The sequence below is a fragment of the Miniopterus schreibersii genome, assembly GCF_964146895.1.
Source record: "Miniopterus schreibersii genome assembly, chromosome: 10".
NCBI lineage: Eukaryota > Metazoa > Chordata > Mammalia > Chiroptera > Miniopteridae > Miniopterus > Miniopterus schreibersii.
In genome coordinates, this window is record NC_138110.1 from 61940433 (window position 1) to 62007051 (window position 66619).

At 45.4% G+C, this 66619-nt stretch overlaps 1 protein-coding gene across 6 annotated transcripts; it reads left to right on the forward strand.

Moving 5' to 3' along the window:
- Positions 1-9684: 9684 nt before the first annotated feature.
- Positions 9685-54688, forward strand: BCL2L1 (BCL2 like 1). Of its 6 annotated transcripts, none has more exons than XM_081149921.1 (3): positions 9685-9946; positions 11326-12019; positions 53020-54688. In XM_081149921.1, exons 2-3 carry the CDS (start codon positions 11456-11458, stop codon positions 53155-53157), a joined length of 702 nt encoding a protein of 233 aa, XP_081006047.1. In that variant the 5' UTR covers positions 9685-9946; positions 11326-11455; the 3' UTR covers positions 53158-54688. The 6 variants fall into 6 exon arrangements, with proteins under 6 accessions (XP_081006047.1, XP_081006044.1, XP_081006046.1 ...); XM_081149918.1 differs by having other exon boundaries at positions 9723-9946; positions 11344-12019; XM_081149920.1 differs by having other exon boundaries at positions 9726-9831; positions 11344-12019.
- The last annotated feature ends 11931 nt before the right edge of the window (positions 54689-66619 follow it).

A 66619-nucleotide genomic window follows, 5' to 3' on the forward strand; every position in this document is an offset into this window, starting at 1 on the left:
GATGAAATGACTCTTAAATATGCTTCAAAGTAATTGGGAGTGTGTAGGGGAGGAAAGTAGGTGAAACAAGTTGAAACAAGATCAGCCACACATTGATAATTGTTGAAGCTGAGTGATAGGTTCATGACACATATATGCATACACATACTCATATACAGATATGTTTGAAATTTTCCACAAAAGCTTTTGTAACAGTAGGGTATTGCCGTGGAAATTTTTTTTAAAAATCAAGAGAAGAGCTTGAGTCCAGAAACAAACCTTATGTGTATCAGAATTTAGTAAATGCTGAGTAAAATTTCAAATCAGACGGAGACAAACAAATAATGGAGTTGGGACATTTGCTTTTCATTTGGGGAAAATATATTAAATTTTTATCCCATACCAGTTATAACAACAAATTTTTTTTTTTTTTACATATCTTTATTGATTTCAGAGAGAGGAAAGGAGGGGGAGAGAGAGAGTGAGAGAAACATCAGTGATGAGAGAATCACTGATCAGCTGCAGCCTGCAACCTGGGCATGTGCCCTGACTGAGAATCGAACCCCGATCTCCTGGATCCTAGGTCGATGCTCAACCGCTGAGCCACGCCCGGCCGGGCTATAACAACAAATTTCAAATGAATTAGAACCCTAAGGATATTTAAAAATTAAAAACTTTAGCGCTGGCCGGTGTTCTCAGTGGTTAGAGCGTCAGCCTCAGCACCGAAGGGTTTCAGGTTCAATCCCTGGCCTTGGTTTAGGAGGCAACCGATTGATGTGTGTCCCTCACATCGATGTTTCTTTCTCTCGCTCTCCCTCTCCCTCCCTCCCCTCTACTCTCTCTAAAATTCAATGGAAAAAATCCTTGGGTAAGGATTAACAACAAAAAATGTAAAGTTTAAAAGAATATGTTGATGATGTTGGGGTAGGACATTTTTAAATAAGACACAGGAAAAAAAAACTGAGACAAAAGAAAAGGCCAACCAAACAAAAATTTTAAAATTCTGTTTGACAAAAGAAATACAAACAAGACTGAGGGGTGAAATATTTCCAATACATATAACAAAGGATTAAAACCGAGAATGTGAACAAACTAAACATCTCCTATGAATCTCCTGAGGGGGGAAAAAGTCAATAGAAAAAAAAGTGGGGAAAATAGCCAATTCTTAGGAGAAGAAACAAAACTGGCCATTAAAGACGTGACAGGGTGCTTGGCCTCTGTCCTCACTCGTAGTATGGGAAATTTAAACAAAGAGATACCATTTTTCATCCATCAGATTGATCAACATTAAAAGTTGGAAAGCATCGAGGATTTGCAAGGTAACTCAACAGGTGGGAGAATGGATGGGTTCCCCTGCTTTAGAGGGCAACGTGGCAACATTTCTTAAAATGACAAACATGTATGCCCTGCAACCTAGCATTCCTGTTTCTAGGTTTAATTCCAAGAGACACACTCATCCACTTTCACGCAGAGGCACAGCCACTGCCACGGTTAGTGAGGGCCTCCTCTGTGTCAGTCACTGTGCGCAGTGTGGAGACGCAGCAGTGAAAAGACAGAAAAACCTCTGTCCTGAGGGAGCTGACATTCTAGTGACAAAGACAGACACTAAATAAGGTAAATAAATAAATAAATAAATAAATAAATAAATGATGTGGTGTCTTAGAAGGTGATAAATACGAAGTCATTTGCTCCCAGGACCCAAAGGATGGATGACGATAAGAGAAGGGAGGGACTGGATAGAGACGAAGGGAGGGTAAGGTCTGTCTGGGCTGTGACTGCCCACTTTCAGCAGACACATCAATAGAGCTCCAGGTACTTGCAGGACCACAGAGAAGCCAGGCCTGGGATGAGGGTGGAGGTAGAGACAGCTTGCTTTGTATTAGGAGTTAGAGGGCATCAGACCTGTATTGTGTCCAGAGCCCACTAGGCAGAAGGTGCTCAGTGAGTCAGTGAGTGAGGGACTGAGGCAATGCCAGGAGGCCAGGATATGGGCAAGAACTTCCCAAGTCCTTCCAAATTAACAAGAGGTAAGCCTGGGCCAAGGGATTCCTCTCTTGTCATTCCTTCTGCATCGATAACATTCTAGTCTGTCTCAAGTTCCCATTCTTCACGAATGGGAGACTTCGAGGTCTGAAATCACCAAAGCTGACTTTTAGAGTTGGAAGGAAGCACAGACACATCTGACCCATCCAGTTTTAGCCATCACAGTTTGGGCCTTATTTCTGTAAAAGAGTTTTGCAATTTTCACAGGGCAGGGCAGGACATCCGGGCAAAGGGCTGAAGAAGGTGAAGGGGTGAGTCATGCAGATAGCTGAAGAAAGAGCGTTCCAGGCACAGGGAACAGCAAGTGCAAAGGCAGAGCCTAGCAGGCGTGGTTTAGAAATAGCTAGGAAGTCAGGGTGGCTGGGTCACACGGTCAAGGAGGAGACTGCAGGAGATGCGGCCAGAGATATTCTGGAGCATGATGTAGACCAGGACTCTGATTTTTACTCTGAATGAGGTGGGAGTCCTGGGAGGGTTTTGAGCATTGATTTACTCTCTGCTTTTAATGAAATAACTCTGGCTGCTGTACTGAAAACAGAAGAAAGGGGAACAAGAGTGGAAATAGGGAAATCAATTAGTAGACTGTTGCACTGTAGTTGTGAGAAACTGGGAACCTCCTAAATGTCCATATATAGGGGTTTGTTTCAATAACTTATCTACAGAATGAAGTACTAAGCTAAGCATCTGTTCAAAAAGAGTTCCATACATCTGGACTAATAGGAAAGTATCTTTGAGACACATTTTTGAGTTAAAAAACAAATTGCTGATTGATATAAATCAGAAATTTTCAACCTTTCCCATCCCATGGTACACATAAACTAATTATTAAAACTCTGCAGCACACCAAAAAATATATATATTTTTGGCCAATCTGACAAAAAAATAGGTATAATTTTTACTCATTCACACAGACAACTATTGTTGTATTGGCTATTGTCATTTTTTTTATTTGACAGTCTAAGGGGAAAGAAGTCAGTGCCCCTGACTAAATAATCAGGTATTGCATGTTTTAAAAATTCTTGCGGCACTTGTCATACGTCAGGCACTGTTTGAAGCACTTTACATATTAATTCATTTTATCTTCACAATAACCCTATGAAGTAGGTAGTGTTATCATTCCCATTTTATAGATTGAGGAAATTGAGGCCCAGAGAGATTAGATAACGTCTCCACAGTCACACAATTTGTATGTGACACAGCCAAGATTTGAACCCAAGAAAGCCAGTTCTAGAGACCAAACCCCTAACTATTTTTCTCTACTGCCTCTCCTAACATGAATGTATATAGAGAGAGAAAGTTATGGAAGAATGCACAGCAAACTGACAAGTGTGGGAACTTCAGAGGGCAGAACTAAACTGGACTGGTGGACAAAAGAAGATAGATAATTTGAGCTTTATCTTTTAACTTTTTTAAAAAAGGAATGTAGCCCTGTGTTATTTGTGTAATTTGAATTTATTGTTTTTTTATAATGGAAATCTGGTAGGGGAGAGAAGTCAGCAAAGGAGAGAGGAGGAGCCAGTGGATAGAAAGTTATTTGGGTTCTTCAGGCTCTATTTTTAAACAGTGAGAGAGAAAGAACTTCTGCTCCTGCCTTTTTCAAATCTGTTCCTTCGCTCTGTGTCTGTCACTCCCTCTACCATCTGACCAGGCCAGAAATCTGGATCTGCCTTCTAGCTCTGGGGAGGCCTCCTACCCCATGGAGAACAGCCCCAGCCGGTAATTGGCTCGGGCAGCGATGTAACTGTCAGACACCTCCAAGCAAGGTCGCTGTGATCACCCAAGGACACTCCTTGGAGAAGGTTGCTGGTGTGAGCCTTTGGTGACAGCCATCAAAAAGATCCCTTGTGCCCAGCCAGGCGTGGCTCAGTGGTTGAGCATGAACCTAGGATCCAGGAGATCGCTGTTGGATTCCTGGTCAGGGCGCATGCCCAGGTTGTGGGCTCGATCCCCAGTCGGGGGCGTGCAGGAGGCAGCCCATCAATACTCTCTCTCATTATTGATGTTTCTATCTCTCTCCCTCTCCCTTCCTCTCTCTGAAATCAATAAAGACTTTTTTTTAATTGTCTATATGTACACAGAATTTATACCTCATTATTCTTTAAACCTTTCATACATTTTACATATATGTGTGTGTGTATATATGCTACTCAATATCTAATAAAATCAATTTTTAAAAGATAGGAAGGAAATATATTAAAATGTTAATAGTGGAAATGTTGCCTCTAAAGTCTAGGTTATAGTTATTTTTTTCTTTCTTCTTTATTATTTCCAATATTTTCCAAATATCACAAATCAAAAGGCATTACTTTTAAAATGAGAAATATAAAAATGTATAAACAAACACACATATATAATTTTCCACATACGCATGTATCTCTGTAGTAGTTATCTATTGCTGCAGAATAGATTATCCCCAAATTTAGCAGCTTAAAAATTACAAACATTTACTCTCATACAGTTGCTGAGGGTCAGGAATCCAGCTTACTAGACTGGTTCTGAGTCTCAAATAAAGTTGTAGTCAAGCTGCCAGCTGTTGTCATCTGAGGGCTTGATCGGGGCAGGAGGATCCTCACACAACTGCTGCTAGGAAGCTTTGTAACCTCAGCACACATGGGCCTGCCCCTAGGGCTGCTCATCCACAGGGAGTGATGGGGGGGTGACCTAGCCTTGAAAGTGACATACTGTGCTATCATCTCTGCCATTTGCTATCAGTCACACAGAACAACTTTGGTACAATGTGTGAGGAAACCACAGAAGGGTGTGAATATCGGAGGCAGGGATCTTTGAGGCCGCAAACCCTCAGCAGGACTTTGATTAGTTTTACCTGTTTTCAAACGATATATAAGTGAAATTATATTGCATTATTTCTTGCAGTGTTTTCAAGCAATGTGTTTCAGAGATCTTGTCATGCTCTGTGCAGCTAAATTCACTTAGTTTCTCACTGTATCATATTACTGTGTAAAAATATACCACGATTTGTTTAACCACTTTGCTATAATGGAAACTTGGGTAGTTTCCCAATTTTTGTTATTACAAGTCGTGAGGCTATAAACATTCTCATACCTGTGTCTTGCATAGGCGCAAGAGTTATTTTAGGACATATATCAAAGAATAGAATTGCTGGGTCATTGGTCATGGGCATCTTCAACTCTAACTAGTTAACAATAAAAATTTTTTCCAAAGTTATTCCACATTCTTGAACCACACTTGGTTTGATCAGATTTTCTCATTTTTGCCAATCCAGTGGGTGTGAAATGGTATCTCACTGAGGTTCCAGTTTGCATTTTCCTTGATAACTAGCAAGGTAGAGCATCTTTTCAGGTTTATTGACCACTCTGGTTCTCTCCCTCTTTAGCATCTGCGCAAGGGGTTTCTCTGTTTTTCTTTTGTCTTTATCATATTGATTTCCCAGCTTTTTCCTATGCATGGCATTATTTAGAGTTGAGGTCATATTACATATCTAATTTTCTATACTTTTATTTTCACTTAACATTACCATAAGCATTTTCTCATGATCTAAATTTCAGTGAACAAGCTTTTTAAATAGTGTTTTCCAATTCAAAAAATACAGTCATGTTTAGATAATACAGAAAAGTATTAAAAAAATCAGCCATGCCCTGGCCCACCTGGCTCAGTGGTTACAGCGTTGGCCTGCGCAGCAAATGGTCGCAGGTTCGATTCCTGATCAAGGGCACGTACCTGAGTTGCCCGTTCGCTCCCCACCCAGAGTCGGGGTGCGTGCAGGAGGCAACCAGTTGATATGTCTCTCTCACATCGGTGTTTCTCTCTCTCTCTACCCCCTTCCGCTCTCTCTGAAAAAGCAATGGAAAAAATATCCTCAGGTGAGGATTAACAACAACAAAGAAATCATCCATAATTTTATTACCCGACAATAACCACCTTTTTGCATTCTGGTATAATTCCTTCTATATTTTGCATGTAATGTACATTTTTTTATAAATTAGAATAATTCTCAGTGTAGTTTCATAATCTTTTTTTTTTTTACAAAGTGTTATGTTTTGAGCATTTTCCCACACCATTAAATATTCCTCAATTACAATTTTAATGTGTGAACTTAACCCATTTAAACCATCATCCTGTTTAATGAAGTTCTCAGTTTTTTTGTTTGTTTGTTTTAAATTTATCTTTATTGATTTCAGAGAGAGAAAGGGAGAGGAAGAGAGAGAGAGACAGAAACATCAATGATGAGTCATTGATGGGCTGCCTCCTGCAGGCCCCCAACTGGAGCCCGAAACCCAGGCATGGGCCCTGACCAGGAATTGAACCATAATCTCCTGGATCTTAGGTTGATGCTCAACTGCTGGAACTGCACCCGGCTGGGCAGAAGTTCTCAGTTTTAATTTCTTTCCGGTGTTTTAAATAACCTTGCATAAACATAAATCTTTGTCTGCGTTCACTTATTAGATTCTAATCACTTTCACTGTCATGCCTGATGCATAGAAGACCCTCAATAAATATTTATTTGGTTAAAAATAGTAAAATAAAATAAATTCAATTCCAATCAAAGATCATTTCTTAATGACCTTTCAAGAGTTTTGTGCAAGGCTCTTGATAAGTATTGCAAAGTTCCTTTCTCAAAAGACCGTAGCATTCTTTCTAAAATATAAATCTCTCCATGTCCTTTCTGATTAAAAAGCTGGGCTGATTGCTCTGGTGCCTATTTAGTATCCTGCACACTTGGGTACACATTTCCATTTAGTCTCCTCTACCACTCTGCCCCTCTTAGCCATCCCAACTTATTTCTAGAACACACCATGGGCTCCTACATTAGACCTCTTTCTCTCTCTCTCCCTCGCTCCCCTTTTCCTCCCCTCTTTCCCTCCCTCCCTTCCACTCTCTCTCTCAAAAAAAAAAAAAAAAAAAAAAGCAGATCATGTCCTACCCCGGTTTAAAACACTTCCATGGAACATAATGGGAAGTTCAGAAATTGACCCAAATAAACTTGGGAATGCAGGTTATGATAATGGAGACATTTCAAATGAGTTGGGAAAAGATGGTAATATTAGGATAACAGGGTAGTTATTTGAAAAAAAAATTTGGATGCCTGACTCACACTGTACACCAAAGTGAATTTATGGTAGAACAAGCATTTAAACATAAAATATGAAACCATATAAAAACTAGAACAGAGAATTATTTTTATAATATTGAACTAGAAAAAGTCTTTCTAAGAATGACACAGAACCTGGAAGCCACAAAGGAAAAGACCGATAAATTGAAATAAAAATTTCTCCATGGTAATAAATAATTAACTGGAAAAATATTTACAACTTATATGTAGAAAGGATAACAATTCCTATAAATCAATGAGGAAAAAAAGTTCAACAGAAAGACCAACTGAAAAAAGGGCAAATGGAATCAACCAAGAATTCACCAGAACAAGGCTCTCCTAAAAAAAAAAAAAAAAAAAAAAAGATTCATAAATACGAAAAATTGCTCAACTTCACCCTTACTAAAAAAATAACTAAATAAAAGTGCCTCTGGGTTTTCATCTATCTGATTGGCATGGATAAAAAGGTTTGATAACACATTGTGTAGCTCAGGATGTGAGGAGATAGGCACACTCATTGAGTGGGCAAACTGGTCCCACTGCTTTGGAGAGCACCTTCCCCAAATCCATTAAAACAAAACAAAAACAATCCATGTACTCATTTACTGATAATCCCATTTCCAGGAATTTACCTAACAGATAAACTCCCACATACGCAAAATAACAAATGGACAAGTTATGGCATTATTTGTGATAGAAGAAGATTGGAAACTACCTAAGTGTTCCAAAATAGGGGATCGGGCAAGTAAATTATGGCATGTCTTTATAAAGTTGTTGTTGACTTAAAAAATGGAGGCGGATCCAAAATGTAGAGCTCAGCGAAAAAAGCAAGACGCGGAAGCATCTGTGTAAAACATTTATACGTATGAACTTGCTTGTGAAGACAGTGACCTTCTTTGAAAGCCTGTAGAAGAGAGGTGATAAGAGTGAGGCCCTCTACGAGGGGAACCGGGGATTGGAAAGCAGGGTGAGAAGAAGACTTACTTCTTAACTCGATGCTTTTTCTTGTATTTTTAACATTCCGTTGTCCTGTATACCTAATTTTTAATCAGTTAAATTAACACAGAATAAACCACCCTTCAATGCTTAGAATCAAGCCTGACCGACTTCCACGGTCACCTTTCCAACCTCCTCTCACACCGCATTTGCCTTTGCTCACTACCTTCCAGTGCCATTGCTTCTCCTTCAGCTTCTGGAACATGCCAAAACCTTCCTGCCCCAGGACATTTCTTTTCTTTTTTAATTTATCTTTATTGATTTCAGAGAGAGGAAGGGAGAGGGAAACAGAGAGAGAAACATCAATGATGAGTGGATGGGCTGCCTCCTGCACGCCCCCTGCTGGGGGTCGAGCCCACAGCCGGGGCCTGTGCCCTGACTGGAATCGAACTGCGATCTCCTGGATCCTGGGTCGCTGCTCCAGGGGGAGCCACGCCCGGCTGGGCTGCCCCCAGGGCATTTTGCCCAAGCTGCTCCCTTTGCCTAGATTAATATCCTCTAGGCTCTTCCTACGGGTTGGCATTTTCTCATAGTTCAAGTCTTGGGTTCTATGTCATCTCTTCAAAGAGGCCATCCCTAGCCGCCCTACATGCACAATCGTTGAATAAATGCCTCTTCCCCCCAGGGCAGGGCTTCCATTCCTGACCACGGGGTGTAAAGTAGCACCTCTCTCTTCACCCTCTTTATTACAATATTCTGATTTACTAGTCACTATTTGAAATTACCTTGTTTGTATATTTTCTTAGTTGTTTACTGTCTCTCTTTATCTAAAGGGTTTAAAAAGGCCCCATGAAAGTAGGGACCCTGTCTTTTCTTGTTCCCAATTCTACCTTCAGCAACCTAAACAATAAGCATTTGACGAATGAATTAATGCAGCATATACTATGGGTCATACACTGTTCTACGGGCTCTACAAATAACTTTAAAAAAAAAATTTCGCTCGGCCAGGCGTGGCTCAGGGGTTGAGCATGGACCTAGGATCCAGGAGATCACCGTTCGATTCCCAGTCAGGGCACATACCCCGGTTGCGGGCTAGGCAGCCGATCAATGCCTCTCTCATCATTGATGTTTCTATCTCTCTCTCTCCCCCTCCTTTCCTCTCTCTGAAATCAATAAAAATATGTTTTAAAATAATAATAATAAATAAATAAAAATTTAAGAGAGAGAGACACTGACTTGTTGTTCCACTCACGCATTCCCTGGTTGAGCCTTGAGTGTGCCTGACTGGGGATCCCATCCCTAACCTTGGGGCATTAGGACGATGATTCAACCAACTGACCTACCAGGGGCCAGGGCAGATATCAACTCTTTTAATCCTCACAGTATCTCAGTGATGGAGCTTGATTTTTACCCATTCTGCAGTTAAGAAAATTGAGGCACAGGGCTCTTGTGTAACTTGACTAAATGGAGTTGGAATCCTAAACACAATGTTCTTAGCCACAACGAAATGCTTTTCCGAGATATAAGCTGATGACGGACTAAGTGAATGAACGAATGGAAATGTGAACATAAACGTTGATTTTTAAAATTTTTTTTGCGTCTCCGGGTTCCCTAGATATTCCGCAAGAGGGCGCTTTCTCCCAGGTCTTGACGCCAGTCCTCGAGGCGCGCTCTATCTTTCCGTCTCGGGCTCGCGCGCGCTGCGCGGCACCGGAAGTGACTGGGCTTGCAAGTTCCCCCGGTCTCTTCAGGGGAAACTGAGGCCGGCTCGTTCGGAAGAGACAGAGAGAGCCGTCAGCCAGGTAGGCCGGCCCGAGTCAGCGGCGCCGAACTCGGCAGCGAAGAGCCCTAGAATCTGGAAACGACCTGACGAGGAAGGGGGGGGATGTGGCCCCCCACGGCTCGCGGGGCTCGCAGGTAGGAGCACCGCCTCCCCTATGCGTGGCAGGCGCTACGCCCAATGGGAGCCCTCGCCGTCCCGCTTCCGTGCCGACTGGGCTCTCTGATTGGTTACGCCGGGGCGGGCCGCCGGGGGCGAGACCCCTCCTCCCAGAAAGGTCTAGGGGGCGCCCCTGAGGGAGAGCGGTTGCCTAGCAACGGGGCGGTGGCCAGGCGGGTACCCGGCCCTGGGCGCGGGAGAAGCCGCGAGGCCGCAGCCCACCCACGCCGGGCTCCGGAGAGGTGCAGCCCCCCCCCAGCCCCCAAGCCCTCCCGGGGGCGCTAGGAAGCCGCCCGGGGCCTGGCTCCAGGAAAACGTGGTCTCGGCTGGGAGGGTCCTCGAGCAGGTCTCGACCCTTCTCCCTGACCGAAGGAGAGGCCAGGAGCCTCACCCTCACCCCGTCTTTGTGCAGGGCGCCGGCGGCCATTGTGTCCGTGCGGGAAATGGAGGACCCGGCAATCCCCTACCGCCATCGCCGCGTCCAGGGCCTTTGGGGAATTCAGAGAACACCAGCGACGTTTCTGGGGGGTCCCCGGCCTTCAGCCTTCCGGAAAGGCCCGGGAATGGCCTTTCCGAAGTCAGACCTCAGATCCGAGGCAGTTTCCCCTTCCCTCTGTCCCTCATCGAAACCTTGAGCCCCATTGAGAAATCCTTTCAGGGTTTCGGAAGCCTCACCCTGGGCCGGTACTTAAATAGAAAAAAACGACCGAAAAACCCCCCAAAACCCCCTAAAGCCCACACCAGCCACCTCTGGGAGAATTCTCCTGGCTCCCAGTAGGAGGCGGAGGGAGAGCCAAGGAGCTTGCAAGAGCGTAGGGGCTGGGCTCCCGGGTGGCAGGAGGCCGCCCTCATTCTGGGCGATGGAGGAGGAAGCAAGCGAGGTGGCCGGTTCCTGAGCGTCGTAATTCCTGTGTCGCCCTCTGGGCTCCCAGCCGGCTGGGTCGCATGATCCCTCCAGCCGGAGCTGGTTTTTTTGCTAGCCGCCAAGAGGCCGGTGGAGTTACCGGCATCCCGGCTGCCACCTCCTCTCCCGACCTATGGTACAAAAGATCTTCCGGGGGCTGCACCTGCCTGCCTTTGCCTGAGACGGATTTGAATGTAGGTGGAGCGGGGGTGGGGATGGAGGGCAGACAGGTTCGGAGAAAAGGGGGTGGCTGGGGGAAAGAAAAAAAGAAAAAAAAAGGCCGGTGTGATGGTTCAGAGCCCACTGGTGCTTTCAATTTGACTTCATTGAAGTCCCTGGGAAGCTAGACCCAGACCTTCATAAGAGCCACAAAGAAAACAGTTCTGGTATCTGGAGGCGGAATGTGATGTTATAGGTTAAATGGCTTGCATATTAATTTCTTTTTTCCTGAAGCTCTTTCTCTCCCTTCAGAACCTTATCTTGGCTTTGGATCTCAGAAGACAGCCACTAAGGAGAGACCAGACTCAGTGAGTGATCAGGTGTTTTGGACAATGGACTGGTGGAGCCCATCCCTGTTATAAAAATGTCTCAGAGCAACCGGGAGCTGGTGGTTGACTTTCTCTCCTACAAGCTTTCCCAGAAAGGATACAGCTGGAGTCAGTTTAGTGATGTGGAAGAGAACAGAACTGAGGTCCCAGAAGGGACTGAATCGGAGATGGAGACCCCCAGTGCCGTCAATGGCAACCCGTCCTGGCACCTGGTGGACAGCCCCGCTGTGAATGGAGCCACTGGCCACAGCAGTAGCTTGGATGCCCGGGAGGTGATCCCCATGGCAGCGGTGAAGCAAGCTCTGAGGGAGGCGGGCGATGAGTTTGAACTGAGGTATCGGCGGGCATTCAGTGACCTGACGTCTCAGCTCCACATCACCCCAGGGACAGCATATCAGAGCTTTGAGCAAGTAGTCAATGAACTCTTCCGGGATGGGGTGAACTGGGGTCGCATTGTGGCCTTTTTCTCCTTCGGCGGGGCACTATGCGTGGAAAGCGTAGACAAGGAGATGCAGGTATTGGTGAGTCGGATCGCAACTTGGATGGCCACTTACCTGAATGACCACCTAGAGCCTTGGATCCAGGAGAACGGCGGCTGGGTAAGGACCATGCCCCTTGTGTGTCCCTTTTCCTTGGCCTCTGGTCAGAGAGGTTCTCAACAGCCTTTTCCCATACCTCTTTCTGTTCTGCTGGATGGTTACTGGACATGTTCTTTAAGGAGACATGACTGGGCCTCTGCACCGCAAAAAGTTAACTTCTAAAGTACAGATGACCTAGTTCTTGAAATACCAGGCATCTTTCATTCTGGTCACCCTTATGACCCCACTCTTTCAAACTTGTGTTCCAGTTTCTCAGTGGAGGAAAACATAGCCTGTGTGTTCATTTGAGAGTGGGAAGTTAGTCCAGTGTTTCCCTCACCCTGACATAATGGCTCACCACGCAAAGCAGTGATGAATATAATGCCCGGAGAAGATAGTGAGTATCAGTGACCCCTAAGCCCCTCCATTCTTACTTCCCCAGGGATATCTGTCCTGGGCTTCTCTCCCCCACGTCAAATTCTCTTTATTTCAGAGTTTGCATACCTGATATTCTCCTCTCAGAAAAGGGCACAGCCAGGCAGGAGTTCCCACTGGCTTGATGGCTAAGGATTGTCTGACTTTAGGGCAGTGGCCAGTTGTGTTTGTGCTGCACCCATATGTTCATTTGCTCTGAAGTGTGCAACTTTCTGCATGGTTGGCCTGTTTGCTGAGCTCTTGCTGTGTCACACATTAAGCCTGGACTTTGTACCTCACTGCCTAGGGTCGGTTGGGGAGCTCCAGCTGTTCTGCCTGTTGCTTTCCGGCCAGGGCCCTGGGGCCTCTTCACTGAGCACTGTTTGCTTGCAAAGCAAGAACCAAATCTGTGGGGCTCTATGGGACATTGAGATTCAGTGACTGACTTCAGAATCAAACTGACATGGGTGTGAATCCCAGCACTGTCATTTAACTAGCTGTGTGACCTTGGACAGACCAGTTTACCTCGAGCCTCAGTTTCTTCCACTAAAAAAATGTGGCAAGCCCTCCTTGCCTTGCAGGATATTGTAAATCTTGGAGCTAATGTGAGCCCAGTGACTGACACCAACAAGTTTGCTGTAATAGTTGTTCTTGGTCCCAGATACACTTTCTGGGCCCAGGAGTCATGCCTCATTGCTTTCCCAGGGAGAGAGAATTCTTTTGCCTGTCACCAAGTCAGGATGAGATAGTGGTAAGAGATTCTGTACCCATGGTCATTGTAGGCAGTTTTTGCTGTTCTACAGTGACCTCAGTTATATTTCCTTGCTGTCTCCCTGCCTAGGGGAGGTGAGGGCTTATGAGAGGTATTCTGTCCCCTCAGAATACCCCTAAAACTGAGCAGGCTGTGGAAAATAAATCATCTATTGAAGGAACTGAGGTGGAAGGGGCCATGCATGCACCGTGGACTCAGGAATGTCAAGAATGCAATTATCCATAGGCTGGGCCTAGGGCGTGGCAGGCACTTCAGTTTACCACTGAGCACAGGCCTCTGATTTGCCCTGGAACCCCACCCCCTGTCCTATTTCCCATTTCTTTGCAACTTCATCAACTCTTTCCCCAGCCAGCTCTTGTATGAGGCAAAGGGATCAAGTCAGTAGAGGTCAGATGACTGCGGTGGGGTTGGGGGAGGTAAAGGTAGAGGGCTCTCTTGAGCTAAGGCTAACCAGACTTGAAAGCCTTTCTGTAAATGAACTCCCTGGGGAGATAAATGATTAAATAGTTCCTGTTGGTTTGTTCAATGACCTCTCATTCCCTCCTGCTTTGATTCTCTTTGGGGGCAAATATTTGTTCAGCTGATTACAGGAGGGACAGGATTCCAGTGCTTCAGACACACCCTCTGAGGCATCTCCTGGTTGAGATTTGGACCATTTACCTACTTTGCATGACTTTTGTCTTTGGCCAGTGGTCCTAATAACTGGTGAGTTGTTGCCAGCTATTAACAAAAGGCAATCTAGGAGAGTTGCCTGGTCTGCCAGCTAGCCTCTGCAGAGGGCTACCTGGGCCAGAGAATTGCCAGTCACCCAGTGTTGCACGTGAAAAGAGGTTTTAGACACAGCAGCACTAGGCAAGTTCATTAGACAGCCACTGGATTGAAATTCCATTTTATCTCTTTGCTCAAGAATTATCAGAGCCCGTTGAACAACATACCATATACTTCTTCCTCTTGGTGAACAGAGGGGATGTATGCAGATGAACCAGTTATATCAGAACTGTTTCTGGGCATGCATTTTCCCTGAGGCCAGAAGGTATTGACTCAGGATCCTTTGGGTAGAAGGTATCTGCCTACTTCCCTCTCAGTTACCATTTGGTTTGAGCTGCATAGACTGGCTACTGCAGTGGCATCTCATAACCTTCCTGGAGGATGTGGCTGGGGGATCCATGACTGTAGGAGTTATGGGTCATTCCATCCTTGGGTATTCTCTAAATTTAACATCCCTACAGGAAAAGTAAAGGAAATGTGCCTTTATGGAGTACATCTTATATTCATGGCATTGTCTTAGGTCTTTTACTTATGCAACTAAAATTTATTGAGTATCTACTCTGAAGCATGCACTTTTAGGTGCTGGCCATAAGGCAGACATGGTACCTTTCCTCATGGAAATGACATGCTATTTTCTATATTCCACACAATACCCTTCCAATGTAGGTAGGTTTATTCCCAGTTTACCTGTGAAGCTAAGTGACTGGCCCCAGGTTTCCTACAGCCAGTTAAGTGACTGAATGAGAAATTACATGTAGGTTGGCCTGATTACAAAGTCTAAACTCTTTCCATCCATATCGGGTTCTCCAAGGAGTAATAAAGTGACCCCAGCATACTAGCACAGAAATCCAGAGATGCTGTTGGGCCAAGTAAAACATGCCTGTGGAGGTGCTCATTCTGGTCTGTGATCCTGGCATTGTTTAGATAGCTGCAGGAAGAACAGTACCTGTATCTTTATTGGCAGTAGCAGGTTCCCAAAGATGTGTATGTAGCCTCAGATTCTGGCACTGGTAAAACTCAAATGGGTATCAGGGGTTTGCCCAGTCAGAGTGGGTTTCTTGTTAATTTTTTCATTGTTAAGGTCCTCTCAGGCCTTACCAGTAGATAAGAATCATGCACGTGGGGAGAAGGTGGCCTGCTCCAGGTATGTCTACTTAATTGCAGGGGATACTCCAAGGACTGGAATTCCAGACTCAGAGCCACACCACCGCTTGCCTGGGGTCACCTGGCAAGATGCTGAACCTGTTTGTCTCTTGTTCATCCATCTCTCCCACCTGTAAAATGGAATAATGATAGCCACCTGCCATAGCTTGACTCTAGTAAAGAATAGAACAAAGGCCCTTCCTGGGCCTTAGTTGTAGGGTGGAAGCATCCCTTTTAATGAATAGACTACCTGCCTCAGAAGACTGAACTTTGCCCTCAGAATTTCTAAAGAAACAAAGTCAGCCTCTGAGATTCACCCAGAATGGTATATGATGTGATCTTCCTTGGAGGGACAGAGTGTTTCTGGGGCTTTCCAGTGGGAATGTGGACAGTTGTGGGGCGAGGACCCCTGGTAGGCCAGGACATTTTGGGATTGCTATCCTTGCAAAACCCCATAGCTAGATGGAAGCACCATTGTTGAGAGCAGTGAACAGCGTGTGGGGGAGAAAACATAATTTGGCCTTTTCCAGTCTGCATGGCTCTGTGGTCTTCTACTTTCTGTACATTTCTTCTTGCCTGGTCTGGCTTCTTCGGCATATATAGCGCAAATACCTCAGCGACCTTTGCAGATCTCAGCAGCTGTTGGCAGCTCTGTGGTTTTTTTGGGGAAACCCCATTAGAAACCCCAAACGTGGAAATTTTTAGTAATTTCATTCAGGTTCCAAAGTGAGATAGAAGTGTTTCAGGGCTCCCCCTCAAAGCACTCAGTTCTTCTAGATGTACATTTGAGGTTGCTATTAAAACCCTGTCACATCATAGGATTTTCCAGACTTCCTAGGACAAATTTCCCCGGTAGCCCTATGGAGCCCTTCAGCTTCTGGTAGAAAATTACCAGGTATTTTTTCAGGGAGCCCCAACGGAACCCAGAGGGTTTTCTTGACTTTTGTGTGGGCAGTCACCAGATTTGCTTGGGCTGCAGGAAGCAGCAATTGTTAGCTCTCTCTTCCCAAACAGGTACTGTCTTGAGGCCGGTGGGCTTGAGTGTCCTCTTCTATGCCCTGCCTCCCTGTTTTTTTCCAGACGCCCCCAGCCTTTCATCATGGGCTTTCTTTCAGCAACTGTTTTTTTTCTGGGTTTAGCCTTGATAGGTTTAGGGGTAATTCCCAGTGAGCTGCTCTTCTACCGCAACATAATCTCCTTCTGCGTTAATTAGCAGTGTCTTGTCCCCATCCCCAACCTCCAACCTCATTCCATGGAGTCCTCCCTAAGGACTCCCTCTTTTTTCTTTGAAGGTGTCACTCTGCTCCTGGTTCTGCTTCTCTCCTGTTCCTCCAGCTGACAGCCTATCCTCCCCATTCCCAGTTGGCAGACCCGAGTCACACAATCCCCCTGGGTCTTTTTGTTTAGCCTGGGGAAGGGAAGACCCAGGAGAATATGATCACTGGTTTCAAGTTTCTGAAGGAAGAGGGGCTGAGCCTTTTGTATCAGTACAGTACAGTGGTAGAGTTTAAGTTAGTGTAAATAAGGCATTTCTAAAACTACCATGTCTCTGTCAGGTTTAGAAGCTTCCTGAGTGTCCAGGTAAACACTTGTTTGTCCATACTTATTTTCTCAGCACTGAACAGAGGTCTTAGGCATAACAGGTACCTAGTAAAAGAGATGCCCATTAAATTTCCAAAGAAACAGACATATTAAACCAGAATAATAGTAATGGGAATTGCCCTTTACCTAATAATTTATTCATTGATTCAAACAGAATTTAGCGAGCTCCTGCTGTATGCCAGGCTGTCCTAGCTACCAGAGGTACAGCATTAAATAAAACAAATTTTCTGTCCTTGTGGAGCTCACATTCTAGTTGGGAGAGACAGACAATAAACATGTAATTACATGCACACACAGTTTTTATATATATGTATGTGTGTATATGTGTGTGTGTATACATATAACTTATATTAGGTGTTAGTGATTGCTATGAAGAAAATAAAGCCGGTTGAGGCATAGGGCATGCCTAGCAAGGGAGGTAGGGATGCAATTTTAAGAGCGGTCAAGGCAGGCATCACCAAAAGTTAGTATTTGAGCCAAGACCTGAAGAAGATGAGGTAGTGGATGATGTAGGTACCTACATGAAGTGTTATAAGCAGAGGAAATGGACTCAGGAGTGAGTATGCTTGGCATGTTCAAGGATAAGCAAGAAGGCCAATGTAGCTAGAGAAGAAACGGAGGGTGGTAGGAGGTGAAAGTGGAGAGTGGTTGAGATTGAGTGGTGAGAGGTAGTCAGGGGTCAGATCACATGGGGTATTATAGGCCTTGATGAGGGCTTAGCTTTGGTTAAATGAGAGAGGCCAGGAGATTTCGAGCAGGGGTGAAATGGTCTGAATTCTGCAAGGGTGGTTGCTGGGAGCCCAGTGAAGAGGCTGGTGCAACTGTCAGGTGAGAAAAATAGTGACTTGAATCAGGAGGTAGAGGTAGAAGTGGTGAAAAGGGACTGAAAAATAAGACCAGGCTTACCCATAGCATATTGATGGGTCCAGCCACCTTGGAAGCCGCATTTTTCAACCAGTTTGAGATCACAGAATGAGGACTGAGTGAGCTAGATGTTCTTCAGGGATCGCTCTCTCCAAATGTGGTCTCCTGAATGGCCCTCCTCCACTCTAGCAATATTTCTGTCTGAATAACTATCACATGTCTGGATGCAGATCCCAGCTCACCCCCACCCAGCTGTGTGACCTTGGGCAAGCTCCTTGAATTTTCTGAGCCTTGGGACGAATAATTCCTGCCTCAAAAGGTCATGACCTGAGATGCATAGATCCTGGCACATGTTGGTATTGTAGTTATCTTCACCATAGAACTCATGTCCAAGACCCATTCGCAGAATCTGCAGTATCCAGTCTCCTTCTTTTGGATGTGTTAGTGACCCTCCAGCACATCCGCAGGGCAGACTGGCCCACCAGCATTCCTGTCAGAGCAGGAGCTCCATAGTGTTCCTGTGCCATGTTGGTATAAACCCTGGTCTTAGAGTCAGGATCCCAGTTGTACTCTGAATCTGCTCTCACTCACTGTCTTACCTCGGCTAAGTCGCTTCAGCCCCAGGCTCCAGTTTCCCCATCTGTAAGATGGAGGGTTGAAATAGACAGTCTAGGAATCCTGATTCTCACTGGCCTTAGACCTTGTGGCAGATTCCACCTTTATTGTATTTCACATTAGTTATGTTTTAAGATGGTTCTTTTCTATTAGCTGCAGTACTTTAATTACAGAAATTAATGTCAGTATCAATATAGGGTATTATTTGTGATCCCACGCTAATAATACTCCAAATTTATGTAGCACGTAACCCTTAGCATTTTCATATCCACCTTGCCTTATTGATGCTCATGGCCACCCACGGCAGTGAGCCACAGGGAAATCTGGCTGAGAAAGATGAAGCAGCTTGCCCGAGATTACATCAGGACGATGCAGGGTTAGGACTTTCAAATCAGGATTTGACCACTAACTTGCTACATGACCTTGGGCAAGTCTTTTAATTTGTAAATGGCTATAATAATAGTGCCTTATTCTGAAGATTCAGTGAGTGAGTTCAAGTCTTAAGGCTCTCAGAGTAGTGACTATTAGGATCAGCAGCAAACAGCAACTGCATGCTAGGGCTTCTTCAGTCACATCATCTGGCTTCTCGTTTATTACATATTGATTTTTGCAAATAGTTTTTTGCAGAAAGAAACTGCCTTTGGAACCTTTGCTACTTGATTTCATCCCTGATGAGACTCTCAGGCCAAGCTGGAGCCTTACAGCTAGCTCTAAGCTACAGGGATTTTTGGGCAGACTCCAGAGTTCCCCTCGGAACTAGAGGTTTTTCTCTTGCTCTTCAGGAAATGCCATTGCCATGACTTCCATGGACTGCTTCCTGTCCCAGCCCAGCAGCCAGATTCCTGCTGGCGAGAGTGTGGAAACTGGAAAGTAATGTCCCCAAAGGCTCCCCCCCCCACAGACTTTTTTTGGATGTGTCCCTCCCTTTCCTCTTGTCAGTTACTTTCTTTGTCCCCCTTCACCCTTCACCCAGCTTCTCTCTCCAGCCTCTGATCATCCTTCTAAGATTTAGAAAATGCATTTCTACCTAGTTCTATCAGACCTTTCCCCCAGTCCCACACTGGGGGGGTTGGCCGGAACTCCTGGGTTTTCTCCATGGCTCCTTCACTCAGTAGCAGTTTCAGTCTTGGACTCCCCCTAGAGGGACATTAAGCCTGTCACTTGCAGTAGCTTCTGTCATCCATTAACCTTGAGTTCCCCCAGGGGTCCCCACCCACCCCAGCACAGGATGGAGACTCCTAAGAGAGATCTTAGGTTTGTCACATATAAATCTTACCTCTTGGAGATTGACGGCAAATGGTAGAGTGAAGTGGAGCCTGTCCCCCCACCCTTGACCCCCTGCACCTTTCAGGAGGAAGCTAGGTTGAAAACTCCTGTTGGACAATCATCTGAGGCAGGGGAGATAGCTTGGGAGGGGATTGGAACACACTCAACTATGCCTCAGATCCTTTGTTCTGCTCTTGAAAGGGAAACATTCCCCTCCCTCCTCCCTGGCCACACACACGTGCCTTTGTTCCCCTGAGTCAGGCAGCTGGGAACACAGTGTCCCTTCCAAGGAGCCTGACTTGCCTACTCAGAGGCTGGCGTCCTGGTCAGTGGGAAGGGGATGTTTTGTTCAGGAGCCCCCAGCCTCAAGTCCTTTCCATAGAAGAGCTTTTCTGTCAGAGATTAAGAACTTGCATAGAAACAGCTGCCCAGGAACTTGCCTCAAATTATTCCATGGGATGCCTATGTCCCAGGATAAAACAGTCCCTCTCTCTTATTCCACTTGGTGATTAATATTATTGTTAACATCACTATTAATAGCACCTAACATTTACCAAGTGCTTACTCTATGCCAAGCATTGTTCAGAGTGCTTTACATGTATTAATTTATCCCATTTGCACAATACCACCCTGAAGCTGGTACTATTTTTATCCCCATTTTACAAATGAGGAAACTGAGGTATAGAGAGGTTAAGCAGCTTATGCAAGGTAGCGCAGTTAGTAGGTGGTAAAGCCTGGGAGGGTAGCCTCCAGGCTCCCACTTTTAAACACTTCACTGTGCCCCCTACCCCCACTGTATCATTGTCAAGATGATGGTTGGCATTTATCCAATGCTCACTGTGTGGCAGGCCTTTTACCAACATCATCTTTCTGTTACTATCCCAACAATCTTTATCATTATAGGATGTAGATTTGGGAGGACTCAGTTAGCCAGGAGGCAGAGTCTGTCTTTGAAACCAAGTCTGTCTTACTCCAAAGTCTATGTTATCTCTAATTCTTCTTAAAAATCCTACAAGGTAGGTGGTGTTATCTTCATTTTATGGTTGAGAAAACTGAAGCTCAGAGAACAGTGACATGCTCAGGGCCTCATAGGCTAGTACCAGGAGGACCTGGGATTTAAACTTGAGGTGTTTGACTTCATACTTTACCACCTTATTGTCTGATGATAATTGCTTTTTATGTGCATGATAACACTTTTTTACCAGACTTTTTTGTATACATCATTTTACAGTGAGGTAGGTTAGGTGGGTATGTTCACTCCCATTTCAGGGAAGAAACTAAGGCACAGGTTTGTCCCACAGTAAATTGCAGGGCCAGACTTAGAATCCGTGTTCTGGCTTGTTAGGCAGGTGTTATCAATGTTGCCTGCCTTCCCTAAGGCTTGTTCATTGCTCAGAGCTGTCTTCGGAGTTTTTCATTTGTTAAATCTGCCAATACTGATAAATGCTTTATGTGTTCCAAGTGCTAGGGACACTGGATACTGCAGTGAGCAGGACTGGGTTTCATGCCTCAATGATCTGTTTTTATGCCCCATACTTTGGGCCTGGCTGTTGTCCTTCTGCCATCATGCTGTGTGTGCATTACCTATCTGTCCCCTCAGTTCCTGTGGACATTCCAGGCAAGGTTTATTTTAGTTAGTGTGTATTGATCACCTTCAACACACCCATAGATAAAACTCGACTCTAATTTGAAACTTAACTTGATCTCTTGCTGGTGGCGTAACACTAGGCACATCAGCTTCAAATTTTCATTCATAAATCACAGAGAGTAATACCAACCTACCAGAGTAAGCGAGGCTTAAACCAGAAAGTGAAATGCTAAAGTTTTTAGTTATAATAACAGAATCTATGTTGAGTGCTGATTCTGTGCCAGGTGCTGTGCTTATGCCCTTGACATAATCATCTTGTTTGGTCCCCACAACTGCTCTGATGTGAAGATGGAGAATCCAGAGCTTCAAGAGGCTCTATAATGCCTCCACAGTAACACATCTTATACACCTTGTACTCAGATATATCTAGTGCTAAAGCCTGCCCTCAAGCCACTGCGTCATAACTTCTTTGCAGGTCCAGACTGGCTTATTTCATTCTGAGTACTTGGCACAGGGCCTGGGGTTGGGCAAGGACTCAGCCAGGATCTGCTCAATGAGCATGAAAGGTTGTTATTATTACATGGCAGGTTAGGCTACAAAAATGTCTGTCTCTAAAGAAGCAAACTCATTTGAAGCAGTAGGAGTAGACCTAAAACACTCGGTAAATGGCTCCAGGCAAACTGTGCCAAATCTGTGGTGCAGACTCCAGAAGCAGAAGAGGACAGACCCACTGACTGCATCCTACAGGTGCCATGGACCCCTGCCAAACCGGCCCACTTCCACCATCAGCTACTCAATTGATGACTCGGCCCAGAGGTCTCCACCCTCAGTCTGCATCATCAGTGAGCACCCTCTCCCTCCCCATCTGCATCACCAGCCCAGACCCTCTTCTGTGCTGGTTGTGGGGTGTCAGAAAGGGGGAAGGTCACTAGGAGCTTGAATAATAGTTTTCTCAGCAGTGTGGCTTTATGTAATTCACAGAGTCCTCTCTTTCCTTATCTGTAAAATGAAGATAGTAGTCACCCCTCAAGATAATAGCAGTAATCTCTTTCTCATAGGCTGCTGTGTTTCTTCTGCCTGGATCATTCTTCCCCTAGATCTAATTAGGGCTGTCATCTTATCATTTAGGTCTCAAATATCATCTCCACAGAGGCTACCCATGCTTACATGTTTACTGTCTGTCTCCTCCAGTAAAACCTAAACTTCCAGAGTATAGGGGCTTTGTCTCATTTTTACCTACATTCCCAGCATCTAGCAGAGTGCTTGACGCATAGGAGACACTCAACAAATATTTGTTGAATGAGTGAGTGAGTGATTCTGTAGCTCATCTAGTACAGTGCCTGACAGACAGTTTGCTCAGTCAGTGTAAGGCATCATTATTTGTTATCTGTTAGGAAGATGTGGGCTATGAAGACTTTCTGTAGGTGAAAAGAATGTGGCAAGAGTGGGCTCAGTAGGTAAGAACCACCCAGACAGATCTGGAATGTGGATTGTGTATGAAGCATTTGGGAGACAGTGAGGAGGCAGACTGGCTGAAAAGGGTGTGGGTTGTCAGTAAAGTTGGTCATGAAAAAGGGAGCAGTGACTGGTGGAGGCCTCTGGGAAGAAGGATAGGGATGGTTGATGGTAGAGATGGACCCAATGAGGAGAGGCCCATCACCGGGGGGTGCAGCCAGTCTCCAGTAACCCCTGGGAAAGAGAATCCCTTGCCAGCTTGGGTCAGTAGACAGAGCTCCTGGGAGATAAAAGCCAGAGGCACCTGCGACCTGCAGATCAGGTAGACTGCCCTGGTTGTTATTTTGGGGCTCTGGGCCAGGTGCAGATTCAAAGGCTTGATTGAAGCCTTTTGGCAATTCTGGTCTCAGCAGGGTAAACATCACCTGTCTCCTGCCACCTGTGGCAACAATGCCGGGAAGGTACCCTGGGTGGCCCAAAGGGGCCTAGCTTTCTTGCTGCCCTAGTAGAGCAAGAAATAACCCCTCAAGAGAGGCCACTCCTTCCCTGCCCCATGGCTCCCTTCTGAAGAGTCCAGGTGGTGATAAGGTGCCTCCTACCCAAGAGCAACCTCCCCCCTTCCGTGGTTTTGGCCTCTGGAAGTCTGGGGCGGGGCATTGGGAGCCGTTGACAGCTGGGCCCAGCTGGGGGGAGGGGTCGACTTGGGAGCAGGTGCAGATTTCGGGGAGGGTGGGGCCTGAAGGGAAGTAGGGATCTTGGTAGGCTGCAGAATTTCCCTCCCCACCCCCCAGCCACAGCTGGCTTCTCCAGGAACCTGATGACCTAGTTACAATGCTTAGAAATTGTTAGCTTAGCTTGCAGTTCAGGGTTGTGCCAGTCTCCTTTCTGAGGCTCCTTGTTTCCAAAAGGTGCCCTGACATTCCACCAAGGGGGTTCTATGTGAAGGACATGCGCCATGTCATGTGTACAGACTTCTTGCCCAAGAAAGTAAAGAACCAATCAATCAGTCTTCTTCTCTTTTTCCCTGGTGTGCTCCCCACCCCATCTCTGGGAGGAAAGACTACCCTGCCCCCACCATCTCTGTCTCTCACTGGGGGCTTGGTAGATGGCAACTGGAGGTCACAAACTTCTTCCCTGGAGGTTCAGCAGAGTGGGAGAGACTTCTGTTGCCCTAGGGATAGCTTGAGCATACTTACCCATTCCCACCTTACCTTCTCATCTCAGTGGAGTGAGAAAGAATCTTTTGGGGGCTCTGGAGGCACCAGCCTTCCAGGTAGCAGCTGTTCCTGGTATTCCTGATGTCTACCTCTCCAGTACCTCCCCTGGGAGAAATTCCATCACCGTTAAGAATAAGGTACAGCCCAGCTGGGTGTGTCTCGGGTTGATTATCAACCTAGGATCCAGGAGATCATGGTTCGATTCCTGGTCAGAGCACATGCCCAGGTTGCGGGCTCGATCCCCAGCCGGGAGTGTGCAGGAGGCAGCCTATCAATGACAACTCTCATCATTGATGTTTCTATCTCTCTCTCTGAAATCAATAAAGATATATATATATATATATATATATATATATATATTCTTTTTTTTTTTTTTTTTTTTTTTTTAAAGAATCGGGTACAAAATTTGACAAACCAATGCTGAATCCTATTTGCTCTATAGTTATCCTTGGGCAGATTACTTAATCTCCCCCAGTCTTAGTTTCCTCATCTATAAAAAAGGGGATAACAATACATAATTCTTTTCTAGAAATATTTTTATAAGCATGAAAATAACTGGTAAGATACATGGAGCATTTAGCATGTAGCCTTGCATATAGTAATTACCACTCAGTATGGCAGCTACTGTTATTTTTATCAAATTGCGTTCATAGGTGATCAAAGTGAGTAATGCTGTCATTGCTATTGGAACTACTCTTTAAGAGCAAACTTTTAGTCTGATAAAGTATGTGGATTATCTTTTAAACCAAGAGTTTGGAGATCTTAAGATTCCTGAAGCTCGGGACTGACTCAACCTTGTCCCCCAACCTCCTCCACAAGGTCCCCAAGTCATAGTTTGTACACTGTAGGGTTTGGCCAATGTTGCGGAGTAGGCATTTATTTAGCAGTGGTACAGCATATTTTCTTCGATCTTTGCCAAGTACCTCCAGTGAACAGGGAACTCCTCTTCTGCTTTATTTGCTGCTATATCCCTAGATCCTGTCACAGAACCTGGAATATAGAAGGTGCTCAATCATATTTGTTGATTGAATAGATTGAGTATTTAAAGTGTGTAGGAGCACGCCTAGCACACAGTAGGTACTTGGCATGTGTTTGATTAAACAAGGTGTGGTGGCGCTCTGGAGTTTTTCCAGGATGGCCCCATTCCTTGTTTACCGTGTGGCCGTAAGTCTCTTGCCCAAGCTTTGCCTGTTTCCTCATCTGTTGAAGAAAGATAACACCCGACTTGCCTCCCTCGTGGGCTAGCTGCGAGACCCAAGGAGATGATAGATGAAAAAGCACTTTGAGAACTATAAATGTTTGGACTTGTTGCTGCTCCCGAGGTCATAGCCATAGCTGTGTCATTCATTCATTCAGCCAACAAGCATTTTTTGAGTGGAAGTAGTATCCTAGCTCTCTCACTTATCTGGTTTCATGAGTTTGGACAAGTGACTTTACTTCTCTAAGCCTGGACATTTATAAATTGGAAATAGTACTCATTTCGCAGGATTGTTGGGAGAAATACTAAGCAAGATGCTCTGAGCTTATTGAGGATGGAAACAGTCTCACTGTTATCAGCTACTATTACGACTAGCACTTGGTGGCTGTTTAGTGACTGAGTTAACGAACATTCACAACGATGACTGGCATATGCACAGTGCCTGATGTAGAGTAAAAGCTTACCAAATGCTCGGTCCTTCCTTTTCCTCTCACTGTGAAGTTCAGTCATTCATTGATTCAGCCATCATTGCCTTCTATAGTCAGATTACCAGGCAAAACCAGGCTTCCCATTTGAGTCACACTGGTGTGACTCAAATGGGAAGTAGAAGTGAGTATTAATTTCTGACCCCTGGATGTTCTTGTCTATCTAGGCTGTACTGCTGAGTGGGAGCTCTGACCTGGCCAGGATCATTGCTGCTTAAACATAAAACTGAGGCACAGTGGGCCTCACCCCACGTGTACCTCTGATTCAGAGCAAAAACACCCACCCCTTTTTTTGCTTGCTCTCCATCTGCTACTGAGGGAGAAAATTTTCTCTTTGCTCACAGCACCTACATTCATATGGAACCCTAGGGGTTACCATATCAAGGAAGTCCCTAGGGAGTCACTCAGAAATGGCCCTTTGGGGCAGGTCCAGGGAGGGGCCCAAGTCTAAGGCTCAGAGTCTCCTGGGACTGGGTCAAGCAGCAGGTGCAGGTATGAGGCCCCAGGCTGGTGGCTAAGTAATGAAACTGAGAGATATGTAGGGCCAGACAAGAAGTCAACCCCAAGGAAACAACCTGCCTATCCATGCAGGTGTCTGGGCACCTGGGGGCAGTTTCTGAGTCTGATTTACTTGGTTGTGGTTCCAAAGTAGTACCTCAAGTCTCAGTGATTGGAAGCCATGGAACTCCAGAGCAAAGCCTGTGGTTGGCGCCCAGGTCAGTACGTTTAAACCCTTCTCAGACTCTTGTCAGGGTGAAAGAGGACTTCCTCTGGGCTCCACAGCACTTACTATTGGAAGATCTTCAAGTTCAATGGAATAATAACCACAGCTCCCTCTATGGGGCCCCTGTACCATGCTGGAGGCTTTTTAAGAGAATGGGGTCATTTTGTTGTAGGCGGCAGGAACGGCACCAATTGTTAGACCCATGGGGTCAGACTGGACCTGGGTTTAGCAACCTCTGTACTTGGGTTCTGGCTAGGAAAGAATTCAGAGCCAAGAGAACATTTTTTTTTTTATAAAATCACAAAGGTAGAAAAAGTAATTCTTAGAAAATGGGCTTAAGAAACAAGTTTTAGAGGTAAAGGAAGGGCCTGCTCCCAGGAGGGAGAGCGCAGTGTCCTGCACTGTGTCCTTCGTAGTAAGGGTTTTAAGGGAGGAGATTTTAGGGGAGGTCCCAGGGGAAGATCTCATTATAGTATTCAGCAGCTTTCCAGATGTGTCCTTTCAGGGTCTGGGTCTCCACTGATTGATGGGTCAGTGCCAGGGGCAGGGTCATTATTCAGTGCCGCTCGTCCTGAGGTCAGCTATGGCTGGTTTTGCTCTTCTGGGCCTGGAGCTGAAATAAAACTGAGGCCTGGATGTTATCTCTAGGGAGGAAGGGTCAGGGGGTCCAAACTGCGTGACCAGCAATATGCTAGGGGAGAAAAGGCTACCCTGGGGGCAAGGTCTCAGCCTACAGTTGTCTGTTGCTAGGCACCTGGGGCTTCCACCCTGGTGACCTGTATCTTGCCCATCGTCCTTGCTCTACTCACATCTGTCTAACTGCCTACCACAATTTCATTATTGGAATTAAAGGCTTTGAAGTCAGACAGAGCTGAGTTTGAATCTGGGCTCCATCATGTAACAGCTCTTTGATTATGGCACATCCCTAACCCTTTCTGAGCTTCAGTTACCCTATCTGAAAAATGGAGGTAATAACACGTGCCTCATAGGGCTTTTTGTAAGGATGAAGTAAGATCATACATGTCAAGCTTAGCGCAGATGTTATAGTAATTTTAATAATAGCTAACGTTTATTGAGCATTTACACTTAAGTGTTTCATGTGTGTTAATTCATTGAATTCTCAAAACAGTACCATTGAGGTAGGTACTCTTATTATCATTTTACAGAGGTGAATAGTGAGGCATAAGGAAGTTAAGGAATTTGTCCAAAGATGCACAGCTAGTAAGTGGTGAAATCTTGATTTGAGCCCATGCAGTCTGGCTCAAAAGCCCACACGTTCTACCTCAGGATAAGGAGGGCCTCTTAAATGTTGCTGCTGCTGTTCTTGTATCCAGCATTGTCGCTGCCTGTGGTTTTTGGTCTGTCTGCTGAATTCTGAGCTCAGTGAGGTCAAGAAACCCATCTGAATCACCTCCCATCCCCAGAGACCAACACAGTACTCATAGTACTCATTAATATTTGCTTAATGGCTGAGAATATTCCCTCTCTTCATTAATCAGTCAGTAGCTCTTTATCAACCATTTCCTATAGGCTAGATTTGCGCTAAATCCTGGGAGGAATGCAAAGGACAACTAAGTCTCTATTACTAGAAGATTGGGTGGAGGGGGGAGCCGAGGGCATTCCAGAACACTGTGTCATTGGCAGAAACTTCCACACTGGAGGCAGAGACAATACAGGTGGTTTAGGGATGTTTTCTAAGCTGGGATTCCCACCCCTCCCTGATTCGGCCACTCCCTCCATCACTTGCAGAACAAGGTGACTCAGATTCCCTACTCCTGCCCAAGACAGAAACCACTCCTTTGCTCCCTCTGTAGTGAGGAGGATACTTCATCTTTCTTGCTCAGGCAACCAGTTTGAGGGAGCCTAGAATGACAGAAAAAGAAGTTTGGAGTGGGGAAATAACCTTTAAAAGAACCTTTCTGCGCCAACACTGCAGCCAAAGTGATCTTTTAAAAACCAAGTTCAGAACTTATCACAACTCGTGTACTACCCTCCACCCACTTGGAATAAGAGTCCTTACCAAGGCCTCCTAGGCCTGCACCATCAATACTGGCAGCCTCACCATCTTCCATCCCTCCACCCCTCCCTCTCTGCACTCCAGCCTCAGGGGTCTCCTGCTGTTCCTGGTTCCTGGCACACTAGTCTCTGCCTGAGGGACTTGGTAGTTGCTGTTCCCTCTGCCAGGAATGCTCTGCCCCTGGTGTTTGTCTTGTTGGTTCTTTCAGTTGACTCAGCTCACAGGTCACCTCCTCTGAGAGGTTCTTTGACCTTTGGTCTAAAGTAACTGAGCTACTTCTAAATCACTCTCTAGTTTTTAACCTTTTTGTATTTTTGTCATAGCACTACCTCTATCTAAAATTTTCTTTTTGTTTAATGTTTTTTGTTTGTCTCTTCTACTAGAATATATACTCCATGATAGGACTTTAGTTTGTTCGTCATTGCATCTTTAATGCCTAGAACTATTCTTTGCAGGTAGTAAACATTCAGTGCATGATTTTGGAATGAATGATTGAACAAATGAACAAACCTAAGACATTGCTTTCATTTACACATGAGAAAACTGAGGCCCAGAGAAGAGAAGCTAATAAGAATTGACAGTGTTCTTTTGCCTTACCTGTTGAATGCTCACTAAGTGCCAAGCACTATACTCAATGATTTACGAATATTAGCTTTGTCACTTATCTTTGTTATAGAGTTGTTTGGAAAATTATTTTTTGTACACAATTGTAGCATTTTAAAGAAAACTGGACCAACTCTTATTTTTTATTGGGACCTCACTCTTTTTAACAAAGAGTTGGAGGCAACTTAGAAAAGTTCTGAAAAGATAGAATAAACCAAAGGATAGAACCAAAAGGATAAAACATCTGGAGAGTGTCAAGTGAAAGGAGAGTATGGTAAGAGGACAGGAACCAGAACTAAGATTAGTTCACAGAAATGGATACCACCACGCAAGCCCCTTTGAACTGAGCAAAGTTTTCTACCGTTCTTTATGATTGATAACTAAATTGTGCCCAGATTCTTGAAAGTGATGCTTTCTCAAAAACCCAGTCACACACATGACCATGGGATTGTCCCTGACTGCTTGTTGTAGTGCCAGATTTGTTGGGCCCCCTCACTGCCTCATCAGCTGGGCTCCTGGACTGAGGCAACAGGATCTCCTCTTCCTCCTTGTCTACCAAAGGAGCCTGTCCAGCAGGGAGGAGCCTGGCCCTCTCTCCAGCCCTCTATGAACCCAGCCAACTTTTTTCAAAGAGGGCCTTTTCCTCTGAAGATTTATTTAATGAGATATCACTATTGAAGATCCAGTTCTGTTCTTCAAGACACTTCCAATTGAAATAGAAAAGACAATGCACATAAAAAGAGATTTTGTGAAAGGTAACAATAAATACTAAATGCCAAATAAGAAAAGTACTTCATAGAAGAGGTGAGATTTGTACTGGGACTTAGTCACAGAGACAGGGTAAAGAGGGGCAGGTGCTCCCAGCAAGCTGGGGGAGAGGAGGTCCACGTGAGCTAAGATGTGCAGGCTGGGATGGACTCTCAAGAAGAGAGACCCATAAGCAGTGGCAGGGCAGCGTATGGAGTATGTGTGGTGTGTGGAAGGATCTCTCTTACTAGATAATAAAGCCAGAAATGTCAGCTGGAGCCAGATTTGTGGGAGCCTCAAGTGCCAGGGAAAGATTCCAAGACCCTCCTCAGCAGCCCTTGTATCTCAGTAGATGAGTCATTGCCAGGCATGGATGCACATCCTGGCCACCTGTCGGTCCACTGATTCCCAGGTAGCAGTGCCAGCACCTGAAATGGGAGCCAGGACCTTGAACTGACAGTGAGCAGAGAAGTAAGTGTGGGGACCATGGTCAGTTTAGCCTTTGGCCATCCCAGGTGCATTCATTTGGTGATTCAGCGGATGTTTATTGAGCACCGCTATAGTTGATCCTTGAACAATGGGGGCGATTAGGGGCTCTGACCCCCTTACAGTAGAAACTCCAGGTATAACTTAAGTTGGCCCTCCACATACACGGATTCCCAATCATTTATTGAATGTACTACATGCCAGGTCCTGTGCTGTTAGGGGTGCAGTGATGAATAGCACAGTTAAGGACACTGCTTTCATAGAGCTCATCTTAGTGGGGGAGACGGCTAGCCTGAGAAACAAACAAATAAGGTGATTTCAGATAGAAGGTTAAATTTTGTAAAGAAAATGAAACAGTGATGGAGTGTCTAGGGAAGCAACTTTATACAGGGAGATCAAGGAAGGCCTCTCTGAGGAGATGACATTTGACCTGAGAGGAGATTAAGGAGAAAGATCCAGCCCAGGAAGACTTGAAGCAAAGATTTTACAAACAGAAAAGCAAGGCAAGACTGAGCTTGGCTCATCGGAGCTTTGGGCCCACACAGATACTCAGCTGACCTGGTGGGCTCAGTCTGGCCTTGTTTCCCTTTGTGTTATGGAGAAGATGGTTTTAATGCTGACTACCACTTACTGAACACATATCCTGTGTTAGGCACTCTGTATACATTTTCTCATTTAATTCTCCCACCCAGCTTCTATGGTAAGTGGTCTGTTGACCCGTTTCTTTTCTTTTTTTTTTAAATTCTTTTTTTTTCCTTCTTTTTTTTAAAATCTTTATTGATTTCAGAGAGAGGAAAGGAAAGGGAAAGAGAGATAGAAGCATCAATGATGAGAGAGTCATTGATCAAGCCCGCAGCCCGGGCATGTGCCCTGACCGGGAATCGAACCCTGATCGCCTGGATCCCAGGTCGATGCTCAGCCGCTGAGCCACGCCCGGCTGGGCGACCCCAGTTTCTTTTCCAGCGAGGAAACTGAGGTTCAAAGAGATGAAGTTCCGTGCCCAGGGTCCATGGTGGAATCTGGATTCAGACCCAGACTGGTCTGGCTCTAAACCCAGGCTTTTTCCCACTGCTCCACCCTCGGAATAAATGGAGCATTGTTAGCTCAGGACATGCAGAAAGCTATTTAGCAAAAGGAGAGTTGGGAATGTATCTTGGAATGTGAGTCTTAAAGGATACCTACTGTCCTCCCAACTGAGAGGACTCTTTTTGTTCATCTGCAGGAGAGTACCCCAGAGCCTGGGATTACTGTTGGCCTTTGCCAGAGGCATGTTTGGACTTAGCCAGCTGAGTATCCCCCAGTTTCCTGCTTTTACCATCTCAGCTGCTGGTCAGGAGGTTTGGGAAGGTGACATCATCTAGCTGAATCAGCTGCTGCTTCTAGACACATTAACGGGAACTGAAAGTTCCTTCCCACTCTGCAGATCTCTTCAGAACAAGGCTGGGGTGTGGGTATTTCACCTATCTACAGGGTCTTGGCTGGAACAGTGCTCCTGCTCTTAAAGAGCTAGAAGGTGCATTTTCCTGGAGAAAGCTGTCCTCAAGACTTCACAAGCTAAGGGAACAGAGTGCTCTTGAGGGGTAGGATAGGAGGATTCACAGGAGGCCCCCCCATCTCTCTCCTCCACATCAGTGAGAATTTCAGACCCTTCTGTTCTCATCTGCCTTAAGTTCAAGGCACAGGCCCAACACTGTAGAATGGGCAAACAAAATGTTATTTGTGGACTTAGATATTAAGGCATTTAGAGTGTGGTCAAGAGGACAAAAAGAAAGTTCAGAGCAGAGCAGCCACCACACTATGATCTATTGACTATCCCCCTTGACCCAATGACCAAAAAGGAAAAAAGTTAGTGAAATACATTTTAAAAAAAAAGAAAAAAAGAAAGTAATGAAAAGATGGCTCAATGCCAGGTGAGTAGGACAACAGACAGCTTACTTGCTCTGTGATTTTGCTTCTCTCAGCTTCACTGTTCATGTGAAAAATGGGTGTCACTAGAGTATGTAGCTCTTAGGTTATTGTAATATTACACAACCTATAAAGCAGTCAGCAGTGCACCCAGCCCCCAGCTGCTCAGTGAGTGGTGGCCCTGTGGATAGGCTCTCAAAAGAGGAACAGCCCATTGGGAAAGGTTGGGGAAAGCTTCCTGGAAAAGGTGACCTTGGAACTGGACTTGGAGCCTAGATGGATGCTGGCAGGAAGCAGCCTGTTCAGGTGGGAAGAGGACAGGCTTTGGATGCTGACCTTCTGCTGTGTAATCTCTGCAGGTGACAGTGCTCAGATTCTCATGGCTTTTCTTCTCTGTAACTTGGGTATTGCTAGAGCCCAGGTCACAGGACTGTTGAGGGAGTTAATGAGGTGCAATATTGACGAGGAAATTGCTAAGTAAAGTCCTCAGCACTACCTTTGCTCTTTCTTATTTGCCAGGAGAACTAGACCGGTAACAGGCTGGAAGTGAGGCGTGAGAGGACGTAGCTATTCCTTACTTTCTTTAACCTGGACAACTCTACTGGCCGTCTCCCTGCTTCTGTCCGTGCCCCCCTCAAATCTGTTGTTCACATAGCAACCAGTGATCCTCCTACAATAGAAGTGAGAGTCTGTCATTCTTCAGCTCAAAACTCTCCAGTGACTCTTTATTCATGAGAATAAAACCAAAGTGTATCCAGTGCAGGGACAGGTGGAGGACAGTCTCCTAGAAATTAGTGCCCTGGGCTCATTTTTTCTCAGAAGCAGCCCTGCTCCAACTCCTGTGTCCCTGTGTGTATGTGCATGTATGCAGACACAAGCGGATGACTCAGTGGTGATGGTATGCATATACACCCAGGACATTTCATAATAGTAAAGGACATTGACTACACTGCCTTACAGCTACTGAAGGTCATGAGGGCTGAGAAAGCCAAGTCACTCAGGCAGACCTTCTTCCCCTCCGAATCTGAGTCATTTCCTGAGAGAGATGTTGGTCATTCATTCATTTGTTCATTAACAAGTATTTATTGAATGCCTGCCATGTGTTAGGCAGTGAGCTATATGTTGGGCATACAGTGTGAACAAACCAAAGTCCCTGTTTTCACTATGTAAGCAAGGGCAGAAGCCAAGAGAACAGTAAGAAACTGGGCGGGTGATGATGGTGGTTTGTACAAGGGTGGAGGTGTGATAGAAGTGGTGGGTACTGGTCAGAGCTTCAATATAATTTGACAGGCCAACAGGATTTGCTGATAATTGAGCCCAGATTTTTGGCTTGAACAACTGGAAGGAGCTTGCTGCCATTTAATGAGAAGGGGAAGACGTTATGGCCAGTCATGGTTTCCTGAGAGGGCTATGAAGTCGACTGCCTGCATTCAGGTCCTAGTTTGCTTGCTGTTTGATGTTGGGTAAGGGTTTAATTTTACCAAGCCTCAGTTTCCTCAAATGTAAATCTGCTGTCTATACTGTAGGCAGTTGGGTGCTGTGAAAACTAAATGGAAGTAATTTGTGTGAAGTACTTAGGATATAGTACCTGGCATATAGTAAGGCCTCAGTAAGAAAGAGTTAGCTCTGCTCGGCCGAGCGTGGCTCAGCGTTGACCTAGGATCCAGGCGATCCGTGTTCGATTCCCGGTCAGGGCACATGCCCGGGTTGTGGGCTCGATCCCCAGTCGGGTGTGCGGGAGGCAGCTGATCAATGACTCTCTCATCATTGGTGTTTCTATCTCTCTCTCCCTCTTCTTTCCTCTCTCTTAAATCAATAAAGATATATTAAAAAAAAAAAAAAGAGTTAGCTCTGATCATTATTGTGGAAAGCAGGGAATCCCATGACCAATCAGGCAGCAAATCCCACCCCTACCTCGACCACTCCCTCAAGGATCCCACCCTCCAAGAGGCAGCTCAGACACCATCTGTCCAGCAGAGAAAAGCCACAGGGAGACAGCTTTTGGGGAACATTAAATAGATGAGCCCTTCCCAGGAAACCTAATCTCATTCTCAGCAGGTGCTAATCCCAGCAGCCTCCCTTGGTATCTGAGCCCAGCCTACCCAGTTCCTTCCCCACCCCCACCCTGAGTCCCAGACCCTCTTCCCCTTCTCACCAGCTCCAAGCTGCCACCAGGACACTTCCTTACCAGATGGAGGGGCTCCTACAGAAGGAGGCCACCATCCATCTGACTAGGCCCAGTCCCTCACATGTATCAGGTCACCAAAGGTTTCAGGTGCCACCTGTCTAGAGCCCTCCTTCAAACCCCACCCCCCCCAGGTGCCAGTTCCTGGGCGTGGTGCTTGATCCAGGAGGATCCTGGCTGAAGCCAGCTGGAGCCAGGGACTCCCACTGTGCCCCAGCTGCCGCCTGCCCTCCCACCCACAGGCAGAGAAACAAGCTTAACCCTTTGGACACCACACATGTAGCCAGAGTTCATGGTTGCAATTCTGGCTCTGAATATTGCAGTGTTCCAGACCACTTTTTTAAAGAAGAAATTTATCATAAATACAATAGAGAATATCTAATGCATATGTAAAGTTTCCAAAATAGGAAAATGACCACCTGTAAATTCAGTACCCAGTTAAAAAAATCAAACTCAAACATGAATACCTTAGAGCCCCTGTGAGTCCCTCTCCAATCACAGCCACCCCTACCCATTCTCCTGAGATTCATGTTGATCATTTCCTTGCCTTTTTCAAAAAAATAGTTTTACTACATATATGTATTCTTCTGTATACTTTTAAACTTCATTTAAGTATTAATACTGCGTGCATTCATCACAGTTTGCTTTTTTCATTCAACATTGTGAGATCCATTGATGTTATGTGTACACCTGTAGTTCATTCATTTTCATATCCCTTTGTATGATTATGTCTCAAGTTCTGTATCCATTCTACTGTCAGTGGTTATTTGCATCCTTCCCTTGTTTTCGCTACTTCAAACAATGTGGTTTTGAACATTTTGCTGGTGTCTCCTGCACATGCACATGTTCAAGAGTTTCTCCAGGGTAGTGGTTTCAAAGACTTTAGCTGCCCATTAGAATTAGGCTTAACAAGAGGGCTTGTTAAACCACACTTTGCTGGGCTCCACCCCCACAGTGTTAGATTCTGTATGTCTGGGTTGAGGCCCTGAGAGTTTGCATTTCTAACAAGTTCTCAGGTGATGCTGCTGCAGGTTCTGGGACCACACTTTGAGAATCATTGCTGTAGGGTATGTACCCAGGAGTCGCATTGCTTGGTGGAAGATAATGCTTGATTATTTTTCTGTGTGTTTTTAAAAATATACACCGCCACCAGCAGCACATGAGTTTCCATTGCTTTACATCTTTAATACTTGATATGGTCAGACTTTAAAATTTTTATAGAGCTGGTGCATGTGAGATGGTATCTTGTGGTTTTAGTTTTGCATTTCTCAGATTACAAGTGGGATTGAGACTCCTTTCTTATACCTATTGACCATTCATGTTTCCTCTTTTGTAAAATACCTGTTCAAGTCTTTGCTCTGTTTTCTTTTGATTTGATTTTCTTCTTAATCTGTAGGAATTCTTTATATATTCTGAATACTGACCTCCTTTTGTCTACACACATTACTAATATAGGCTCTCAGTTTGTAGTTTGTCTTTTCCCTTTTTATGTAGTGATTTTTGATGACTAGAATTTCTTAATTTTAATGTAGTTGAGTCTTTTCTTCTGTGATTCACAGCTTTTATATTTTGTTGAAGAAATCCTTTTTTAACCTGTGATCTTAAAGACATTTGTGTATGTTTTCTTCTAAAAGTTTTGTCTTTCACATTTAAGTCTTTAATAGATCTGGAATTGACTTTCATGTTACCGTAGTATTTTTGTTGGTAGAATACCTTTATTTCAGTAAGTTTTAAATGTTTACAAATCTGAATTATTTATAATTTGAGTTGTACTTAGAGCTTATTATATACACCACATTAGTACTTTATATTGAACAAAGGTGCCCTCTTTGGGAAAGAATTATGATCACATCTAAAACCCTTCCAAGGTTTCTGTTGGATTTTTCAAATTTTAGGATAATGGTTATGTGTGTGTTTTTCCTCTTTAAGATTCCTTATTTTTTAGAAATGCATATTCAACTATGTCTGGAATTTGCTTTAAATAATACAGTAGTGAAGGAGAGTGGTTGGGGAACAGATAAAGTAAGATTGGTACTGAGTTGCAATTTACTGAAGCAGAGTGATGGGTACATAATGGTTCATTTTATCATTCTGTCTACTTTGTACATATCCAAATATTTTCATAATAAAAAATAAAAAATATCCAAGGACTGTTTTCCAGGGTTACTTATGAAATAAAGCATCTTTTCTTATATTTTATTAGCCATTTGTATTTCTTCCAGGGCACCACATTTATTGAGTGCCTTCCAGTGCCAGGCCCTGGATACAAACATAACACTTTCATGTATCAAGTGAAATTGTTACTGTGTGCCAAGCACAGGCACATTATCTGGTAATACAGCCACCCAACAAGGAAGATTTTTAAATTTTTATTTATTGATTAATTTGAGAGAGAGAAACATTGATCCGTTGTTCCACTTATTTATGCATTGATTGGTTGATTCTTGTATGTGCCCTGACAGAAGATCAAACCCGTAACCTTGGCATATTGGGATAATGCTCTAACCAACTGAGCTACACGGCTAGGGCAAGAAAGGTTTTTAGACAGGAAAGCTAAAGCTCAGAAAGGTTAAATAGTGTGACATGGTTGCTGACCCAAGCTAGTAAGTAGCATAGCTGGGATTTAAACCCAGGTTTGAAGCCTTTAACACCTATGCATTTAAAAAGCACACTTGACTGCCTCTCAAGAGGAATAACGTATGGTCTTAAGAGTCTAACACAGATGAGAAATAAGGCTGAGAGAGAGTAATTGGCCGAAAAAACACACAACCAGAAAGCTATGGAGTCTCGGGGGAGGGCAGCGGGGACAGACCCCACATAAGTCTGATCTGAGGCCTATGATCTGTACAGAGCTACCTCTTTTCCTTCCATGGAAAGAGTTTCCACATCTAATTAGGATTCTGTCAAGAGAACTTTCTCCATCCAGAGCTCTAGTTGCTATAGAGAGCCATCAGTCACTAGTTTTTGTTGTTCATTTATTGGCCATCAGAGGGGCCCATAGACATAACCCATCTATGATTAATATACTAATGACAATACAGTTGCTTCCATTGATTGAGTCCTACCATGTCGAAGATGTTGTAAGGTGCACTGTGTTATATTTTTTAACCCTCACAATAATCCTGCTTGGGAAACATTATTGTCTCAATTAGAAAACTGAGAGTATAACAAGTTAAATATTAGTTCCAAGGTCAAATTCTAATAGGGACAGAACCCAAATCCAATCTTTTAGACTCAGAAACCCTCACTCACTCACTCTGGTTCCATGGGTTTTCCTTGGCTTTCTCTGTCTCTTCTATTTTTTCTTTTGTTTGGTGCCCTCTCCAGAGGATGAATCTGGCTTCTCTACCTCATATTGACTGCTTTAAAGTGAAGGACCTATAGCTTCCATTTGTCCCACCTGAGTAATTACCACAGAGTAGCCAGAGTGGGCTGCCACATGATGCCTGAGGATTGGTGTGTGATCATTGATGATGACCCTCACTAATATTGCCTCAGAAAGGACCCATCTCCCAATTATATAACAGGTTCTCTTTGAACACTTGTCATGTGCTTACTGCTCCATTTGGAGAGAAGAGAAGTATAAAGTACAGGCTTAGCACAACAACTTAGATCATGAGACTGCAAGTACTAAAGTAAATGAAAAGACTACAGGGGTTAGAGGAGTTCAGAGGAGAGAGGAAGCATGACAATTATATTAGTAGCAAACATTTATTGAGCACTATAGGGTAAGTCTTATGCCCTTTTTATAAATGTGGACCCTGAGACTCAGAGTTTACGTGATCAGCCCAGGGTTGCACAGCAAATAAGTGTCAAGAGTTAGGACTCTGAACCCCTCCACAGCCTCTCAAGGGAGAGCACTCTGGGCTCTATGTTGGGTGGCTTAGAGGCTCCAGATAAAAGGAGTCTGGAAGGATAGACCAGATATGGACAAGAAGGAAGAGGCTGAGATGTTGTAGGACAGATCTCTAAGAAATGGAGCCATAATATCCCTAAGATATTACAACTTTGGCTTCTGCTCTCCTTTCGAATGTGGGGAAACCCAGGTTTGGGCCACAAAGTCATAGCACATGATTATTAACTAAGGTTTGTCCAGTGCTTCTTTGTGTCCATACGCTATTTCATTTAGCCCCCATTATGCTAGGAGGTAGAGGAGGTCGTCCCCTTACCATAGAGGGAACTGAGGTCGTCTTATTTTAAATCCCATCCATGCAGGAGAACACAGGCTTTACAATCAGACACACCTGGGTCTGAACCCCACCTCCTCCATGTCTCTAAGATCTTAAGATTTACAAGTTGGGGTGATTCCAGGTAAAGAACAGGACCTTTGGGACATAAGCATATGCTAAGGAGTGGACAACATAAGGGAGGCACAATAATGTGAAAATTCTAGGTGTGAAGAAAGTGAGGTGTCCCCATGGTGAAGTGACCTGCCCAAGATCGCACAGTGAATTAATAATTGGCAATACTGGGATTAGAACTCGGGTCTCTGGTCTCCTAAGACAGCTTACCAGTTTTTCCTCACACAGCACTGCTTCCTGAGGGGGCATGGGGCAAAAGTGTAGGGATCTATCACAGCACTTTGTAACTAGTGAGAGGGTCTTAGAGATCGATTATCTGGGCCCTCCACGCTTGACAGATGAGAAGTGAGGCCGAGGGTGTTTAATTTACATGTCCAAACCAGATAGAGCTACCACAGAGCATGAGTAGGCCCACTGACCTTTTTTATACTACCATGCAAAACTTCCAAATTGCCTTTTTTAATGCAAATCTAAATCCTTACTCCAAATGCCAGTAACAATTAGAACTGGTTTGGGGAATTTCCCACCCCCCTAAATGCGATCTCATTTTCCCTCTTTCAGTCTCTCTTAGTTCTTAGTAAGGATAATATACTAGAAGTGGGTGGAGCTTCAGTGGAAGATCTTGGTAGAAAAAAGATTAAAAATTGAGTCTTTGAAATCTAGGGGGGTCCTCAAAGACAGGAAAGTACAGGCTGGCCCCTCGCATATTCCAGCTAGCTCACCACTTGTCCTGCTCCACTCACAATAGGCCTTCATTCAGAAGGCCCAGCTTTCCCTTGGCAGCTGTGTCTGGTGAACACCAACGGAAATCCCTGGTATTTTTCTTTGCATGCAACCAACCATGGAGATTTCGTTTAGACATTGCTGGCCTGACAGTTACAACAGCTCTAGCTTTACCCCCTGCACCTGCAGCCATGTTTGCTGAGCCCCATGTGAATGGGAAAAGGACATTCCCTTCTAAACGACTGAATCCTCAAGAGTCCATGTGGGCAGAGCTGGCTGGGACTTAGGAGGGTACTAGAAGAGGTCATCTAGAATGTGGGGACTAGGAGGGTGGCTCTGTCTCTTTCCCTTTTAATGTCTGATTCACCTCAGCTTAGAGTCATCATCACTGATGAAGCTGACTGGGAAAGTCCCATCCTCCCCCTGGGCTCAGCTGGGCCCCCAGGCCTACACCTGAACCCCCACGCCTGTCTGGTGTTTACGGCATGGAAGCTGCCACCCTTTCAGACCCTTTGGGACCTAATCTGTTTTCATTTCTGTTCTTATCCCTCTGGTCTCCATGGGCCTCACCTACAGTTTTCTGCGTGCCTGTCCCCTACGAAGCAGCCCCATGAGGCTCTTACAGCCTAGTACACCCCTCTTTGGCCTTTGTTCCCTTCAGCAGAGCTGCCAATTCTGTGCCTGGCCCAAGGGAGAGCTTTCATGGCCCCTCTGACAAGCTCTGTAGGTTTAACCTAACTGCATCCTTCCCAAGATTCAGTCCCTTTGTCTGTACTCCCCAGTGGGCGGGACTATGGTTCTAAGGCACAAAGCTGGCACCTGTATGGCTGCTCTGGACTGACCTCCAGTTGGCTGGCTATTCTGTCCTGAGCTTCCTCCTGCCCTGGGGCTCACTTACCTCCTTTGTAAAGACATGGGACCAAGATTGGTATTTGAACCACTGGTCTTCAAGATAATGCAAATGGACATATTTTTATTTTAATAGTCAATGTTTTTATTTTATGTTGATTTCCATCTGTGGCAAATGATACTGGTTTTCTATTTATGGTAGTAATACAAGTTGCCTTTTCATTTTTTTAATTTATTTAGCAAATACTCAGTGTGTACTCTGTGCCAAGCACTATTCTAGCCACTAGGGATATCTGTGGAGATTACATGAATTACATGTTCATGGAGATTACATTCTAAAAAGACGGAGAGTGATGATGGGGGTGGAGGATGACTAGGAAGCTTTTGGTATTTCTTTTTTCTTTTTTCTTTTATTTATTTTTAAAATTTTTGTTATTTATTGATTTTAGAGAGAGAGAGGAAGGGAGAGAGAGAAAGAGAAACATGGATGTGAGAGATAAACATCGATTGGTTGCCTCCCATACACACCCTGACTGGGGATCAAACCCATAACTTAGGTATGTGCCCTGACCAGAAATGGAACCCATAACCTTTTTGGTGTATGGGACAACTAAGCCACCCAGCCAGGGCCGTTGGTTGATTCTTGTATGTGCCATGACCAGGGATCGAACCCGCAACCTTGGCGCACTGGAACTATGCTCTAATCAACTGAGCTACCGGGCCAGGGCAAGTATCTGTTTGTTTTTAATAAAGAGCGGTGGGGAAAGCCTTCTCTGAGGAGTCATGGGAGAAGAGATCTGCATGACCTGAGGGAGTAAACCATGTAGCAGTCTGTGGTAAGGACAGTCTAGACCTTTCAGAACAAGTACAGAGACCCTCAAGGTGAGAAGGGTGTGTTTGACATGTTTGAAGAAGAGCAGGGGAGATATATAGCTAGGAAAGAGTGAGCAGAGGAGAAAGTGGTGGAAGGTGAAGATTTGTGTGAGCCAAGGTGAGATACTCTGGCTCTTCCTCTGGGTGAGATGGGAAAGCAGTGGAGTATTTTGGCTGCTATTTGGTGAAGAACCATAGCAGGAGGTAAGAAGATGGGAGACCAGTAAGGAGGTTGTTACAATACAGGCAGAAAATGATGTTGACTTGGACCAAATGATAGTGGTAAAGATGATGAGAAGTGGTAGATACTGGATCAATTTTGAATAGAGATCCAGTGGAATTTGCTGACAGATTGAAGCTAGAGCGGACTTAAGGATGACTTCAAGGTGTTCCAGACTCTAGCACCTAGAATGATGAAGCTACTACCATTTACTAAAAAGGGGAAAGATACAGAACAAGTTTTGGGTGGAGAGAGTTAAGAATTTTCAATACCTTCATTTAAATTTTTAAAAAGTGGGTCATTTGAGCCCTGGCCAGGGTGCCTCAGTTGGTTGAACTCTGTCCCATGCACCAAAAGATCACCTGTTTGCTTCCTGGTCAGAGCATGGGACCCGGTTGCGGGTCAATCCCCTGTCTGGGTACATATAGGAGGCAACCGATTGATACATCTCTCTTACATCAATATCTCTCTTTTCCTCTCTCTCTAAAGTCAATTTTTTAAAAAATATTATAAAAGTGGGTCAATTGATAGAAAAATGTTAATAATGATACATGGATAAGGCCAACAGAGTGATGGCTGAAATTGTGGATAGGATGGACCCTATGTGTCTGTTCTTCCTTCCAGCTCAAAAATTCAGCTTTGGTGATTTCAGACCTCGAAGTCTCCCATTCATGAAGAATGGGAACTTGAGACAGACTAGAATGTTATCGATGCAGAAGGAATGACAAGAGAGGAATCCCTTGGCCCAGGCTTACCTCTTGTTAATTTGGAAGGACTTGGGAAGTTCTTGCCCATATCCTGGCCTCCTGGCATTGCCTCAATCCCTCACTCACTGACTCACTGAGCACCTTCTGCCTAGTAGGCTCTGGACACAATACAGGTCTGATGCCCTCTAACTCCTAATACAAAGCAAGCTGTCTCTACCTCCACCCTCATCCCAGGCCTGGCTTCTCTGTGGTCCTGCAAGTACCTGGAGCTCTATTGATGTGTCTGCTGAAAGTGGGCAGTCACAGCCCAGACAGACCTTACCCTCCCTTTGTCTCTGTCCAGTCCTTCCTTCCTTCTGTTATTGTCATCTACCCTTCGGGGCCTGGGAGCAAATGGCTTTGCCTCAGTGAGAGCAGAAATGGTTTTCTTACTTCATTCCATAGGGTTCCCATAGTTAGCTGGGGAAAAATGCTCAAGTCTCTTAGCTTTTTGTAGGTGAGAAACAGAAGGCCAGAGAGATAAGCAACTCCCACAGTCCACATTCCATCAGCACATCCTTTTAGCTCTACTTTTAAAAATAAATTCTGAATCTGCCTGCTTCTCACCAGCTTCCCTGGCACTATCCTGGCTAAGCCACCATCATAGTTCTCCTGAATGACTGCATCAGCTCCTCACCACACCATTTCTACCCTTGCCCCTGAGGTCTCCAGCCAGCAGCCAGAGAGATCCTGTTAAAACCAAAGTCAGATCATATCCCTCCACTGCTCACAACCCTGCAGTGTTCCCTTATCACCCAAAGGACAAGCCCAAGGCCTTAAGTGGCCTTCAAGGCCCTGCACAGTCTGGCCTTTGACTACTGCCAGACCCCATTACCACCATTCTCCCCTCATTCACTTGACCTCAGCCACACCGATGTCTTTTCTGTTCCTAGAATACCCCAAGTATGTATCTACCATAGGGCCTTTGCACTTGCTGTTCCCTCTGCCTTTCTTCAGATCCTTACAGTGCCTTTTTCCTTCATTCAGGGCTCTGATTAAATGTCACCTCCTCAGGAAGCTTTCCCTGAACATGGGTTCTAATCCTGCCCTCTTCCATGTTTCTCTCTAACCCCTTTTCTCATTTATTTTTCCTTTTAGCACTTATTGCCATCTTACACATTTATTTATTGCCTGTCTCTTCCCATTAAATTGTAAATTCATGCAGGTAAGAATTTTCATCTGACTTAGTCACTGCTTTATCCCTAGCACTTAGCATAGTGCCTGGCATTTAGTGGGCACTTAATAATAAAGATTTATGGCATGAATGAGTGTCCAGAGCTTAAGCAGGGCAACTTGTCTAGTCCTTCCTGCAACCCCACAGGTCAACCCACAAAGGGGTCATGGTCTACCTTAGAAAATTCAGCTAACAGCTCTACCAAAGCTACTTGGCATCACTTTTGTTTCCAAGATAATGACCAGATAGTGGGAGGGACCCTCTCTGCAAGGACCTCTTTCCTGTCCTTAAAATCACTTCTGACTTCCAGGACCCAAGAGTAGCAGATCCTCAGTAAATAGTGGACGGGTGGGTGAAATGGGGAAGCCAAGAAGAGCATCCTCCGGCATCTGTCCTACTACACTGACAAAATTTAATGTGCTGTGGAGTCAAACACCCTTACTTAGTAACCGTGATCTCAGGCAAAGTTTCATCACCTCTCTGAGACTTAGTTTCCTCATTGACAAAATGGGGACAACCCCTCTTGCAAGATTTTGAGAATTTAAGCAGGGGCTTAGTAAATATTAGCTGTTACTTTTTTTGTTTGTAGCTACAAATAATTAGATACACAAATGGGGCCACTCATTTTTAGCTATTAAAAAACCAAACAGCTAACATTATTGGTTACTTTCCATGAACCATTTAATTCTTGCTGCCAACCCTGTGGAGTAGTATTCTCGCTTACAGCCAGGACACTGGGCTTGGAGACGTAAAGAGTCTTGCCCCAAGTCCCACAAGTAGGCAGTCACAGCACTGAGGTCAGAACCCCTTTTAGGGGATTCCCATCAGGTTTTCTGGATCTCAGTTTCACATCTCTGTGAACCACAGATTATGACACGTAATTTCTGGGTGCTCAACATGCCACATCATATGGGACAGTGAATTGCTTCTGGGTCTCTTGGTGGTCCTGGTGGTGGTGGTTGACTGAAGTTTCTTGGTGCTCTGGGTGTTGACTGTGAATAGCAAACCTCCAGGTGGCCCCTGGCTCAGCAGCATCCACTACAGAGGCATTTTGCTATTCTAAACCTTGAGGGGCTGGCAGACTGGGGTGGAGATGAATCGGGGAGAAGGCTAGGAGGAACAGGAATGTAGGAAATGCAGCCCTGCAGGAGCCTTCAGCTGAGTTTTTGGTTACCGGGATGTGTGTGTGAGCACTCACATGTACAGGGGAAGGGAAGGGTGGTGCAGCGATTTGCTCCCACCCCTTTCTGCTTGGAATTCCAAACATTTCCGATCAGATAAAGGTGGCTGAAAATACCCTGGACTTGTCTGGACTAGTTGGAGGCAGTGCTGGGTGAGGAGGTTGAGGCCACGGGGCAGAGACCGGCAAGGTCTGGCCCATCTGAGGAGCTTGCCCGGGTTACATGTGCCCATTGCTCTTTCCCCTGGAATCCTGCAGGTTTCAGGGCAAGGCTCAGCAGGCATTGAGGTGGAGGAGAATCAGATTCTTTTGTGGCAACAGGTCCTTCTACTCCAAAATGTCACCTCTCACCTTCCACGCTGATTACGTGATCTTTTGGACACCCCTGAAAGAGAGAGCCCAGGTGTCACTGTCATCTGTGTGTTACTTTCCTCCTCTTCGCGCTGGAGCACTAATAGGAGCCCTTTGAGATGATCCTCTTCACGTTACAGATGGCGAAAGTCCCAGGCTTTCCCAGCATCCCAAGCAAGCCAGTGATAGAGCTGGGACGTGAACCGTGCATCTGCTGACTCAGTCCAGTGCTGTTTTATTTACAGCCTGCGACATTGATCACTGCGAGATGAGGGAGTGGGAACAGCTTTGGGCAGAAAGGAAGAAGGTGCTGCTTTGGACTATGGAGTACAGTACTTGGAAGCATAGATCCCCAGAATGAAGCAGGGGGTTGGCCCCAGAAACTAAGCCCCTGTTCTTTGTAGTTGCTACCACAGTCCCTCCTGCCTATTGCCTCAACACAGTGCAGGAGATGCCTTTTCTAGAACCTCCCCATAACTTTCTGTCCCTCTTCCTGACCCTGGGAGAATTTGGTATCAGGGGAGTCCTGGGCACCCTGCCCAATCGCCTGGTGTCTCAGGTCTTCCTCCTAGTTTTGCCAGGCAGTTAAGATGGAGATGGAAAGACAACAGAAACTGGCCTTTCTTCCCTTCCCTCCTCACTGTCTACCAGTTAGCCATACTCATCAGTACTTTCTCTGGGCCTAGCACTGACTGCTAGGCCTGGGGGACAGAGCTCATAGTCAAAAATGAGCAGCTCAAGCCCTAGCTGGTTTGGCTCAGTGATTAGAGCGTCGGCCCACAGACTGAAGGGTCCCGGGTTCAGTTCCAGCCAAGGGCATGTACCACTGTTGCAGGCTCAATCCCTGGCCCCAATCGGGGCACGTGGTATGCGGCGCGTGCAGGAGGCAACAAATTGACATGTCTGTCTCTCACATCGATGTTTCCCCTCCCTCCCTCCCACTGCCTCTGAAAAGCAATGGGAAAAATATACTCAGGTGAAGATTAAAAAAAAAGGTGACTTAGAGGCAGAGTATAGGAGGCCTCCTTGAAGAAGTGACTTGTGGGTTAAGTAAGACCTAAGAGATAAGTAGGAGAGAGCTTGGCAGAGGGACCAGCATGGACAAAGGTCCTGAGGCTGAACAGAATATGGCATGTGAGGAATGAAGCAGCTTGGCCTAGACGAAGCTGAGGAAACCTGCCAGGGTCTTGCAGCCCATGGCGACAGCTCTAAGACTCACACTGAGCGTTGGTGATATAGCTGCCATTTACTAGTCTACTATGTGCTGTGCTCTGTTCTAAGAGCTTTACATGTATTGAACCCTCACAGTGCTTTTGTGAAATAAGTACATTTTAATCCCCATTTTACAGATGAGGGCCACAGCTAAACATCTTAGTCTAGTTGCAAGACTTATTGGGTACCGGCCTATTCTGCTCTGGCAGTCCAGCTTGGTGGAGATATAGAACTTAATTTGTCATCTGCCTTGGATGTAGTAGTGCCACCATTTTATAGATGAGGAAACTGATACTCAGAGAGGAGCAGGACCTGGTCCAGGGCCCAGAGCAAGGCCACCAAAGTTTCCTCTATCAGCTTGTATTGCCTTCTTGGGCAGCCCCTGAGATAGAGTTGCACAAGTTGGACAAGAGCAACAGAGGAGAAACGATCAAAATTAAGGCCCAGCCAATGAGGGTGGGGGTGGAGGAGAATGATAGAAGGAAAGAGGCAAAGATTCACAGTAGAGCTGACAAAGGGAAAAGTTTTCCAGTAGATCTGTCTAAAAATAAAATGTTCCACCGGGGAGGGAGGGAGCCCCTTATGATAAGTGTATAAGCAGAGAATGCCCTAGAGAGGATTGTGAACTACCACAAGTATGGACCATCTGGAGTGAAGCACACACCCAATGTGTGACCTGGGTGCTCCACCTTTCTGAACGCCATCTGGGTGTTGATGTTAGAGGTGAGCTTGCGTATCCATGGAAGGTAGATGGATATGTTGTTAGGTCACTTTTGAGTCTCTGACTCTGTCAAGGGTGTGCCTTGGTCATTCTAACCCTGGACACTGGGAGAAGAATGAAAGGCTGTGGCCATCTACTCATGAAAGCTAGGGAGTCACCAGGGGTGGGATGAAAGAGTTGGGATGAGGGCCTTGGAATTCCAGGGAATTGGTGCATACGAGCATGTAGTGGCCACCCAGGAGCCATTAAGTGCTTAGGCTCTGGAGCCAGACTTCCTGGATTCAAATCTCCCAACTCTGCCATTTATGAAATAGATGACCTTGGAAAGGTCACTTGAACTCTCTGTGCCTGATTTCCTCATCTGTAACATGGAGAGTATTAGTATCACTTACTTCTCAGGGTTATTGTGAGGATTAAGTGAATTTGTATACACAACAAAGCTCTTAGCACCACGGTAAGTGCTCAGTAAATATCAGCCATCACTCCCAGGGAAGGAGGTTGTGAGCCCCTAAATGAGCATCTGTGCCCCCAGTAAATGCTTTTCTGAATTCTCTCTGCCTCCAAAGCTAGCACCCTGTTGCTGAGCTGAGGAAGGAGGAGAGCCCACGGGCGCTGCTGGGCCAGATAGCTTTCTCAATTCCCCAGCTGAGGTGTTATCTCCTCCCAGCACAACCACTTCCTTTTCTGAGAAATGAGCACATCTGTCAGGCTTAGCTTCTTAGAACTAATGGTGGGGAGTAGGTGGGGGAGGAGAGGCTAGCAGCTGACAGGGGCAGAGTTGGAGAAAGATTAAAACGAAGTTTGTGGTGCAGATGCCTTCAAATATTTCCTAAAGCCCAGATAGCTTGGGCCCCCTATGACACCCTCTTCAGCCAGTAATACTAAAGTCACCTTGCTTTACCAAGTGCCTCATCCTCTGATCTTACCACCACTGCCCATGGATGGGGTCAAAGCAGGAGAAACTGAGGCTCAGAAGTAGGGAGGCTTGCTATGTCACCCACAGCTGGGTTGGCTAGACTGAAGTGGCAGGCCCAGCAGAATTTGGCCACCCATCTCTTTGCCCCTGCCCCACTAAGCTGCCCCTCTGAGTTGCCCACATCCAGGCCCATGCTCCCCTGGGAGAGCCAGGGGAAGTGGATTCCAACCACAAACCTCACTTCTTCCTAGTCTCCGCCTGCAACTCCCTGCCAAGACAGTGATAAAGACTCTCCATTTGCCCCACCCACCCTTCTTGCCATCTCCGAAGGATCTCCTAACAAGGCCTCATTGGTCTACTCAGCAGACATTTATCAGCCTCTCTCCCCGGGGAAACTGAGGCCAGGAGCAGAAAGTGACTCTGAGAGTGACTCACAGTTTGCCCAGGCAGAGCCATGCGAGGCCAGAGCAAGATACAGCCCTGGTGTCCCTGGCACTTTCTCTGGGCTGCTAGGAGCCTCTTCCTCTTCTCCACCTACTTCTTTCCCAAAATAACCAAGCAGGAAGGAAGCAGGGGGCCTGGGCTCTCTAGAGTCACCCTAGAGGAAGGAAGGGCTCGTCTGGCACAGTTGCTTGTTCCCCACTGAAGCCAGGATGGAAAGGTTTCACTTTCCCTCCTGGTCTTCGTCACATCCTTTTCCTGTGGCACCCAGTTCCCCCTCAGCTGGCAGAGGCCAGAGCTCATTCATTCAGCTAGCAGCCTCAGGCCACCTTCCCCTTCCTAGAGGGACTCAGGACTATAGCCCTGGCCCAGAAAATGGGGTTTGCTGCTGCGTGTACTGGGGCTTGAAACTGGCTTCCCCACTTCCCCACTTTGGGTAGGTCTCAGTATCTCTGGGCCTCAGTTTACCTGGGCTTAGAATGAAGACCTCCTTTAGTCACAGAAGTACATCCACCTGGCCCACAATGGGGCCTCAAAAAGTATTGTCCTTTTGAAACTGAACAGAGAGATGTACAAGGTTAGGAGCAAACACTGGAGCCGGATTATTGGTGCAGGCAACCCAGCCAGGTCACCAGATTCATTTAGAATGGCACCTGCTATGTTCTAAGTACAGTACCAGATTCTGGAGATACATGTGACAAAACCACATACAGTCTGGTGGGGGAAACAGGACAAGAAATAATCACTCAAGTGACCATGATTGTGCATGTAATCAGGGAATATGGCCCAGTCAGGGCAAAGTGCTTTAGCTCAGTGACTGGCATTATTTTATTGTTATTTGACAAGTGAGGACACTAGGAGCCAGAGAGGTGAAGTAACCTGCTTAAAGTCATACTGCTAGGAAGAAGCGCGGAAACATGGGAGGTGAGAAAGGAGAAAAGTGGGAAATGGAGGACCGATCAGGTTCAAGCAGGGACTATACTGTCGCCCTGATAGGGTAGGTGGTCCACTGGCATTTGGGCCACTGCACCAAGAACATCGTTGTGCCCGCCTTTTTCCTGACTTCTCCAGGGTTGCAGATGGATTGCATTATTCAGTTGGCTGCCTCTGGGCAGAGATCTTACTGACATTAGTCATGTAAGGGGCCCCTGGATGGGCCCCTGGTTTCAGACATGGATCAGACTTGGCTCCTGCCTACACTGAGCCCCCCAGACTGATGGGAGAGACTGACACACAGAGGGTCTCAACATAGGGCACAGAGGCAGGAATCATGTGAGGTGGGGCCATTCCTCATATGTAGCCAGGATTGTGGGAGGCAGGACTTTGAAAGTGGACCCATCCTTGACTTTTCCTGGGGACCCTGGTTCTTGTCTTACCATTCTGAAGGGCCCCAATGCCAAGTTGCGAGACCCCCAATTTCTAGTCTAAGTTCTACCACAAACTGGCTGTGAGACACTGTAGACTGGACAGGTGTGTTGGCTTTGCGTACTTGTGGGGTCTGCCTGGCTAGGAGCCCATGGTTCTCCCATGGGGGTCATTAGCCACTGCCTCTCCCCAGTGGCCCTGAAAACCCCCACATGGATCCCCATGATAGCAGTCACAGCTGCAAAAAGACACTTCCCCCATTTGCTCTAACCCAAGCCGAGGATGCAGTCAGTCTCTCAGGCCAGGGTCTCCTAAAGCCTCTGTGACATCAGAGACCTCCTTCCAACCCACCCTTACCTCTCACCTCCCTGCCCACCATGCCAGCTGTGGCTAAAACCAGTGGGAGCCATTGAGGAGCAGTGGGGGCTTATCTCTGCTTTTCCAGACTGGGCGGCTTTGCAATCCTGTTTATTTATCCAGAGCAGCCGCCTGCTGAGAAAATGGCTGTGTTTGTTTCCAAGTGTGTCGTGTGAACCGTGGGCTAAATATACCCACACCACTGCCTCCCGGCACCAGCACCCGCCCTGGAACAGCACGCCCCATTTTGCTGGTGTTCTCTCTGCAAAAGCAATTCGCAGAATCCACAGCCGTTGGAAATCCTGTTACCCCCCTCCCCAAGAGAAGGAGCTCCTTGAAGTGGAGATGAAGTGTTGTTCTGGCCAGGAATGCACGTGTGGGGGCTGGGCAGGGCAGAGCCTTGTTCTCTATGTCACCAAAATGAGAATGTTCCCTCCACCCTGGAATGACTGTTCCTGGACAGTGAGTGCTTTGTGCCTTCGCAGGGACAGAGCTGTTTACTCCAACCCAGCCCCAGAACCGAAAATGTCCTGTGGCTGCCAGCCCTCCACTTCAGGAAAGTTCCCACTGAGGGTGCCAGGCCTCTCCCACTTTGGCTACAACCCCAGTGTCCCTGGTTTCATATGGGACATTTGACCCCTTGGGATAACCACGGCCTTCTGGCCATGGCCTCACTTCTCCCATGCCTCCCACAGCCCAGGGCTACCCCCATCACAGCTCCATCTTTTTTGTGACTTCACCTGGGCCTACTTAGCTTGGGATCAGGAAAATTAAAACTCTATTATAAGAATTTTCTTTGCCGACACCCATGGAGGCTAGCCAGGATGAAGGGGGAGAGACAGGGAAGCATATCCACACTAGCCATGCCTGGGTAGTAACAAGGCCAACAGTTAGGAGGCTGACTGCTGCTGTTGCTACTACCTTTGTCTCCTAGACCCAAGACTCTACTTCCACCCCACCCCCACATCCTTTTTCAGCACTAGTGACAGGACAGGTCCTCCCCAGTGCCCCATACAGGGAATGCCCTGCTGCAGCCGCACTCCCTTTGGAATTGGGCAGTGCTGAGTTCTGATCCTGGCTTTGCTATCTTTTAGCAAGGTCTTCCCTGTTGTAAACCTCAGTTGTCTCATCTGTGAAATAAGTTTCAAGTCTTTAGTCTGGTAATTATGATGAAGGTGAAATGAGGTAATAGTGCCTGGCACATAGTAGACAGGCTGTACCTTTGCTCTACTCATGTATTTATTGACCACCAACCATGTGCTAAACAGTGTTCTGGGTACATAGAAGACAGAATCTCTGCCTCATCAGGCCACATCTAGTGAAGGATATAAATCAAACAAAAACAAAGTGTAGAATCTGGTTATGAAAAGTGCTGAAAAGAGTCCAGCCGGTGTGGCTCAGTGGTTGAGCATTGACCTATGATCCAGGAGGTCCTGGTTCAATTCCCGGTCAGGGCACATGCCTGGGTTGTGGGCTCGATCCCCAATGGGGGGCATGCAGGAGGCAGCCAATCAATGACTCTCGTCATTGATGTTTCAACCCTCTCCCTTCCTCTCTCTGAAATCAATAAAAATATTATTATTTTTATTTTTAAAAGTGCTGAGAAGAAAAAGCAGCGTAAGGGGATGATAGATAGGTGGGAGAGATGGGGATAGATACCATGTTAGACATGGTGGCTAGGGAAGGCCTCTGAGGAGATGACATTTGAGCAGAGTTGGGAGTGAAGTGAGGGAGTGAGGCAGGTGATGATCTGAGGTCAAGTGTTCCAGGCAGCAAAAGCAACAAGCTCTGAGCTCAGCAGATATTCAAGGAACTGCAAGGAAGCTGGTGCTACACGTGGGGTGTGCAGTGGGGAAGGGCAGGTCCTGCTGAACCTTGCTGATTGTGATAAGGACTTAATTCCAGGTGTGATGGGAAGCCTTGGAAAGGTTGAGAGCTTGGAATGAGGTGGTCTGCCTACTTTCCCCAGTACCTTTTTCCCAGCAGATGGTAAGCTTTCTGGTAAGGGCTGTAGCTTATGCGTCGCTGCTACCTTCCTAATGGCTGAATGAATGTTAAGGTTCTTTGAGTCAAGCTTGGCAGCTCAGTGCACATGGCACTCTGCTAGGGTACCAGGAATATGAACAGACATGACAGTGGCTTTCTGAGTGCAGCGAAAAGCTGTTAGAGGACTTTAAGCACAGGCGTGTTATGATCCGATGTATGTTTTTAAAAATCTTCTCTACATGGAGCATGGACTGGGGTGGGGGGGTCATCAAGTCCAGAAGTGGGGCCAGGCAGGTGTCAGTGAGCAAACTGGCTGGGTGGGACCTAGGGCCAATGGGAGATGGCAGGCCCCGTCTGAGGGAGCGGATATTACTCAGCTAGTTGGTACCAGGTGGAAATGTGGGCCCAAGGGGTGAGCTCTTGGTGGAGAGGCAAGAACACTGGCCCTGGAACCAGCCAGTGATTCATTTCATTCCCTCCCTGGATACATACAGCACATTTATTTCTAGGTACCAGACACTAGGCTTGGATTTTGGTTCCACCACTGACAAAGCTGGGTGACCTGATCAAGTCCCTCCCCTGTCAGAGGCCCAATTTCTTGGTTTGTAAATGGGGAGAGACAGCCTGCCTTGCAGCATTGTTGGGAGGATTAAAGGACAAATGGAGTGGGAAGCTTCTCATTAAAGGGTGCTCTAAGCTCCCCTTTCCCTGCCCCACAGGCTGGTTCCACCCTGGGCTGGGTAATTTAACCCAAAGCCCCTCCCTCCCACATCATGTGCTTCTCTCCTGACTAGCTTCAGGGTCCAGAGTTGTTGCTCACCTCCTCCTGGACCCAGAGTCACACCCCCTGGGGTGGGGGACAGGGACTGGAGCTCATAGAACCATCTCAGTCCTGCATAGTTGTTACCTGTCTCTACTTTGCCCTACTCAGCCTGCCCTGGGCAGAAGATCCCTCCAGAGAAAGAAGGACCCCTGGTAAAGTTTCAGAGTTTCCAAACATACTCCGCCCCATGAATCACTCTGGGAATTTACTGTCCCTTCTCCCTCCTTCCCTCCGTACCTCCCTCTCTCCATCAGAGCAGTGGAAAGCCTAGTGGTTCCACCCTGCCCTCACTCAGCCTGGACTCCAAGCTTCTCTGTGGCTTCCAGACCACACATGGTCCAGCTCTCCTTACCCCTGCACCCACATCTCTCCTATCCCTTCCTTCTGCACTTTGCTCCAGCCATTTGGCCTCCAGTCATTCCCTGACCTTGCCCATCTCTTTCCCACCTCAGGCTCTAGAGTACCATCTCCTGGCTGTCTGGCCTTGGACAAAGCTCTTTTCTTACTTTGTACTTGTTTTCTCAGCAATAAAATGGGTTGGTTATTCCCAACTGGAGGTCAAGAAGGAGGGTAGTTCTTAACCCTTTATCAGACCCAGAGTGGGCAAGGATGACAGCAGTTTTTCAAATCAAGGCCATTGCATGAAGATAGCCCCCTTTCTCCCACCTACCTACATTATTGTTTGAGGACTTACATAGCACCTTTTCTTTCTCTTATCTTTCCCTGCAGGACACTTTTGTGGAACTCTACGGGAACAATGCTGCGGCCGAGAGCCGGAAGGGCCAGGAGCGCTTCAACCGCTGGTTCCTGACGGGCATGACTGTGGCTGGCGTGGTTCTACTGGGCTCACTCTTCAGTCGGAAATGACCAGACACTGACCACCCACTCACCCTCCCACCCCATCCTTCCCCCACCACGTCCCTCCTTTCAGCCACCATTGCCACCAGTACCACTACATGCAGCCCATGGCCACCCTACACATCACAGGGTTGGGCCTAGACCTGGTCCCCACCATTAGTTTTCTAGAATCTACTATGCTTCTGTGAGAGCCACCTTCCCCCACACCTCAGTTCTCCTGGCCTCGAAACCCACAAAGTTTCCCCAAAATTTGCCCCATGGAAACTGGCAGGGTTGTGGGAGTTTGTGACTGGGGGCTAGAAGGGCCCTGCCTGATTGGTGGAACCCCCTTACCCCTTAGGCTCCTGGAGAATGCTTTCCTGCCAGGGAGCTAGAAAGTTTTCTGACCCTTTTTCCCAGAAAGAGAGACTAGATTGCCTTCGTTTTCATGTTTGTGGCCTGCGAATTGATCATTTCTTATCCCCACCCCCTAGGACCTGGGCCCTCCTTCCTTTCATTCCCATCCTCCAATAGCCACTTAGGGGCCAATTCTGACTAATTAGGGATTCAGGCTGTTTAAAGAAAACAAGGACCAGGATCCCCTCCCCAACTCTGGCCTGGCCAAAGTCCCCATGCCCCTAGCTCCAATGTCTTCTAGAGGTCTCTGGCTAGAGGACAGCCCAACCCAGGAAGAGGGGGCTGTAGCTGCAGGATGCACCCCATGCCAAAGCTAGTGTGGCCCTTGCAGTTTAGCACTACCCCAGTTCCCTTCTCCTTCCCCTCCCCTGGCTCCCATGACCGTGACTGAGGGACCAACTGGGCCCAAGACAGGTGCCCCAGAGCTGTTTATGGCCTCAGCTGCCTCACTTCCTGCAAGGAAATCAGCCTTGTGTCATCTTTGCTTTGGACTGTTGCCTATGGGGTTTGGCCGCCTTGGCCCAGAGGTGATGGGGAGCTACAGGCAGCAGCTATGGGAGCCCTAGGGTCTTCCCTACCTCAGGCAGGAAGGGCAGGAAGGAGAGCCTGGTGCACAGGGTGGAAGTGGGGCTGGCCAGAGGGGCCAGTCCTGCCTGGCTAAGCAGCTTTGTGCCACACCCCCATTCAGCCTGGGCAGCCAGGCTGGCAGGTCAGAGTCACCTGGCCAGAAGCCCTTCAGGCCTCCCTCTCTCCTCTGCTCTACCCATAGCCTGTCTCATCCCTGGGGTCCTGGCCTAGCCTTGCCCCCCACACACACCAGGCTCTCTGCTGTACATATTCGAAACTAGTTTTTATTCCTTGTGAAGATGATATACTATTTTTGTTAAGTGTGTCTGTATTTATGTGTGAGGAGCTGCTGGCTTGCTGTGCGTGTGCACGTGGAGAGCTGGTGCCCAGAGATTGAACAGCCTGATGCTCCCTCCCTGCCCTGGTCTGCGGAAGCCAGCCGGGGGTCCTGGCTCCTGAGGGGCACCTGCCCCTCCCCTAATCCTCACCCCACACTTCTTCCAGCTCTTTGAAATAGTCTGTGTGATGGTGAAAGTGAAGTTCAGTAATAAACTGTGTTAACAGTTTGTTCAGTTAACAGTGAACAAAGGGCCTGGGTTCTTGTGTTTTCCGGTATGGGAAAGAAGGGACTGCTTGCCAGGAGAGGCTGCAGGAGAGCTGGGTCTCGGTGCTGGCTCTGCTGCCCTCAGGGGAGCTTCTTGGACAAGTTTCTTTCTCCCTCTAGGCCTGAGTTTCTCCACCTGTACATTGATGGGGTTTTCACTGAGCACTTGCTGTGTGCTGGGCACTCGGGCTGTATGTAAACAGGACAAGCAGTTCCTGCCCTCGGAAGCTGACATTCTAGTGGGAAAAACAGCCACAAGCATAGTCTTAGACACGGGATTCTGTAGTGAACAGTTCTTGCCTTTATGGAGCTTTCATTCTAGTCAGGGAGGGAGACGGACAAATATAAAGACAGCTGTTGCAGGGCAGAGGTGGAAACAGGATGACCCTAAGGAAGCATGGCAAGACCTGAAGGACCTAGTGGGGAAGGAGATAAGGGGTCAGACTTGACCTAACGTTTTATTTTTTTTAACTTTTTATTTTTTTAATATATCTTTATTGATTTCAGAGAGAGGACGGGAGAGGGAGAGAGATAGAAACATCAATGATGAGAGAACCATTGATCGGCTGCAGCCCACAACCCGGACATGTGCCCTGACCGGGAATCAAACCCTGATCACCTGTATCGTAGGTCGATGCTCAACCGCTGAGCCACGCCCGGCTGGGCTGACCTAACGTTTTAAAGGTAGATCTCACGAGATCAGCTGGTGTTTTAGAGAGAGCTCTAGAGAGTCTGAGAAATCAAGGCTGACTTGAGTTTCTGATTAGTGATGCCATGACGGTTACAAAAGTGAAGCACATGTCCGGAAGCCAGTACTACCCAACAGGCTCATAATGAGTGGCTAAACATTTAATGTGGGACCTGAGCATGTCTGGGGTCAAGAAGTCAGGCTCCGGGGAAGAAGTGACCTCAGAGGCCCCGGCCTGAAGAATGTATAGGGGTTAACTAAAGGAGGGGGGGTCTTGATGAAGAAAGAAATGCTCAGATTGAACAGGAGTTTTTTTCAGCCTGAAGGAAATTGGTATGTCTGGAATTGAGAGGTGGGGCAGGGGGACTGAACTTGATCCTGAGGGCAGCCAGAGACAGGCTGTTAGGGAATGACATGCCCCAGTAGAGCATGTCCCCTCTGGCTCTCTGGCTGCCATGTGAAGGTTCTGGGGGAGGAGCAGAGTTGAAAAGAAGACGTGCTTTAGTTAACGCTCCAGTTCTGAGGATGAACAGGCCAGGTGTGTATCCTGGGTCACCATTCCTCGTCTTTGGGCAAGTTATCAACCTTTATGCCCCAACTTTCGCCTCTATGAAATGGGTATGACGACACTATTCTTATGGGATGGTGGTCAAAATTGAATGAGGTAACCCAACAGAGGACTGGATGTTGAGGGGGGCTGCAGTAATGACCCCGCCAATAGGCAGAGTCCCCAGGAGGAGGAAGGAGGTGCACCTCTGGGAATTCCACGTGGCTGAGACCTGAGGTCCGGGAGAGGTCTGGGAAAGCGGTGGTGCTCCAGCTGTGGGGCGGGACTGGAAACAGGACCCGCCTCTGAACGCGATCTGCTTTCAGGATCGGGTTTGACTGCCACCTGGTGGCCGGGGGATGTGACATGAAAGCCATTCCCACCCAAGGCGCCTTCCCACAGGCCTACCTCCTGCCTGGCCAGCTTTCTGCAGTGTCGTCCTTCCTGATCACCAGAAGGACATCTGCACTTCCGACCCTTGGTGGGTTCAGAGATTGTCATGGTTCTCCCAGAGCTCAAGGTCACCATTCCAAGTTCAAGACCAAAGTCTCCAACTTCCCACCCACCTCGACACCTACGAAGTGTCCCTGGCCCTTACCTAGCCACTCAAGTCCCCTCCCCAGATTCTTGATATCCTTCCAGAAACACTTTTCACATACAGGCAAATACATAGATATCAATATAGTTTGATTTTTTTTTATCACAAGGTGACAGACTGTGCCTTGCTTTTTATACCTACATAATGATTCTTAGAGAAGTTTCCATGGGTGCTTTAAGTTAAGTGTACTCATCATGCAGCTTCAACAGCTAGCTCTTCAGGGGAGCTTCGTTATTTTTCCTAGCTGTTTAGTATTCCACAAATGTTTTAACCATACCTCCAACTCATTGATTCCCAATCTAAAATGTGCAATGTCACATGCACAAAATTTTGGAGAGGGGAAGCTGGAGGGGCTTCAGACTAAGTGGGTCCTGGGGAAAAATTCATCCCATTTCTATGTATTAATTACCTGATGAGAGAAATGAAAGACAAATTTCATAGGATATGAAGTATTAACTTTGATTAAAACACCAAAATATTTTAAATTTCATCTCTTAAACTTGCTCTTGTGAATGCAGCCCTTTTTATATGAGGTTTTATGATCAAAATTGTTTACCATTCCTGATCAAGACCTATTGATTTTTCAAGTTCTTGGTAGTCAACATCAGCAAGTCAACACTTCAAGTAGGTGATAAAAAAGATTCTAACCTATTCCAAAGCTTACAATTAAAATTATGTTTAAATGCTCCAGTAGTTTTTTGTTTTTTTTAGTTGACAAATATAATGTAACCAAGTGGATTTCAAAACCAAATGAACTTTTTCACTTTGGGTATTTTAAAATAATAATGAATTCCAGAACACAGGAAGTGACATGAGGCTTTCAAACTTTTTTTTTTTTGAGAAATTTATAACTTACTAAAACTGACCAAGGCTGTATAGCACAAAGGAAGAGAGGGAGGGAAGAAAGGCAAAGAAGGGACGAGAAGAGAAAGGAAAGGGAATTCTAGGCTTGTTTACTTACAGATGTGCAAGCCACAGTTCTAAGTGTGATAGTAACAAAGTGAGTCTAGCAACACAGAATATGCACCCTGGCTGGGTAGCTCAGCTGGTTGGAGCATCACCCTGATGCACCAAGGTTGAGGGCACATACAAGACTCAACCAATGTATATACATAAATGAGTGGAGCAACAAATCCATGTTGCTTGCTAAATCAATTTTTTTAAAAAAGCAGACGTAACAAAACAAGAAGACATCATAACAGTGTTTATTCCAGGTAAACAAGATTGGCTCAATACAGGAAATGTTCTGATGTAATTCACTGTATTGAACATTAACAAAGAAAATCCTTGGTATTTCAGTAGGTATCAAAATAGTATTTTGTAAAATTTAGCACCTATAAATGATTTTTAAAAAAATCTTTCAGCAAGCCAAGGGTTGAAAGTTAACTTCTTTACACTCTTATGAATTCTATAAAAGTTTAAAATAATGATTGTGTGTGTTTCTTGTGCAATTTTAAAAAATTAACAAGTCATGCAGAAAAATCAGCAGCTTATAACATGATCAAATTCATTACATAATGTCCAGCTCTCCATTTTTTTCTCCCCACCACCACAGCCTTTGTCATGGGCAAAAATAACAAGAACTTTTCCTTAATATATAGAAAACAGAAATTAACTCATGACCTCTAATAAATTTATGTCTTCTTTGATTTTTGTTATTTATTTTTTTTAATTCTCACCCGAGGATACCTTTTCCATTGCTTTCCAGAGAGAGTGGAAGGAAGGGAGATAGAGAAATGATGTGAGAGAGACACACTGGCTGGTTGCCTCCCACACACGCCCAGGGATCAAGCCCCAGCAACTGAAGTATATGCCCTTGGGCAGAATCAAACCAGGGACCCTTCAGTCCACAGGCCAACACTCTAACCACTGAGCCAAAGTGGCTAGGGCTGATTTTTTCAAAAAAATATGACTTTATTGACTTCAGAGAGAAGAAGAGAGGGAAAGAGAGAGAGAAACTCTCACAATTATGAGAGTCATTGATCGGTTGCCTTCTGCACGCCCCCTCCTACTGGGAATCGAGCCCACAACCCGGGCATGTGCCCTGATCGGGAATCGAACCGCGATCACCTGGATCATATAGGCTGATACTATGCTCAACCGCTGAGCCACGCCGGCCGGGCTCTTCTTTGATTTTTAATAAGTATTCATGCACTAATGTTAGAATTCTGGGCATATGGAATATCAATTCAATTCCCTCCTAAATTATTTAAATCATCCCATTTCAGTAGGTTCACATATGAATAAGTAGCTTGAATAATTCCATGATAAAGAGCCTTCCTTTATCATGTGAATTCTTATGAAATTTAAATGGCCTTACTACAGAATTTTAACATATCAATCTTAAATTTTGGGGAAGCCATTATTAAAACAACACTAAAGTACTGAGAAAATGGACATAAAGTATTAAAAAAGTCTTCTGAAAATAAAAAACAATATAAATATAATGTAGCGGCCTAGAAAAAAACCTGTGTCCTGTCCTATTACATTGTAAAAATAGTAACAATAAACAAAAATAATGGCAAGGCCCTTATTTGCAAACCATGTATGTGGTGGAACGTCCCACTGCATCTGATTGGCCATCCCTTTTAAGCACATTAATCTCGCCTAGGCTTTGTGCTAAGCTCCTCCAGTGGCTCCATGAACTTTGTGGAGGGCGTGTGGTCTTCCCAGGTGAGTGGCCAGGTACTCTGCAGCTGACCACTGCAGTAGATGTCCAGGAGGGAAGAGCCCAACCTTGGCAGTGCTCAGCTCATCCAGGTAGAGCAGCTGGGGACAGAGGAGCAACAGCTGTCGTGGTTAGGAACAAGATTCTGCAACAAGACTGCCTAGGGTAGCTGAGTGCCCTTGGACAAGTGACTTGGCCTTTCTGTGCCTGAGCTTCTTCACCTGTAAAATGAGGGTGATAATTATGCCTACCTGATGGGGTGGTTATTCAGATTTCATGCAGATTTTATGCTTGTAAAGTGCTTAAGAATTGTGCCTGGCACCATAAACACCACATCTAGGGGCAAGAACACGAGGTATTCATTCACCAAGTCCCCTTCCTTATTGGCTGAGGGCTGCTCCTAGCTTATTTCTCCTGAACATTTCACATTTTGTGTCTGGGCCCCATGTTTGCTTGGGCCAAGCATAAATCTATCACCAAAGCTGCATGTGACTCAAGCTGGGCTGAGGGCACCTGGCTGGGGCACCAACACATCAGCCACAGCTTGTGAGACTTCTCAGCACGCCAGTTGGGAAACTGCTTGAGGGAGGAAATTTGGTAGTTCTCAATACTGCAGTAAACCACCTCAGGTGTCCATCATTCTGCACATATGGGTGTGAATCCACAGGATATTCATAGAAGTAGAATTTCTGGGCCAAAGGGTACGTGCATTTGTCATTTTGATGGAGACAATTAAAACAGGCATCCTGTGAAACTGCCTGTCTTCTGCACCTGTGCCAACACCCATGTTAACACTCTTTGATCTTTGTCAATCTAGTTGATGAAAAAATAGTATCCCATACTTTAAATTTCATTTTCAAAACTCTAATTGAGGTTGGCATCTTTTTAAAAAAATTTTTTTAAATTTATTTTTAGAGAGAGGAAAGGAGAGGGAGAGAGAGAAGCATCAATCAGCTGCTTCCAACACACCATCCACGGGGGATCGACCCCAAAACCCTTCGGTGCATGGGATGACACTCAACCAACTGAGCCACAATGGCTGTAAAAACTCAGTCTTGCTGGCAGAAATCATGTTCTTTCACGGAGTCCCAAGTGTGGACAAAAAGAGGCCACACGCTAAACCTGACAAGCTCAAGGAAGGCCTGCATGGTGGTCTTGCAAACTCAAAGACCTAAAATAACCACAAAGGATGGTCTGAAATTAAAATTTTAAACTAAAAGAAGTCTATGGTGGGTAGTCATGCTGTAAGGCAGTATTTTTCCTTCACAAACGTTAATTTTCACCTTAACTAAGCCTGTCTGTTCTTTTGCATCTGAGATAACGTACCTGATTAACAAGTGCCTTTGCAAAACAAAGTAATTTCCCCTTTTTTCCAGGCCCTCAATGCACCAGGCAGAGAGGAGGAATCCTCTTATTGTTATTGATATCTTGTTAACTGTTGACCGTTAACTATCCTGCACCCACCTACGTAAAAGAAGTGTGTCTATCATTTTACTTTATCCAATCCCAGAGGTTTCCCCGCTTTGCTTTCTCCCGCCTCCCTAATCTATCACCAGTGGATTTTGTGTAACCCACTTGCGTCTCCCCCTTTGATTGTAATGCATAAAACAGGGTGAAAACTGCCGCTCTCCAGAGCATTATCTCAGTCTGTTGAGGTATTGGCTTCCTGGCAATTGTCGACAGTTCGGCTCAAATAAACTCACAAAAATTCTACACAGGTTTGAATGATTTCTTAGGTTAACACGAGGAAATCATTCCGAGAGACCCATGGTGGGAAGTTGTGGCGTGGTAAGATTAGAAGGCTGTCTCCAGGTTTCCAGTGTCCCATCTCTGTCCGTCCCACCATGGAAAAAGTCCAATCTTGTCTTCATCAGGCCCAGAAATAGGGCCAGTGTCCAGACATTTCGCACCATTGGTTCAGTCCATGTCCCTGTCCCAATCCAGTCTGTTCCCTGCTGGCGCTGTGCTCAGGCCCATGCAGTCTGCTAGGCGGCTGCTGGGGCCACATGGCTGCTACAGAGAACATGCAAACTCACGGGCAAGCACACGTTGGGGGGGCGGGGAAGAGCGAGAGGAGAGAGAGAGCTTCTTTGTTAAGTTGGGTTATATGATTTCGGACTTGGAAAGGACCAAGTGCTTTTTCTTTTTTAAAAACACATCTTTATTGATTTCAGAGAGAGGACGGGAGAGAGAGAGAAACATCAATGTGAGAGTGAAATATTGATCGGCTGCCTCCTGCATAGCCCTCACCAGGGATCGAGCCCGCAACCCAGGCAGGTGCCCTGACCGGGAATCGAACCGCGGTCTCCTGGATCCTAGGCTGATGCTCAACCGCTGAGCTACACCTGGCCGGGCCAAGCAGTTTTTCAAAATATCCAAACAACTTCCCAAGATTTCTGGGCTTACACTGGACCCACCCTCTAACCAATCCATTTCCTAGATCCTTCAGGGTTCTGTGTCCCTTCTTCAATCTGATCTTTTTCCCAGGCTAGACAGACAGGCCTCTATGGTCACCATTTTGGCTTTTACTGTGCATGCGCCCAGCAGAATTTCTCCTGCTGTTTTTATTCTACCCCACTCCACCCCACCCCATGCCTGCTTTGGGGGATTAGGTCCCAAAGGCAGAGGATGCCCCAGGCATGTGTGAATCTGTAATTTCCTGGTTAAGCAGGCTTAGGCTCCCTAGTTGGTTATGCTTAATAATGTTTGATTTCTGCCCAGCACGCCTGGCTCAGTGGTTGAGCATCGACCTAGGATCCAGGAGACTGGGGTTCGATTCCCGGTCAGGGCACCTGCCCGGGCTGCGGGCTCGATCCCTGGGGAGGGGTATGCAGGAGGCAGCCGATCAGTGTTTCACCCTCACATTGATGTCTCTCTCTCTCTCTAAAAATCAATTTTAAAAATTCTATTAAAAGAAACCCATTATAGATAAATTATGGAATTCTAAAAAAAATCAAATAACCCATGGAAAGGCAGAAAAAAGAAAAACAGTAAAATGAGTAACAGAGAGAGCACACAGAAAAAAAATTAGGGAGATATGTCTTAACCTATCAATAATTATGTTAAGTATAATGGTTTAAATATATATGTTAAAAGACAGATATTGGTGGAGTCATTTTTTTAAAACTAACTATATGCCATTTATAAGAAACTTAATTTAAATATATACACAGGTTGAAAGAAAAAGGGTAATAAAATATATATCATGCAATCCCTAATCAAAGGAAAGCAGCAAAAACTGATGGAACTAAAAAGAGAAACAGGCAAATCCACAATTAATACCCCTCACTCAACACTTGATAGAACAATTAGAAAAATCAACAATATAGAACTCAAAACACCGTCAATAAACAGGATCCAATTGACATTTATCAAACATTCAACACATTCCAGGTGCCCACTAAGTATATACCAAGATAGATCATATTCTGAGCCATAAAACAAACCTCAACAAATTTAAAAGAATTGAAATCATACAAAGTATGTTCTCTGACTACAATGGAATCAAACTAGAAATTAGTAACAGAAAGATAACAGAAAAATCTCCAAACAGTAGGAAAATAAGCAACACATTTCTAAATCACTCATGGGTCAAAAAGGAAGTCCCAAGGGAAATTTAAACAAATACATTGAGTTGAATAAAATTAAAATACAACATATCAAAAATTGTGGAAAGCAGTTAAAACAGGGTTGAGAGGGAAACTTAGGCAATAAATGTAAACATCACAAAAGAGAAAAAAACCCAAAACAATCATCTAAGCTCCCACCTCACTACCTAGGAAAAGGAAAGCAAAGTAATCTCAAAAGCAAGCAGAAGGAGAAAAGTTGTAAAGGTAAGAACAGAAATCAGCAAAATTCGGAGACATATAAAATAATAAAGAATTCCGATTAAGGTAACTGCACAGGTAATTATAAAAGAAGTATTATTGTATTTTTGGTTCATAACTCTATTCTCTACATGAATTAAAATACAAATGCATAAAACAATTTTAAAATCGATGTCGATGAGCACACAATGTATGAAGATGTCATTTGTGACAAAGATAATTCAAAGAGGGAGGCATGAAGCTGTATAAGGAGTAGTTTTTGTATGTTACTGAAGCTCAATTGGTATCAGTTTAAACTAGATTATTATAAATTTCAGATGTTAACTGTAATCCCCATGGTGACCATTAAGAAAATATCTTTAAAGTATACATAAAAGAAAGTGAGAAGAAATAGCAGACTTAGGCAACACTATAAATCAATGAGACCTAACAGACAGATGTGGGACTCTCCACCACCAACAGCAGAATACGCATTGTTTAGTGCATATGAAATTTTCTCCAGGATAGCCTGTAGGTAAACCATAAAACAAGTCTCAATAAATTTAAAAGACTGAAATCTTATAATGTATCTTCTCTGACCACAATGGAATAAAACTAGAAATCAATAAAAGAAGAAAAACTGGAAAATTCACAAATATGTGGAAATCAAACAACACACAGTTAAATAACCAATTAGTCAAAGAAGAAATCACAAAGGAACTTGCAAAATACTTAGATACAAATGAAAACACAACATACCAAAACTCATGGAATGCAGTAAAAGCAGTGCTCAGAGGGAAATTTATAGCAGTAAATACAAAGTAGATGGACCAATTACTTGAAAGAAACAAGCTACCACATTCACCCAATGTGAAAAAGACCATTTAAACAGTCATATAACAATGAAGGACATTAAATTTGTAATTTAAAAACTCTCACCCCCAAACTCTCTGGCCCCAGATTATTTCATTGGAGAATTCTACCAAATGGTTAAAGAAGAATTAACACTATTTCTACCCAATGTCTTCCAGAAAATGGAAGAGGAAGAAAGGGAATTACCCTAATAACAAAACTAGACAAAGATTCAGATGACCAACTGCAATCTTTAGATTTAAGGTGGATTCTCTTTCCAAGCAAATTCAAATAAATAAAACTTTTATGACACAATTAGGGAAATTTGTAAACTGACTGGATATTTGATATTAAATATTAAAACTTTTATGTATATTAATAATATTCTGGTTATGTGTATTAAAATAGTCATTGTTTAGAGAGACATACTGAAATATTTATAGGTGAAATGATTGACACCTGGGATTTAGTTAAATAATTCAGGGGTGGGGTAGAGAAATGAGTGGGCCATGAACAGATTGTTGTGGACACTGGGGAGGTACATAGAGGTTTGTTAAAGAATTCTTTTCTGTATGTTTGAACTTTTTATAAGAAATTTTTAGGCCATTTGTTTTGTTTGTTTCTGTAATCTCCCTAGTCATGACTTTTGCTCACTTTCTACTGCATTCCTGTTTTTTTCTTACCGATTTGTCAGATGGGGTTTGTTTTTTTAAAACATATTAAGGAAATCAGCCCTTCCCTTCATACATATAAATACCTTTGAGTTTCTCATTGTCTTTTGAATTTCTTTCTCTTTTACAGAAAATTGTAATATTCAAGGTATTTTGACCCAAATGTTTTGACCTCATAGGTATGTTTACTACAAGACTATTTTGACTCAGTTTTGAACCCAGTAATTTTTATCGGAATTACACTATTTCTAATACATCAAGGCAGAGTTTTCTTAAGCAAGCTGCATGAAGACAATTTAATTCTTCGATCAGTTATTTTATGCCAAAGTTAAATTCTTTCTAATGTTTCCTATTTTAAATTTAATCTCACAAAGTAATTTTTTCATGACAAGCACATGGTTTCACAGAGTAAATGCTACCAGGAAGGTATCATTCTGTTCTCAGTCCACATCTGATCTCACCAGTTTCCTGCCATTGTGCGCCGTCTACTCTGTTCATTATCTTCAATTGGTCCAATTTTTTCAGGTCACATTTGATTATGTAAATGTCAATTTTTTATTCTGTTTGAATTTTAGTCAATTTCCAATTTAACATGGTCAGTTTTCGTTTCTGCCAGCTTGATTTTGTGTCGGTTATTTCTAGGCCTCTGTGGTAGGGTGTATTCTTTACTCACAGTTCTGCCTTCCTGCCCCAGGCTCTCCATATGCACTTGGATGGAGGGCTTGACTGTGGGTGGCATCATTTTCCAAAGATGACCACAATACTTACATCTCATGAGCATCTCACATCTTATGTTGTGACTTTGGGGAGGTCTCTGTGCTCTCCCTGTTGCACCTCTGGACCTTAGTGAGTGCCTTGACCATTAGAATTCAGCACAAGTGACACTATGTGTCTTCTAAGGCTAGGTCATGAAAATGTGATACACTTCCCTCCTGCTCTCTTGGAACCAGCCCACCGTGCTTTGCGGGAGCCCAACTAGCCCACACAGAGACCACCTGAGGATGCTGCAGAGGTGTTCCGGGTGACAGCCCCAAATGAGGTCCCAGCTGACAGACAGCATCAACCACCTGGAGGTGAACGAAAACACCTCCAGAAGATTGTGGCCACGGCCTCTGAGCGTTCCCAGCCGAGGCCCCAGACGTTCTAGAGCAGAAGCAAGCAGCTCCCACTGTGCCCTGCCTGAACTCCTGACCTACAGAATTGGTAGGCATAATATACTGGTTGTTTCTATGCAAACGCCCCTGTACGTTTTGGGGTGGTTTGTACCATGGAACTTGTTTTGGCCAGTAGAAGGTAGTGCTGGTTCTGTGTGCTGGTTCTGAGGCTGGGCTTTAAGAGCGTCATGTGTCCCTACTGTCTCTCTGTCCCCTCAGGAGTCTCTGACTTCTACCATGAGAAGAGCATGCCCTGGATGCCTGCTGGTCCCAGATCAAGGAAATACATGGAATAATCTCAACCCAACTGTTATGGGCTGAAATGTGTCCCCTGCAGATTCATATGTTGAAGTCCCAATCCCCAATCCCTCAGAATGTGACAGTATTTGAAGAGGTGATGAAGTTAAAATGAGGTCATTAGGAAAGGTCCTAATCCAGTCTGACTGGTGTCCTTAGAAGAAGGGGAAATCTGGACACACAGCGAGACACCAGGGATATGCACACACCGAGGAAAGACCATACGAAGAGCAAGACAGGGAGAGAAGTACCAGAGAAACCAACCTTGCCAGCGCTTGCTCTTGGACTTCTAACCTCCAGAATTGTGAGAAAACATATTTCTGTTGTTTAAGCCACCGAATCTGTGGTGTTTGTTATGGCAGCCCTAGTACACCAAAATACCAACCCACAGACCAGAACTAAACCTGCAAATCCCAGCAGAGCCTCAGCCAACCCACACCACAGGCCCATGAAAGATAAAAATAAATGCCCAAAGTTGTAAACCACTAAGCTTTAGGGTTGTTTGTTACACATTATTATAGGGAAAAAATTGACTTAGTACAATTAATTTTTCCCTGGGCCAATTTTGACAATTTTCTTTGTTACTCACAATGTGATTCCTTAGCGATTTATTAGTCTAAACA

Bases quoted from the DNA above. Each gene is read 5' to 3' on its own strand.
- BCL2L1 (XM_081149921.1), top strand. From the start codon at position 11,456: ATGTCTCAGAGCAACCGGGAGCTGGTGGTTGACTTTCTCTCCTACAAG. The intron at 12,020-53,019 runs GTAAGGACCATG...CTTTCCCTGCAG, and splicing joins TCCAGGAGAACGGCGGCTGG to GACACTTTTGTGGAACTCTA.